The sequence below is a fragment of the Emys orbicularis genome, chromosome 7 (genome assembly GCF_028017835.1).
Source record: "Emys orbicularis isolate rEmyOrb1 chromosome 7, rEmyOrb1.hap1, whole genome shotgun sequence".
NCBI lineage: Eukaryota > Metazoa > Chordata > Testudines > Emydidae > Emys > Emys orbicularis.
In genome coordinates, this window is record NC_088689.1 from 35,268,154 (window position 1) to 35,340,041 (window position 71,888).

Consider the following 71,888-nt stretch of genomic DNA (forward strand, 5'->3'; position numbering starts at 1 on the left):
CAGGCTCCCCGTCGACTCCGCGGTACTCCTCTCGCCGAGCTGGAGTACCGCAGTCGACGGCGAGCGCTTCCGGGATCGATTTATCGCGTCCAGACCAGACGCGATAAATCGAACCCGGAACTTCGATTGCCAGCTGTCGAACTACCGCGGTAGTGTAGACCTGGCCTCAGAGAAGATGGTGGCATCCTTTGCTGTCAAGAGGCACAGAAAAGCACTGTTTGTTTGTGGATTAGGTGAGTGTCTCATTTTATCCTGGGCATATAGAAGGGTAGATAATTTTTCAGTTTTCCTTGTGCCTGCACCAAAAATCACTGTGGCTGCTCAGTGGCTAAATTTCACACCCAGGAATATAAAATAGTTTGCAGAGGTATGGGATACTTAAATTGTGAAGAATCTGGTAACTGTGAAGGACAGCGATCATTTTATTGCAAGTTCCCCAGGGCAGATTCTTTGCTTTCCCTAGTTATTGCAAAGCACTACATACAACATCATCAGTGTATAAGTGATAGTTATTGTACCGCAACCTGAAGTCCTTTTCCAGCCTTTGCTGAATGTGTGCACCTAGGTGTCATCTCTAGTCACTACTTGAGTCTTCAGCATCGCTTTTTGTATTGCAGTTTGAATTTATACTGCATTGGACAACAAATGATTTTGCTTTTCTCACCTTTTCCCCTAGAAATCTTTGTTCTGGAATACCACACATGTTCTTTACTAGGTGTGTCACATTATTTTATTCATGTTAAAAATATTAAGGAATGATTCAGAAAAGCAAATGGTTTATATTGGTACTAACTTATGTGCTTGTATTTTTTATATGAAACACAAGATTCAATGCAGGCAATAAGATTAGGTGATATAAAAACAATCCTGCAAACAAATACAATTATGAATGGTCCAATTGTGGTCAACAGGACTACTCATGTGTCAAGTTGCTCCCATTCATATGTTTTTTCAAGATGGGGCCCAGATGGTGCTAGGAAGTAGATTTCATATCCAAAATGATTGGAATGGGACATATTCCAGATATGAAGATTTTTTAGCTAAGTGTTTGTAATTATTCATAAACTGAGCTGTTGCTGGTGTTCTTTCCTGATGGACATTAGCATGAACAAATGCAAAGATTTTACAAAGAGGACAAACATTTCAATATTTCTTAGGGGGAAAAAACCACTTATAATGTACAAGGTAGGCAATAATAGAACGCTTCACTGAGCCAAGAGCAGACTGTCACATATACAATGTTCAGCATGATGTAACCGTGGATCACTATTTTCCCTAGAAGCATCCAGCCCAGATGACAGAATAGGCCCTTGGGGAGTTGGACCATATTAAAACTAGAAATGTAGCTTAAACTAGAACAAAAAAGGTACTACAGAGAAATCCCATTTTAGCAGTGGATAGACTAGGTTCACTGTTTCTGATTTCTGTGATTGTGTACTAATGGAAGCGTATTTATCTGATAAAGCAAATCTGCACTTCCCGTTCAATGGGTATGTTAACACCACTCTTGATAGCTTTAATCTCATTTTCTGCAGTCACAGCTGTTATGTTCTAGGGTCCCATTTTTTACTATTTGGGTGAATCTCACACCTAGTTCTGTAAATTCTTGTTTTAGAAGTCTCACGTTTCTTCATTCATTTTCTTGTGCAATTTGTCTTCTCCCCTGTGGCTAGTTTAACCTTTTCCTTTTAGGGAACCTGCTATTGCAAAATACTTCTAGCTGTTGTAACTTGTACTACTTGTGTCAGCCTTGCAGTAAACCCACACTCTCACGTTTACCTCACTGGGTTGGGCTTTTGAAAACGGCATCATTTCATACTCCCTGATTAGGAAAGCACTTACAACCAGTGAAGCTTTGGAAAGGATCAGATACCTACATTATTCATGGCTCAAATCACTCCGCTAAAGGACTCTTGAGATTAAATTTTAATCAACTTTAAACAAACTCAAGAGCAACTGAAAGTCAAGAAAATCTGCTGGTCAAGTGAGCTACAAAGGACTTCAGGCAAGCTCCAAAGAACAGACATGGGGATACTTTATTCAGAGGTATGTGGTCATTTCTTATGAGGTATGTGAAACTGTAGAAGATCTATATACAAGAGATTTAGGTTTCCTTGACAGGCTCATATTAGGAATTGAAAACCCCATCTTGTCTAAAGTACAATACTTTACATGGGGCTAAGGGTACTTTTTGTACAAATACATACATTACATGGGTTGTTTCATTTTCAGAGAAGAAGGTGTTAGCTAAGTTAGAGTATGCTACAGCTCTGCATTCAGAGCAAAGCAGTTTGGGGTTCTGTTTGACATGTTAGGCAATGCGACTGAGTGGCCACTTTGGCTTAGTTTTAACACAGTTGGTAAACTCTTGCCTTAAGGGCCAAATCCAGTGGCCATTTCTCTTTACTGAATGGAAGAGAGTTCTCTCCTCACACCCACACTTTAGCGTCGGTAATGGGAGACAGCAGGGGGGAGGGTGCCTTGATTTTAGCAAGAGTGCTGAATAACATATATGGTCAAATGCTTTCCATAGTTACAGACAAGGAGCTGAATCTCTCTTTTGCTCCGTAAACTCTGATTACAATGGATTGGCTTCCCCCGCTGGATATAGCATAGAATGTACATGCCTCAAAAACTAAATTTACATGTGGGAAAGCAATAAAGTTTTCATTTAAAAAAGTAAAGCGCTATTTCAAATGAAAGGGAATGAGGCACTTGAATTTATATATAGTTCAGTTCCACATGTTCATAAGCCAACTAACCGGTTCGACTTCATTCCACTTCAAAGGTGTAGGTAGACATTTACAACATCTTCCTTTTAAAGTCTTTACTACTCTGACAGAACTTTCTCATGCTTTTTACATCAAAAACTGAACGTTTAAGATGTTTAATTAGAGCAGAGTCAGTGTAATTATTTCTTTCATAAACAACTCTAAATTCATTAGTCATTTTTCCAGTAGAATGTGTTTTTAGGGAGTAATTTTCTTTGCAAAGTAGGGCTCCTACATGACAAATATAAATGAACAGTGATGTAAATGAGTGACAAGTTATAGTTTCTGGACAGTTGGGATGCTGCCAGATTTTTCAGAAATGGTGTAAATAATTGTTTTATTTTCCAATTATTCTCTTCAACATTGATTCTCACCTAATTTGTAGAATAGGCAGCTCAACTTGAGTTAGATTTAATGCAATGGAGTTTCTGGAACACAGTATCTATGCTTTGTGGGAAGTGACTCCATTTTATAAGAGCAAATGGAAATTATGAAATACTCTTACAAATCCCATGCAACTTTGAGAGACTAGTTATCTATACTCTGTGTCACAGTTACAAGACTAGCTGCACCGCTGTCCCCTCTCTGAGTACATGCCTCATGCCCTTTCAAGCATCATGCCCTTTCCTCAGGTGTCAGGCCTCATGCCCTTTCCAGCCCAGGGGAAGTATTCTCGAGTTCTCTCACACTTAGATGAGACTCTGGGATACAGCACCCCGTGCGTCAACTGTGCTTAGCCAGCAAGTCCAACTGAGCTCAGCACCTGTGACTTTTCCCTTCAGGAGTCCATGACTAGTGGTATATACAGTCATCAGATCAACCTTCTTAAATCAATGTACTTATTGATCACAGTAGGAACAAAGAAGAAGAGGGGGTGGGGGAATAATTTAAAATAAACATATCTACAGGCACATTGTTCTTACCCTTGATGGTAACCTGTGCAGTACTAGCCTTCTTCAAACACCCCTGGAAGGTACATGCACATATATGGGTTGCCAGAACACCTGCCCAACAACTACCTCCTTCTTTCAGAGACAGTCCATTTTTAAACGGATATGAGATCTAAAGGACTATAGTTCCAGGCCTGTTTCTTTTAATGGCATTGTCTCAGAACAACCCCCAAGTGTTTGCCAAGGGGTGGCTTATCTGCAGCCATTTTTTTGCTTCCTGCTTGTTTTTACCTGACAGCACCCTATTAGGCTAAGCCAATACATTCATGCAGTAAACATCCCAATAACCAGATCAAGATCCAGAATTCATAAGTTCGAGATCAGCTCCAGAACCACCACATTCTGATTTAACCAAATGCTTTAAGACTGATGAGCAAAATCTGTCATACTGTCATCAGTATTTTTGGTTAGAGAAGTTCAATTTGTTGAGAACTTGATGCAATATCCAGTAAGTCCATGGACGGACTCCCGCTGACTTCAATGGCCTTTGGATCAAGCACTTGAGGATCCATGCTCCCCTTTTTAGATTATTCCTGTTACTGTGGCAGGATCTGTGCTGACTGTTGTCTGCCTCAGCACTACCCTTACAGGTTTCCACAACAAATGGAAGGAAGTCATACAAGTCACTGCAGACCTCATAGAATCTAGGGCAGGCAGCATTCTACAGAGTGGCCTGTTCCCCACAACACACAGGCACCCCTCCCAAACATGCATCTGGATCAAATACCATGTCCTTGTGTAAGGACTTCTGCTATTTTAGAGAAAAGCATTTTCCCCTTTCTTGCCTCTCTTAGATGCAAGGGTCAGTCAACATCAGTTCTGTGGTGTCCCCCTTTAAGTTCTGGGACTTTTTAGAGTGGATGAGATCTAGAGAAGGCAGAAGTAGGTGTTGGGAGAGAGGACTATGGTCCCAGAGTACTAGTTAAGGCTTGGGGGAAATCCAGGCTACTGCTTCTTTAAGGGCCTGGGACCAGGAACCTTGTAGAGTGGGGGTGGGCAGGGTTCCCCTCGGTCCCAGCCAATTGGGACAAGCTCTGGGAAGATGACTATATATTCTGTCTCTTCCCTCAGAAGATGATCTACCTGCTGAACCCTCCTAAGCCGAGGGTGAAAGCATTGATGGGGGGGAAAAAGGACCAGCTGGAGGGGAAACTGGCTGAGGCTGTAAACTGACCTAAGTTACAGCTTCAGGTCCAAGGAAGAGAGTTCGGGGACACCTGTCTTAAGGAGAGGGGCAGAGGGACTGTCTGAAGTACAACTCAGTTCCTTCACAGGGTCGCAGCTTGTAAATGCCTCTGCCTCATTATCCAGGGTCTTCTTCAGATCCTGCTTTGAGCTGAGCTCCTGTTGTGCAACAGTGGAGTCTAGTGTGTCTTGTGGATGTTTTCAGTACCTACAGCTCCCGTTTCTGGGTTTCTGCTTTGTTCCTGGCCACTCAGACTCCAAGGGCTAGATTCACAAAGGAATTTAGGAAACTAACTGCCACTTTAGGCCTAAATCCAACAGTCAGGTCCAACTGGGATTCACAAAACCCCTGCTCAGATGCCCCTGAACTCTGCAGGCTTCTAAACTCAGTGAGTGAATCTTTGCAGTGAAAATTCCCTAAGTTAGCTTATATTTCTGCCTCTGAGCATGTGCACTGAAGCCCCACACCAGGCACCTGGATGCTTAAGCCCAGAACGATGCACAAGCTGGGGGAAGACAGGCATTCCTTTGCCTACATTGCCTATAGGACCCAATATAGTATGCATGCTCAGATCTGGCCCACTGGATCAGGCAAGTTTACACAGTATGGCTGGGGGGAGTACCACCATCCTAACCACTGGGCTAAAAGTTATGAGGGAGGTCCCCCCTTTCTTGCTTTGTGTTAAAATGGTGTAGATGCTGAACATCAAGACAGGGTTTGCAGTTGAGATTCCCAAGTGGAGGGAGGCCCAGGCTTAACACATCCCTTGGCTTGGCATCTCCCTTTGCCTAGCTTAGGCAAGGGCCACATAGTGTGCTGGCTTTTGTAAATCCCATTCTGAGGTGCCTGTCTCTCCTCATTCACTGTATAGGGAGCTTAACCCAGGCGTTGTGAATCCCAGTGATATTTCCAGGGTCCTAAAAGTTAGTCATGGCAACACTGAGTACCACCATGTTTAAGTTTTTTTGAATCTAACCCCAAGTCTCGCTGAAGTTCAGTGACCTGAAATTCCATTTTACTGATTACTTCTGGGCCATATTCTTCTGGGTTGCATACTTTTCCACCTTCACCAAAGTGGCTTGTAGTTCCTCTTTCAATCAGCCAGTTGTCTTTTGAATTCTGTGATCTGAACCTGCAACTCAGCACTCTGGTCATGCAGATCGGTGGAGTTTTCCTAAAGTTTCCTGGAAATTATCCCCAACACCAGCCACTGCTCTTCTTTGCAAAACAGACAGACGTTCTCCCAGAGCTGTGATTGTGGCCTTGTGCCTGTATAGGTTCATCTTAATTTAGTACAGCTGAGAGTCATCATACCAAGAATCCAGGAAACTGAAGTCATTTCTTGAGAGCAGCCGTAATACAAGGTTCATCACGCTGTTCAACTAGTGTGCCTCAACCCGAAGGCAGATTACTCTTCTAGGTGTAAGAGGATGAAAGTGTCTGCTAAGTCCCTAGCTTTTCCTCTAAGACTAATACCTGCGGTTAACTGTTATTAGTCTTGAACAGCTTGCAGTTATCCCTGCTCTTTGATTTTTTTTTTTTTCTGTTAACAGAGGACAAGATACAACCTTAAGATCAGTCACCTGCAATTTCTGAGAATGCTCCCTGGCCGTCACCTCTCTTGGAGACATGCATCTCTCTCCCGTCTGCCTGGGATATCTCCAGGTTGAACAGTTCCCTGCCTTTACCATGTTGTTCTCAGCAAGAGACTCCACCCAAGCAGGCTTGTGAACTCTCTCTTCAAAGCATTAAGTGTAACTGCTCGTTACCACATAGGCTTGCATAGGAAGTGTATTTTATTCTTAAGGTAAAAGCACTACAGAGAAAAACAATAAACAAAACTATACTCATGCAAATAAGCTTACCAGAGATCACCTCAACCCTAACATGGGCTCTGACAGGAGCTGTCCTTCAAAACCTCACAAAAGTGGTTTCTTTATGGTTTCAAGTTCATCACAGCTTCCGTTCAAAACAAGAACAGTGTTTTATGTGCCTTCAGTAGGCTCAGTCCCTCCAATCCTTCCCTAACAATTGGGACCCTCCTTGGAGGTCCTGTCCATTTGCTGATCAGGAAGAAAGCCCTGAGGCTGTTTAAAACCAGGCTAATGATGCACAAATCCTTGGTCCATTGGTCCCTGGAGAGTCCAGTTTGAACTAGTATATAGAATCCTCTCCAGGGGGTGGCTTCAAAGGGATGATAACCAGAGTTAGCATACCCGACATTACATACAATAACACAAACAATTGCCTTTTTAATATGGTGGACCCCAAAACCATTGAATTAACTTCAGTAATGCTAATCTTAATCCCATAAGATTTGTTCAGGATATTGTCATATCTGTCACAGCACAGACCTCCCTACGCGAGGGAAATTACTTCCTTGTGGTGTTCACCTTATCTAGGGCACTCTCCATTCTTTTTCTGGAAACAGCCACAGCTGAAATTTACAAGGTCCGAGACAAAGTAGAAGTGGACCTTAAATAAGCCTGAAGTGTTTTATGTAGCAACATTGTAAAGCAAGAGTACCAGGAATATGTCCTGACCCTCAGAGCCTGCACTCTAACCCAGCCAGCCCCTTTTTTTTGGTTTAAGTCCCTGCTCCAGTCATGCCTTATTTGTCACTTTTATCTTATTTGTCCTCTTCTAAATGAGAGACTTCAACTACCCAGTTTTAAACTAGTCAAATAGCACAACAGGACAGTGTCTGCAAAAACAATTTCTCTATGATAAGTGATGATTTTTTAGGACAGCTAGCTCTCGAACATTCAAGAGGAAAAGGTAGTCTTGAGTAAGTCTTAAACAACACACAGGAGCTAATTCAAGAAGTGACTGTAGTTAAGCCACAAAATTATAGTGGCCAGGACACAATTGGGTTCAACATCTCAGAGGAGGTAGGGTACCGAAAAGTGACAACTTTAGAAAGGAAGATTTCACTAAAAGGAGAATTTTAGTCAAAGAAGCCATAAAGTTAAAAGTAAAGGAAGTAAAATGCCTAGAGGTGGCACGGGTGCTGCTTACGAAAACAATAATAGAGTCTTAGAAGGCACGTTGAACTGCCAAACAAACAAAAAAATGAACAAGGCAGGCAAGGAATAAAACATTATGGCTAAATGCCAAGGTTTGAAAGGCTATTCAAGCCAAACTGAAATCTTTCTAAATTTGGAAATCTGACCTAGTGAAGGCAATAAACCAGAGCAGGCAATATTAGTAGGGAAATTAGAAGGGCCTAAATGGATTTTGAAGAGTAAACAGCAAAAGGGGTAAAACAAACAAATGAGATTCTTTAAGTATATCAGAAGGAAGAAAGCTGTGAAAGAACTTTAGGTCCACTGGATCACTTGATAAAAGGGAGCAGTTAAGGAAGACGAGGACATTGCTGAGAAACTAAATGACTTTTCTACATAAGTCTTCACTGTTAAGGATGTTGGGAAGATTCCTACCTAGGACCTGCTCTTTTCTGGACTACAAAAAATGAGGTACTCTCAGGGCAAGTCTACACAGAGTAGCAATGCATGCTGCAGGGATACAATTTCTGAAGCACACTAATCTGTTGCACACTAATTGTTCCACTAGACCTGCTGGAGCACACTAAAAGTTCCCTAGTGCACTTTAACATAGTGCCATTTCAATACCAGCATTCAGGTCTATTCATTGTATTGGGATTGCTAAAAGAAAAAAGTCCAATATATTCTGACAAGAAATTGTGTTACTTATATTTAAGCTTCTTGACCAATATTTACAGAAGTGAAGTGATCCTTTCTTGTTTTCTTTTTTAAAAAGTTTCTATTTTAACCTGAAATGTGGTTCTATTCTGAAAAGTTACTATGTAAAAACTGTACCTTCTTACTCAGCAGTTCTGATCAATGGGATTACTCACTGTATGTGAAAGTAAGCACCTGCTTAGCTGGGTTAGTGGATTGGGATGCAGCATTTTTCAGGATTGAATTCTTAGTGTTTACTATGGTAATTAGCTCCAATGAAGTCAATGGGCTCTTTGCATGGCTAAAGTAGTCTGTTTTTTTTTTTTATTAAACTGGAGAAACAAAATGTCTGACATAAACAGAAGCAAAACCACCAAGAAGGGGAATTTAGAAATTGCTGAATTACAGTGATAGTTTTCAGTTCCTCCTGGAGCATCACCTTCCAGCTACATGTATAGCAATTAATAGCTTGGTTTATTACAGTATTGCCAAACCTGATGCGTTCCTCTCCTGGTCCATTAGAGCTTTACATTGAAATAGGCATATTTGCACTGTGATTTATCTCCTGGCACCATCTGGTGGAATGTAGCTATCACTGCAACATCCATCTGAATTCCTGTATAGCCTAAAGCACTACCAAGGTAGTCCATGTCTACAATACAGACCCGTAGCTATGCTGGCATAACCCTGTAGTGTGGACTCAGTTTACAGTGGTGGAAGGGGTTTTTCTATCACTTCAGGAACACCACCTCCCCGCATGACAGTATGAAAGCATTCTTCTGCCAACATAGCTGCAGCTACACTGGGGCAGGGATTAGGTTGACGTAGCTACAGTGCTCATACAAGTGTGGATTTTTCACACCCCAGAATGCCATAGCTATGCCCACCTAAGTTCTAAATGTAGACCAGGCCTTAGAAATTAACCAACCCTTTTAATCTTTCTTTCTGTTCTCACTCCTGGAGAAGGAGACCACCAACATACTCCCATAATGAACCAGCCAAAATTAGAGAAACCATTTAAACTAACCTCACGTGATCTCCTGGAATGCTAGCAACTTAAATGATCCTATAAAATGGCCTAATGTCCTTCAAGATGCTAAAAAACATGGTAGTCACAGTGTGTGTGTGTGTGTGTGTGTGTGTGTGTGTACATACACTTAAATAAGCAATTGTACTATAGGGTCTGTTGAGGAATTTTAACCCTTTTTTTCCTGATGCAAGAGTTTACAGTGTTGATTTGCAATATCATACATTTCCTACTCTTCTAAATCCTGACCTCCCACTGATATGCATCTACATTAGGGGAGTGATTCAACTCCCATTGCAGCCCCTGGGAATCTTGACGCTTTCCATTCTAGGAGAGTTGAACTCGGCCCAAACTTAGTTCTCTTTCTGAATTTGTGTGTGTAAGATTTCTCCAACTATTCGTACATAAGGTTCGAGGCCATGCCATATGCATCTTAGTATCTACACTCGCTTGTTTATCAGTTAGACCTTAATCTTTCTCTCTTTTCATAGGGCCTGAGCTTGTGAGGTGCCAAGCGCTTCCCAGAAGGTGGGAATTGAGGGACCTCACATCTGCTTCAATGGGAGCTAGCAGGACTCTCATTTCACCTAGTGGGAAGTACTTGGCTCCTGGTAGGCTGGGGCCAATAATGCCTGGGTCACTAACATTTCCTCCCCTCCTTTCCTCAGCCCATTTGCCAGGCAGCTTATGATAATGACTTCAATCAAGTTCAACTGCTGCTGGAAGAGGATAGCAATTATTTAAACATTCAAGACAGCTTTGGTGGAGACACACCCCTAATCTGTGCCTGCAGACAGGGACACAACAGAATAGTCAGTTACCTTTTGAAATGGAACGCTGATGTGAACATCAGAAACAAGGTGAGTGGCAATAGCCAAGTGTCCCAGGAATTCCCTCTTTTCATTAATGACATCTGATTACAGTTTGCAATTAGGAGTGGAGGAAAATGTTTGCAGTATTGCCAACCCCAAAAGTTAAAAAAAAAAAAAAATCACAAGTCAGACCTAAAAAAGTATCATGAGATTGGCCCCAAAATTGTGAGTTTTAATGGGGTTTTTTAAGCTGTCTCCTGAGTTTTGAACTCACTCACCCCCAGAGCATGTGGGACAACAAATGAGAGAAATTGGATTTTTGGTCATTGCAGCCTCATAGCAATTAATGGTGTGACCCAGCCTGCACATCAACTCCATCCACACCACAGTTCTGCACCCGCCTTGCTCCCCACTCCGCATCTGCTCCTCCTGCAGCTTTGGAGGCTCTTCACGCCCTCCCAGGCCTGGCAGGAGAACAAGTCCAGGGGATGTTCGTGTGTATGTCTGTCTGTCTCTCTCTCTCTCCCCCCCAGGCCAGGAGGGATGGCAATTCCAAGGGAGCTCTCTTCTCTCCCTTCCCAGGCCTGCTGTTGCAGCATTACAGAGGAGGAGCAGACCAATACATTTTTCACAGGCGAGGAAGAGGGAGCAGAGCTGCCAGGCTCTTACTGCTCTCCCCCACCCCATCCAGAAGCTTCTCTGCCTTCTGAGGGCCTGGGGAGCTCTCCCTGCCTCTGCAGCAGCTCTGTTTGGCTGCTTATTCCAACCCCCTCCTACCCTCACCTTCACAGCCTCACTCCACATCTGCCCCATTACCCTCCGTGACTAGGGGCGAGCCAATGGGATCTCTAATGACACAGATTAAGAATTAATGGCACACTTAACAGTGGGGGCTATTCTTGCTGTTCTGCCCCCACAGGCTACAGTAACAGCCACATGGGAACTGCAGTGCACTCTTCCCCCCTACTCCCCCCAACCTGGCCCAGGACTGGAGAGGTCAATTTCAGACCCCAGTCCCATGCACACTGCATCCCTGTGAAGCTCAGGGACTGTGGCTTTGTGCAGCTGAAGTGTATTTCACTCAGTTGAGCAAGATACCCGTGTCCTTGCTTCGACATTAATGAAAAAGAAATGCTCCAGATATATAACCAGTCAGAAAGTTGTGAAATACACAAGGGGAATAATTGTGCATCTAATGCTAATAACAGATATTTCTTCTCTGTTTAGAAAGATCGCACGTGTTTGCATTATGCTGTGAGAAAACGGTTTAGTTTCCTTGACTACCTGCTCATTATCATCCTAATGCCTGTTCTGCTTATTGGCTATCTTATCATGGTGAGTACAAACTAAACTAGAAAGACTTACCTTACATTTTTCCCTCCTGAGACCCACTGTAGGTACACTGACTTCCTCGCAGTGGCATACCATCTGTATATGCAAGGCATACATCACATGTCCCTAGGGTGACCACATAGCAAGTGTGAAAAATCAGGACAGGGTGTGTGTGTGTGTGTGGGGGGGGGGGTGTAATAGGAGCCTATATAAGAAAAATACCCCAAAATCAGGACTGTCCCTATAAAATTGGGACATCTGGTCACCCTACATGTCCCAGAAGTCACAAAAACCATGGCCTAACTGGCAGCCTGCAGGCCAATTCCATTTAGCATCCCACTGCACATTGTAGAACAAAAAAGCATCCTTTGTACAGTGTGACCTCACATGCCCCATACATGCAAGGCCAAGCCACATGAAGGAAGCCATTTTGGACCATCTTAGGCATGCAAATGTAGAATTACACGCCTTACTAAAAGCATCACAGCATACCACTGCTACCTGGGCTAGCTGCTGTTTTACCAGGGCCAGCTCCAGGGTTTTGGCTGCCCCAAGCAGCCAAAACAAAACAAAACAAAACAAAAAAGCCGTGATCGCGATCTGCGGCGGCAATTTGGCGGGAGGTCCTTCGCTCCCAGGCGGAGTGAGGGACCATCCGCCGAATTGCCGCCGAATACCTGGACGTGCCGCCCCTCTCCGGAGCGGCCGCCCCAAGCACCTGCTTGACAAGCTGGTGCCTGGAGCCGGCCCTGTGTTTCACTGTCTCCTTCTCCAATAACTTTGACATAGGCTTTCACATGTCAAGTAATATTCCTTCTTGGGATATGGGTTTATTAATAAAGTTCACAAGGAAACACAGGACCTCCCACTCTGCCTTCCTATCTGGTTTATCTTTGGTACAGGATCCTTAGTTCTGCTCCTGCTGAGGACATCCTATAGGCAGACTGACTCCCCAGCCTCCCTACATGGCTTATAGGCTTACCTCATGTTCTCTGTTGAGAGTAAGAGGGGAGAAGGAGTCTCTCTCTCTTTACTTCTCCTCGGGTCTCTATCAAGTAACAATTCCGGGGACTATTTTCCTAGAGTCTCCCAGACCACTCCACTTTCATTGACTTCTCTGATCATTTGTAAGCCTCCCATGACCCTTCCCCAGCTGGATCTAATAATTGAACAGGGCCATCTGATCCCTAGCCAGTCAGGGTCAGCTGAGAGAGTAGCTGATCATCACAGGCAAGGCTGGGCTTGTCTCCCCTTAAAGGCCAGCCAGCCTGTGACACCTACCTATCACAAATTAGCTATTGCAGGCAGGACCCTGTACTGTAGCTCATCCAGAGTTATGAATATACACAAAATAATCCTGGGTTGTGATTTTCAAATTAAGGACTGAGTAAGAACTGTAAAAATGTATAAGGACCTCAGGATTTGGCTCTGAATGTAACTGATATACTGCTGAGATAGTAGTGTCACATGTAAGTGTACTGTACAAATAGGGCATTTCCATTGTTTTGAGTAGAATGCTCATAGCTAGCCCAAATCTGCTTAGTAACATGTGTTACCTGAATTAACTTTCCAACTGGGTTGGACTTGTTTCTATGTGTTTAACAGATATCAAAAACTAAGCAGAATGAAAACCTAATCAAGATGTTACTTCGAGCTGGCACAGATGTTAATGCTACAGACTATGTAAGTGGGTTTGTACAGCCACAGAGGTCACTCACTGGTGTGGAGTATGCAACATTCATTTAGTTAATTTAGAAAAAGTAGCTTTCAGAAGCTACTAGAAATAGTGTGATGCTTCAGGGGAAGATCAACCCGTGAAAGGTTGTTTTGATATGTTAAGCTTGTCTAGCATTGTGGCTCACTGTTGTCCCTTAGCAAATTTCACCCTAAAATTAAAAGTACACAATTTTCACCATGTTGACAGCCCAGCTTGGCTCTTATTCAATTCAGTTATTCTTCTTGCCTCTAGATTCTTAATTACTATTGCTCCAAACACAGCATCTAAAACAAATGTGAAATGTTAGACACACTCCCCTTATCCTGGTGTGTTACATTTGACTGTTAGCCTCTTTATTGCTGTGGTAGAGTCTTTGTCAAATGCTGGGAATGATGAAGTGTCACATTGCCACAACACCCTTAAAGGAGTGCAAACTGCAAAGGAAACATACCTGAGTTCAGTCACCAATCAGCATTCAGTGGAGTGAACATGCTCTAATTCAGCAGAGGTGATGGAAGGATTGTGTGTGTGTAGAACTGGGACTATCAACATTGTCAGTAGGTGTGGACTGCACCAGAAAGGAGCTGACTCCCTAGGTTGGGGGTGGTTAGACTTTGTGACTATTCTGAGTGATGTTGTGGTATTAGAAACTGTATGAACAGCTGGGCTAGAACCCTTTATCCATCCAAAGTCAGGGTGGGTTCAGGTTCTAGTCCTACACGTGAACCATCAACCTGGCTTCACAAACATCCATGGACTTGGTCTGGTGCAGTTTATCACATATGGCTACATATCATCCTTTTTCAAGAAACAGACAAAACAACTTCCAACATACAAATACCATTGGCAGGTGGGCTGATGAAATGACAGATGAATGTGTGTCTAAAATTTCTGCTTAAAGTGGGGTAAAAGTAAACTGTACCTGGATTCTGTTTATTTTCAGTCTGGTAGCACAGCCCTTCACTATGCCTGTGAAATGAAAAATCAGTCAGTTGTTCCTCTACTACTTGAAGCCCATGCAGACCCTTCTATAAAGAATAAGGTAAGGAGATAATAGGTGTGTCTGTGAGCATTGCCCTGCTAAGCTCCCAGAAATCAGGTGGCTGGCACATGAAAATTCAGAGTGCACTGCTCCCCAAGAGTGGATTCACTTCTAGGGAAGGACAAAGAAATATTTGCGCCACTGCTTTCCTGGGGAGAGAGCAGCTTTAAACTGTAAATAGTGCATGGTTGGATCTGTGCAAGCTGCTTGGGGGATGTATTGAATCAATGCATCTCCTAGGGGTCTTGGCCATACCCCTGCCAGTCCAGCACTGCCCACTTCCAGTTATGATGGCTGGTTGCAGGCCCCCTGGTGGAATGAGATATGTGGGTACCCTCCCCAGGGCTGCTGGGAGCCTTGCACACTAGGTTATGCCAGTGTAAGGGGCTGAATCAGCAACTTCCGTTCCCAAAGGAGGCTCATCCATCACTAATCAAATGTCAAAGAACTGATTTCTCACCACATACCAGAGACATTAAGTATCTTGGCAACACTGCAGTCCCTTCCTTTACTATTGCTTCGACACCGAGTTCTGACATCAGCCACGTTGAATAACAGAATGGATTTTGATGTGATTGAAATAAAGGCCCTGAAACACTGACTGATGGGGAGCAGGATCAGACTCAGTTTATTTTGAGACATCTATAAGTGCTGGGGATTCTTATCGGTGTGGATCAGACAATACAAACCATATAGGTGAACACAAACTGGCTGATCTGTCCAGTGAGGCTCTCAGGGTATGTCTGCAATGCTGTCAGAGGTGTGATTGAAGCCCATGTAGACATACCCAAGATGGCTTTAATCTAGTTAGTGGGAGTACCAATAGCAACAGAGCTACGGCAGTACAGACTTCAGCATGGGCTGTACCAACCTGCTGTGGACCCTGGGTACTTAGAGAACTAACCTGTACTGAAGTATGTGCTGATCAGCTTCACTACTACTGGGATTGGTGCTAAGTAGGTTAACGCTACCTCAGGTGTTTCTACACATGCTGCAGTCCCACCTCTGATTGCAATATAGACATACTCACACTCAAGTACCTGCTTCCATGACTATCATCACGGCATGTTTTGTCTATTTCTTTCAGAATGGGGAATCTCCACTGGATATAGCGAGAAGATTAAAGTTCACCAACATTGAATATGTGTTAAAGAAGGCATCCTAGTCCTTAATGGGATGATGTTAAGGGTGTTAGGCATGAAAAAAAAAAAAACCTAATCTGTGCACTCCCTGTTGTACAGTATCAAGAATGCCATGGAGACGTGTTTTTTTTTAAGATTTGATGTTTTCTGCAGACATGTACTGTGTTATATCTACTGGTATGCAGTAAGTACGTACAGCATATAAAATACATAGCCATGTGGTGTGCCTGGAAGGAGTGGTCTTATTTTTATTCTGTTGACTTATGATAATTTTCATGTATTTTCCCCAACTTATCCCCTTACTTACACTAGCAGGGAATTTTACAAAGTAAAAAAAGTTTATTTGAAATTTGAGGACTATAGAAGACATGATTCACGACAGATTCAGAAAAAAATTGTATTTAAATTTCATATTGTTTTTTAATAAATTGCTGAATATATCTAACCACGAGACAGTTGTCACCAGTCGTCTGCAAGCCCAATATATTATGTTTGTAGCTTTTCCTTTCTAAATTTTCATGACTAATGATGGCAGACAGAGCGTGATTCTTCAGGCATTCTGTCATGTGGAGCAAAGCTGCCACTCCAGGACACACCTCTTATGGCTGGATTTAATGATGCAGCAACTCTACCTCAGTCTCCCACACTATCCTTTGGCCCAGTCTAGCTGTAAGAGTGACCTGGCCCTCTGGCCAGTCCACTTTAGAGTCCAGCCCTTTTCAGGGCTTCAGTCTTTTATCAAAGTCTAACCAAAGATAAGAAAATAATCCAACCTTCAGCCTGGCTGGGGTCAGCAGGCCACCTCTCCCTCATATGTATGCCTCAGTTACTATAGTCTTTCTCCAATGACCCCTCTGTCCAGGGGCTGGCACATTCCTCCCCTCATTCAGAGGTTCAGACAGGCTGCTGCTCATCTGGTCTTCTACCTCCAGTTCTCCTGGGCAATAGCCTGTCTTCTCTTCTCACCTGTCGATTTCTCAGCCTTCTTTCAGGCTGCTTCCCAGAGAGGAGAATCTCCTCTCCTCTGGGGCTCCCTTTCAGTTGTGCTCATCCAGCTCTATACAGACATCCCCAGCTCTCCCCCAATAAGTAAGTTTTGCCACCTGATCTCCCTTTGATCAGAATCAGCTGTTGGGGGAGGGGCAGGAGTAGCTGATCCATCTCACAACAAAACTTTAAAGCCCCCCTCCCCCCAGACATGCGACAACACGGAACTCTCATTTTTGTCCCTTTCGTGCTTTTTGAAGGAGAAAATGGACAAGTAAAATCTAATCCTCCCAAGTAAAGAAATAAAGGGACAGCCTCTCTCCTGTGCCAGTGAGACACAGTGCAGGAGGAGCAGAGTGGCATCGGGGAGCTGCTTACGGCTTCCTGGTTCTCAGGTCTGGGTCAGTGCCAATGATGCTTAAAGCTACTCCTGGGCAGCTCCAAATTTCACCAGCCTAGGGTCCTTAATGGAAAATCAATGGAGGATTGCTTTGGCAGACTGGAGTTCTTCCACATCCCTTTCCTCCAGTGCCATGCCCCTTATACCTTCAGGTGAGGGCATGGAAGCATATTTTGTTTGACATACATTTGAGAAAAAGGACATTCTTGAAAAACGAGGTGGTAGTGGGAGGGGAGACCATAATGGGAGTGAATACTGGCATTACTGGGGGTCTAGAGAGGGGAATGTGATATGCGGTAAGGTTAGAAATGCAGGCCAGAGCAAGGCGTGTTAGGGCCTTTCTACATGAGCAGAGGCTCTAAATACAGGTTTTGTCCATATCTGCCTGATAGGATTGCCATCTGGAAGACTTAAGAGAAGCAACTTCCATAGAGCAGCCTAGACGCCTCAGCTAAGAAATGTAAAAGAAAGGAAAATGTTTGCCAGCCTAACATGATTGCATGAGAGCTGACAGGTGTGGGGCTGAGCTAGAAAAGAAGGCGGCCAAAAGGCAGACAGATACCATTTCTAATAAAGAAAGAAAAGCAGGTGATATTTGCAATTATTTTGGAAGTCCAGTGAAAATTCAAGAAAACGTGTGGATGTAAATTTTTGGCTTGTGACTATTTTCCTCTATGTTTGCAATACATGTGGAGGGCTTAATATTACTTCTGGCTGCTGTATCCGCTGTGTGTCTCCCCCTCACTCATCTTTGGTAAAAACAACCAACCAACAAAAATCTTAAAATGAAAAATCTGTCCTTTTCCATCAATTATTTCATTTAAAATCACACTTGTGGAATGATGTTTTCACTATTGCCACCTCTGCATGTTCAAAAATCTCAAGTTAGACACCTGAAGGGGCACGAGATTGGCTTCAAAATCATGGGGATAAAATGTTTAATGTCATAACAGTAATCAAGGCTTTTTTAAACACCTAACTCTTGTTGAGGCTCAGATACCCCTATTGATAGAACATCCCTCCTCATCCCCACTAGTCCAGAAACTATTGGATATGCAGTAAGAGAACTTGCATTCTTATATTAGATCGAACAATTAATACTGACACAGCTAACCCAGGGACATACACCAGGAGATGATGGAGTTTTTTATTTATTAATAGCAACAACGTCTTAAATCACAAATCATAACTCAAAGAATAAGTACACACAATGTATTGCCTTGATTATGTACCTGTTGCATGTTTTCCAAGTTAATCATACCATAACCTCCCAGTTTCTTGCTGTTAATAATATAAAAAGCCCCACAGTCTCCCTACAATGTTTTTAAGACAGGAGTATATCCCAGCAGGAACAGATTTAATTTTTCAGCATCTTAAACCCACTGAAAGAATCACCTAGGGCAACAAAACAGAAGTATATGAAATTTTTAACTGAAAGAACTGAAAACAGAACCAATAACTTCACTCACTTGAAAGCACCAAACAGCTGAGTCTGCTCACAGCTTGCTTGCAGCTGCATTACTGACTAAAGGAACTCACTCCTGGTAGTTAGCTAAGCCTAAACAGTAACACATATTTCAGTTTGTGCCTATTGGTTAGTAATTACCACATCGAAACTGCTCATGGAAATAGAGTATCTGAATTTTTAGTATGACTCTTGCTACAGTGTGAATACCCGGAAAGCTGAAATAAATCTTTCAATATGAGCTAATAAAACTTAGCACTTATGATCTTTTGATCCCTAAACATTACAAACATTAACAAATTAATTCTCACTACATCCCTACAAGGTAGGCTATTATTCCCATTTTGCAAATAGGAAACTTGAAAGAGAAGTTGAGTGAGGTCACCAGAGGCTATGAAGGGAATCATTCTCAAGCGCCAAAGTTAATTTTTTTTTGACCTAAGAACTTTGACAATCTCTTTAAAAGCTTTCCACTAAAAAACATGTGTTTTAAAAGCGATGAAAGAAATGCTATTGTCTGGAACTGGATGATTGTCATGAATCACCCACTGATAGACTATATGGCAGAGATTAAAACATTTCAAAGAAAGCAATCCCCTGCAGTATTACATGGGGTATGTACATGACTGCTTTTGTAGCTTCAAAACAGATTCCTCTTGGAAATGTATCTCAGCTTCCTGAGGTAGTTCCCTATTTATTGAAATTCACCAGCAGGTTGGAAAATACAGTAGAGTGACAAATGTAGTAAAATACAAGCCAGTCACCATAAAGCCTTTACTAATCCCATGATTAATAACTTTAAGGAAAGAAAACCATCCCTATTGCCGAGCACAAGAGAAGGATAAAATCATTCAACCTCAGGAACCACTGTGTGGCTTCAGGGATGCTTCTTCATCAGCTCAATGACTTTCACATACATGCGCTTAGCTGCATCAAGACCCCAGGTAAAATCTAGATGTTCCCATTCAGGAAAATGCTTGTGGTAAATGAGATTAGTAATTTGACCGAGTAATGCGGCCACGTCCTTTGGGTCTGCAAACAAGTCATGTCCACCACTCCAAACAGCAATGGGCATTTTCAGTTCTTCTATCTTGTATATAGGAGGGGTAGTCTGGCAAAAGGGGAAATGGATTAGAAATGAAAACCTGTAAAGCTACGCCAATTTTTTAACAAACAAATTCTGGAGAGACAGAGGCCTATTTTCTTGCTTTCACAATCTGCTAAAATAAAAATAGTAATAATAAAACCTGCTTTCTTGGTCCCTTTTTCATCCCGTTAATTGCAACAACCCTATTCCTGGATTTTTGCATAATACATGAATGAAAATTCTCCAGCAATTTGATATCTGGATTAGGGATAAACCTTAAAATTAGAGTGATCAATTTCAAAAGATTAATAACCATGCTTATCATACAGGTGTTAAAGTACATTGGTTCACGTTATACATTTTGTAAGAAAATATATTTGTATCATCTTAATATATCCTAACATTCTATTCACATTTTATAGGACTGCGATGCATTGAGAAAAATACAAACCATTTTATTTCTTATGCTCCATTTGTCCATAAACCAGACTGTTGCAGCTTATTGCTAATGAAAATGGGACATTTTAGACCCCTTTTGTTTATCCATAGGCTTTTCTTTGGTACTCACAATCACAGTACCTCACAAACCTTAATGAATTCATCTTCACAGCAATCCTATAAAGAAGTATTCTTATTAATCTCAATTTACCAATGGGAAACTGGAGCAGAGGGAGACATTAAGTGCATTGCTCAAGATCATACAGGAAATCTGTGAATTTGGGTCTCCTTAGTCTGAATCAATTGCCTTAACCACAGGATTGTCATTCCTCCCTGTAGTTTTACACACACACACACACACACACACACACACACACACACACACACACACACACACACACACACACACACACACACACACACACACACACACACCCCTCTTTTAAATTTACCTTTGGTAGCAAAGGATGTGTGCTTACATTGCTTTGGTTTTAAATGGTATATTTAGGAAGTATCATTGCCACAGCCAAAATGGATTCTTCACTTTCTGTTAAAAGATGCAGTATGCAAGGATAGCATCAAAAGACACTTCTATCTGGCAGGGTATTACCATCTTAGAGGATGAACCTCCTCACACAACTCAGGGCATGTGATTTCTGGGGATTTCCTTCAACTGAAAGACAATTCTGTCTTATTTGTTAACAATCAAAGCAAGTCTATTACATTTATTAAAGAATTGCCAAATCAGATGGGTGTTTTGTGAGTGAATGTAGTATGTCTGAGTGTTGCTGTATGCATACTTGATGCACTAGTTTCTCCATAACAATAATCCTCTCATCTCCGGGATTTTGTTTTGTTTTTTGAACCATCCTCTAATTTTGCCTTTCCCAATGAGACACTGCCAATAGTCTAGCAGCTACTAACAGGTCAGAGATTCATTCTTTTGCCTGTGACCATTCCCACTGGAAAATCCCACGAGAATTATCAAAGGATCATTTGGTAATAAATCTCCATCCATTTGTAATATTTGGTTATGTATCTTAACCTTTAATAATTGGACATGTCCACATATATGCATAAAATCACCTTTCTCCACAGTTTCACCCACAACTATCCAAACACAATCTATTTATATATACTTTTTAACCTCACTGATGTAAGGTACCATTGACACATCTTATAGAAATTTTCCTTTATAGTACTAAAAATTGAGGTTTCCAGTCCTCAATTTTTTTTATTTTTCTTCAAAGCTCACAGCATTTTTCAACAAGTATGTTAGTAAAGTATGTTAACCTACCTGATTGTATTTCTCCATGTTCTTTTCCTTAGAGCCATAGTCATAAGCTTGCAATTGCTTTGAATACAATACCTATTAATTATATAATATAAAGAGATATAACTATAGTGAAAGTCTGGATAGCTCAGGGGATAGAGAGCAGAATACAGCATCTTTCATCCTGTTAAAACTTTGAGCCAAATGTTGCTCTCACGTTGTTCTGGTGGTTAACTACCCTCACTTTTAGAAATGTGTACTTTACTTCTAACCCAAGTGTATCTCTCTTCAATTTCCAGCCATTGGATCATATTACACCTCTGTCCACTAGATTAAAGAGCCAACTGCTATCAGAATTCTCCTTCCTGTAAGTGAGATCAGAATCAGGCCCATTGTGTTTACCAGTCTTGGCTATTTTCAGTTAGTTAGATAGATATGTATGCAATCGGTATATTAACATTTATATTGCAGTAGTGCCTAGAGGCTAGCCAGCTCAGAGGCCCTTGGCGCTAAGAATTGTATAAGCATGTAGGAAGTTACAGCTGCTGTCCCCCACAGAGGGGCATATTTTGCATCTTAATCTAGAAAGAATGCAGGAAAACAATTTTTATCCTAAGGGTGGTGAACCAGCCATTTGTGATAATTGCTTGACTATTCTGGGCTCAGTTGAAATCAAGGAGACTACTCGCATAGTAAGGTACTACGACCCAATGAAATAAGGGTGGCAGAATCATGGCCTCTTTGATTAGGCAAGGTCATTAACAGTTTGTATTTCTATTTGGGAGACAAGATATGTAAGATGATTTTATCAAAATTCCTTTTACTGACCCATTTAAGTTCTTACTGACCTTATGGAGATTGTTTTAAAAGATTTTGCCATTTTTAAGAGAAAATTCAAGAAATTATCAGTCTGATTCTACAGCAACCTTGTTACCTCTTCCTTTTAGGTTTAAGGTTTAAATTCTGGTAATGTATATTAATGGCATTTCAGCTGACGTCAATTTTTAATGAAAAGCCAAAGATCACATAAGGAGCACTATACATTACATCTGAATTCTATTATTTGTAATAGAGGAAAACAAGGATATTTATTTGCAGTTTCAGATCAAAATTTTTAGAATGTGCCAGCTTTGTTCTATGCATAATGGGCTGGATCCTGCACCATTGATTTCCAACTGGTACACAATCAATCCTAGTCAGGTAATGATGAGAGCAGGGGTAAAAAATTTTAAAGCACCTAAGTGACTTAGGAACCCCAAGTCTCATTTTCACAAGTGATTTGGGGCCAGATTTTTACAGATATTTGAAATCAGTGGGAATTCGACACCTCGGACCTTAACACCTTCAAATTACATGGAATATGCTCTATTTTACTTATACAGCTTTCAAATAAAAATGTTTTCAACTATAAAAAAACTAAGCGTGCAAGCTCCTGACCCTAATGTCCAATTCCTAAATGCATAATGTGTCATGAAGAAATCTCAGTACCTGATATCAAGGGGTTAAGGCTTTTGTAAAAATTGTTGTGATAAACAACACTCTGTCTAGCAAAAGTAAATGATAATTTGTGATAAGACAAGTTGGGCAAGTCTCTAAGGCCTGGATCCACAAAGAAACTTGGGTGATGTAATGCCTAACTGTTAAGTTCCTAGAAAATCACTGGACCAACACCATGAACCACGTAGCCTGAGTTACGCGTCTTCTGCTCCTATGCAAGGAATGTGAGGAGCAGGCTTCTAAGAATGTGATCTACAAAAGCCAGTACATTAGCCAGGGAGCCGCCTAAGTTAGCCAATGGAAGATGCTGATGGAAGAGGTATGTTCTAAGCCCGGCTCCTCTCTCAGAGATAGATACCTAAATCCAGTCTATCTCTGCCTGCGATTCACAGCTGGGAAGCCACTGCCTGGAATCAGGTAGCTTAGGTGCCTAAGTCATTTCTTGTGAGAATGGTAGATGCCTGCTTTGTTCCACACCAAACCTAGCAGGTGGTGGTGCCCACTGTATAACTTTGGATAGGCGACTCACTTGCAATATGGGAGCCCCAGGTTCAGTCCCCCCCTCTGCCTGTGGGGGCAGGAGCATGTCAACGGGGTCTCCTACATCTCAGGAGGGTTCTCTAACCACTGAGTTATAAGATATCTAATGGGGGCTCCCTCAGTCTCTCCTGTTGAAGCTGTTCCACTATGGATAACTACTTAAAGACAAAGAGTCCTGTGGCACCTTTAAGACTAACAGATGTATTGGCGCATAAGCTTTCGTGGGTGAATACCCACTTCGTCAGACGCATGTAATGGAAATTTCCAGAGGCAGGTATAAATATGCAGGCAAGAATCAGGCTGGAGATAACGAGGTTAGTTCAATCAACCCACCAACCTTAAGCATATTCTCACCAGCAACCACACACCGCACCATAATAACTCTAAGTCAGGAACCAATCCATGCAACAAACCTCAATGCCAACTCTGCCCACATATCTACACCAGCAATTCCATCACAGGACCTAACCAGATCAGCTACAACATCACCGGTTCATTCACCTGCACGTCCACTAATGTTATATATGCCATCATGTGCCAGCAATGCCCCTCTGCTATGTACATTGGCCAAACTGGACAGTCACTACGTAAAAGGATAAATGGACACAAGTCAGATATCAGGAATGGCAATATACAAAAACCTGTAGGAGAACACTTCAACCTCCCTGGCCACACAATAGCAGATGTAAAGGTAGCCATCTTACAGCAAAAAAAACTTCAGGACCAGACTCCAAAGAGAAACTGCTGAGCTTCAGTTCATTTGCAAATTTGACACCATCAGATCAGGATTAAACAAAGACTGTGAATGGCTAGCCAACTACAAAAGCAGTTTCTCCTCCCTTGGTGTTCACACCTCAACTGCTAGCAGAGGATCTCACCCTCCCTGATTGAACTAACCTCATTATCTCCAGACTGATTCTTGCCTGCATATTTATACCTTCCTCTGGAAATTTCCATTACATTGCGTCTGACGAAGTGGGTATTCACCCACGAAAGCTTATGCTCCAATACATCTGTTAGTCTTAAAGGTGCCACAGGACTCTCTGTTGCTTTTTAAAGATCCAGACTAACACAGCTACCCCTCTGATACTTAAAGACAGGCACAAAGAGAGTGAGAATAACTCTGTAGCCTGGTGGTTAGAGCAAGCAGCTGTGGGGTGGGAGACCGAGGATCCACTCCTCCTGCTCCAATGACTTTCATGGGAAGAACTTCAACAGGAGAGATTGAGAGAGACCCACATCAGACTATCCCATTGCCCAGCCGTTAGAGCACTCTTCTGTTTAAAACCTTTCCCCCCCGATCAGGCCTGAGTGAATGTTCCAACCACTGAATTAGAAGGTGGGCTCTACCTCTTCACCCAGTTTTGGAACAGAACCTGATCCAACAGGCAGCCTCTGAGCTTGTCCACTGGATCAGGCCCTGCAGGCAAGACAGGTAGGTGAACATCTTCCCCATTTGTGGCTCACTCTGGAGCTTATATGGGAGATAGGCATCCGGGACCTAGAATGAGGAAGCCGCACGCATACCCAGAGACAGCAACATACGTGCATAGGGAACTTTCACACTGAAGACTTAGGTGCTGAGTGAGTTTAGACACCTACAAGGTCAGGCAGCAGCTAAGCAGGAGTTCTGTGGATCACAGAGGAGCCTAACATTGGGTCTTAGGCACCTACATACCTTTATGGATCTAGGCCTAGCACAGTAGCCCTGACTTTGTTTCAGAGTATCAAGTACACTTATACTACATAAAATACACAGCAGTTACAAGTCAAAAGCTGAGAAATACCTGGCGCCAATGTAAGATATTCTGTACAGATGTTCCAGCAGGCGAATGTCCGACGTACATAGCTAACCGACTCTGAAAAGAAAACATTTACTAATTGTTATCAATGTGGGATCCATTTGGTTAGACTCAGACTCATAGACTTTAAGGCCAAAAGGGACCATCATGATCATCTCGTCTGACCTCCTGCATGTTATTGGCTACAGAACCTCACCCACCCCACCCCTGTAATAGACCCAGAACCTCTGGCTCAGTTTCTGAAGTCCTCAAATCAGGGTTTAAAGACTTCAAGTTACAAGAGAATCCACCCACATTTACTCTAAGGGTTTGTCTATACTACCCGCCGGATCGGCAGGCAGTGATTGATCCAGCGGGGGTCGATTTATCGCGTCTAGACTAGACATGATAAATCGACCCGCGAGCGCTCTCCCGTTGACTCCTGTACTCCACCAGCGTGAGAGGCGCAGGCAGAGTCGACGGGGGAGCGGCAGCAGTCGACTCACCGCAGTGAAGACACCGCAGTGAGTAGATCTAAGTACGTCGATTTCAGCTACATTATTCCCGTAGCTGAAGTTGCGTAACTTAGATCGATCCCTCTCCCCCTCCCCACAGTGTGTAGACCAGGGCTAATTTATACCAGCAAGTGACCCATGCCATATGCTGCATTAAGAAGGCAAACCCCCACTCCCAGGTTTCTAAAGCTAGAAAGCACCAGTTTCACCACTGAATGAAAAAAGATGAGAACACGTTACCCTTAAAATATAAAAACAGGGAACTTATGAACAAGTCTACAAAATAATTGACTTAATGCTAAGAATTTACAGGTGGCATTTTGGCCACTAGAGGGAATCCCTGTTATGTGAAGTCACTATTACTGAATAAACACAGTTTCTGTGATAAAAATAATTTTAAATGAATATAAAAACTAGAGTTTTCAAAACAGGTACATGCCTGACCTCATAAAAAAATCCCATATACATATATATTTAATAACAAAGACTTAATTAACTATGTGTTTTACTTTTTCCACGAATAAGGAAGAAAAATAATTTTTATGTGTATATATTTTTTCTAGCTATATTAGTACACTCAAAGACAATTACTTAATATTGTGAGACAATAACTTATATTTTCCATCAAATTTGGTTCTGGATTGAGAGTCACATTACTGACATACCCAATGTCAGAAAAAGAATTAATTGTTTAACTTCACCATTTAGAAAGGCTAGCCCTTTCCTGATATGGCTGTTTTAAATCGCTATACCATCTTTCTGTGGTTAATTTTTTATATTGAACTTATGAAATGTTTTAGGTCAGAGACAGACCTTGGTAGGGTTTATTTTATAATTTGGCTTTAAGACACTACCATGATTCTGATTATTAGCCTTATGGCGAGAGAAAATTGTTTCATTCTTTACATGAGTTTAGTTACAGTAAACTTTGGAGGGCACAGTTTCTTCCTGCTTCCTTCAGAGCACAGTACATTTGCCCTCCCCCTGCCCCCATACAGCTCAGCTGGCTGGTATATGCAGGGATGGAGCATGGAACTATGGTTCCACCCACTCCGCACACCTCCTTAACTTCTAGCTCATGAAGGGAAGAAAGCATTGGGCATGCAGGCCCAGACACCTTCTTCTTACCCTTGTGCCTTACACACATGATCCAAGCAAGACTAAGATGCCACACGAGCAGAAGGGGATGGAGTGCTTCTTCCCCCCTCCTCCTCCTGCATGGTCACGTAGCCTGAGGGCAAGAATGAGCCCACGGATAGACAGGATAAAGGTAAAATGAATCTTAGATTAAGAAAAGAGAGCAAGTATTATGGACATGTCATTTACAGGTTAAAATTAGAGAATGGCCCAGTTGCCAAATTGGCTCTGGATCTTTAACACCTTGCAGTTGGTTAAGTGGTGTTCAGACCCAGGGGCTTGTATCAACCAGATAGGGACATTTGTGAAATCTGGATCCAGGATTGGATTCAGACGCTCACCCCAACTTGCTTTGGTAGGTTTGAACCTAGTGTTCTGGTTGATCCCATCACTAGTTAAAAGCCACCTTGGCATTGGTCAAAGTCACCAAGAAGCTCTTATTCCCTCAGAACATCACTGAGTTAGGCCAAGTACTAGGGATATATTTCCCACATGAAAGTAGCTATGTGCCATACACACAGGGCACAAACACTATTTACCTCCGAAATTATTTGAGCATTATTTGTTTTAAATAGTCTGGTCCATACTTACCGTATTTAAGTTTTGCTCATTACGCCCAGCCACAAAAGAGAGGAAACTTGCACAAAACTTATCCAGCTTGGTACACAATAGGGTAACAGGCTTTTTCAGATGTTCATTCTGAGGAAAGACTCCTTTAGTTCCTAATACAGTCTGAAAAGAAAATTATTCAGTAGTTGTCTCATTACAGTTCCATTTCATACAGATGTGTTGCCACCTTACTCTCGAATATGAGCTAAGTATTCAGAGCTTGATGAAACCCTCTGCCATTCTGTAATACTTCAGCCCTAATCCTGACCTTTCTTAGTTTATGGAGTGATAATCATGAAGGAAATTCTCTATCCATTCCCAAGTCAATGACCTCTGTTTCAGAATATATTTCAGTTGGTTGTAAGCCTGATTACAGAATATAGCAGTCTTCTTCATTGCCACTAACACTCACCATATACAAGCAAGCTAAGTATTACTCTGTATCCTCTCATTGCTCTAGTTCTAAAGGAGCATGTGAGACAGAGAGCCCTGGAGTCTGATGTTCTTTAGCCTCAGAACAGATACAGCACAAATCGTATACAAGCTTCTCTACTCTGCCCTAACCATATAATTAATCAGATAGAATTCCCAGAAAAAAATTATACTAAACTGGAGTTAAGGCTGAGAGCAATAATTTAAAGGTAAAAACATTTCAGAGATGTTGTAATTATCCCCAAAACAAGATTTTCAAGTCTAGGAAATTCAGAATTCAGGCTACACTTTAGAGAAATCCAAACATGTTAAGGTATAGCAATGCAAATTTAAGGCACACAAACTGCTCTGCCATGTAGTGATGCCATGCAATAACTATGTACACCTCTACCCCGATATAACGCGACCCGATATAACACGAATTTGGATATAATGCGGTAAAGCAGTGCTCCGGGGGGGGGGGGCTGCGCACTCCGGCAGATCAAAGCAAGTTCGATGTAACATGGTTTCACCTATAACGCGGTAAGAATTTTTGGCTCCCAAGCACAGTTATATCGGGGTAGAGGTGTATTTATAGTTCGTCCATAATAGTGTTTGTTTTCCCAGATTAGATTATATTGATTTTTAAGACACATTGTACAATTTTTGGGGTGGGGAGGTGGAGGAAATGGGACTTATAGTTTGTAAAGCTTGTTTATGGGATAATTACAGTATCCTTATAATGTTTTTACCTTAAGCTACTGATATGTCCTCTCAACATAACTCCAGTTTAACAAGTTTTTATCTAGGAATTTCCTTTGTTTTTTAAGTTGTTAAATATTTCACACATAAACACACACAGAAGAAAACCAAAGAAAATGTTATTATGTACATTTCTACCAATTTGAAGAATGAAGTATCAACCATAAATCTTTATTTTAACATTTAGGGCCAGATTCATTGATAGCCTCTAACTGCTTTTTCTCTGGAGCAGCAGAAAGCAGCCAGGGCATAATGGCCATTGTCATCCACACTGAGTTATCTACATTCCTCTGCATGCACACACCCACACTATTTCCCCTCCTCCTTTTGCTCCTCCTCCCCCGCCCATTCCTCTGCACACATACATCCCAGCTTCGTGTCATGCTGTGAAGTAGAAAATTAGTCAGCCTCTGCTAAAGGAGAAACTTTCAGTTAAGATGAATTATGGCAAAAAATGACCAATTATCCTAAAAAAGGTCTTCAAATGTAGCCAGTGTAGGGGATTTCAATAATTTTAACTATATGAGAAGTCTGAAGAGTTTGCATTATTCTGTTATTAAGATCATTTGGAAGAAAAGCAACCTGACTCAAATGCTACATTTCTTAAAGGACCACACAACCCCTTTTGATCCAAGTGGTTAGTAAAAATTTGGGAGGAGAAATTTATGATAGAGTCGAGGAACTTTGATGCAATCTAGTTTATTTACAAAGAATATGAAAAATTCTGTTTCTCTGAACACAAGAGAACCAAAACAGCAGGAGATAGTCTCCTTGCTCACAGCTGCAAGCCCCTCTTTGCCCATCACCCCCTCCAAAAACTCTTTCTAGACTTCTCTTGGGGCCACATGCTATGCTTGTCCAGGCTGTGTCTGGAGTGTCCTTCTCTATTTGTTTCTGTATGCTTCTCTGCTTCTCTCCCTCTCTCACAGACACACACACAAATTCAGACAATATCTGGCAACTTCAAATTCCTGAGTGGCTTTGGGTGTGTTTTGGGTAGAGCTCACTATTACTTCACAACAAAGCTTAACTGTTTCTATCATCTTAAATGATGCGGGGGACAGGGGACACTATAGCCACCAGCTTCAATGAGGTTATGAGATTTCAGTGATTTTTTAACTATCTGAGAAGTCTGAAGTGTCTGCATTATTCTATTAAGAACATTTGGGACAAAAAAATTAATTTTAAACCCAAAATTAAAGGATTTACTTTTAAATTCTCAGAAAATTCATACTGTATTCAAAAAATAAGAGCTGTCATTTTGAGGAGGATATTCTGCAGTCGTCATCTGTAGCAAAGTGGTTGAATTCCAGCTTTAAATTTAAATCTCAACTCAATCTTAACTACAGAACCACAACCAGCATTTCCATGATAGTCTTCAAGCCCACACCAGCGTTGTGATAGTGATTCCTTTGAAATCACTTCCAATCTGATAATTCTCAGGTTTGCTTTAAAAATATAGAACACTAGTATCCATTGAGTTAGTATTGTGACAGACCCAGATCAGTGGGGTACAGGAGTCTGGTAGAGGGCAAATATACTGGTTACTGGATGAGTAGTTTTCTGTTCCCTGAGTGACCAGAGCAGGGGCTGCACTAGAGTAATCAGGAACCTGCTAGAACCAGTTAAGGCAGGCAGGCTAATTAGGACACCTGGAGCCAATTAAGAAGAAACTGCTAGAATCAATTAAGGCAGGCTAATCAGGGCACCTGGGTTTTTAAAAAGGAGCTCACTTCAGTTTGTGGTGTGTGTGTGAGGAGCTGGGAGCAAGAGGCGCAAGGAGCTGAGAGAGTGTGCTGCTGGAGGACCGAGGAGCACAAGTGTTATCAGACACCAGGAGGAAGGTCCTGTGATGAGACTAAGGAAGGTGTTTGGAGGAGGCCATGGGGAAGTAGCCCAGGGAGTTGTAGCTGTCATGCAGCTGTTACAGGAGGCACTATAGACAGCTGCAGTCCACAGGGCCCTGGGCTGGAACCCGGAGTAGAGGGCGGGCCCGGGTTCCCCCCAAACCTCCCAATTGACCTGGACTGTGGGTTCTTCCAGAGGGGAAGGTCTCTGGGCTGTTCCCCAACCCACATGGTGAATCTCTGAGGCAAGAAAATCTGCCAATAAGCACAGGACCCACCAAGATAGAGGAGGAACTTTGTCACAGTATGTATGTACATGCTGGCCAAAGGGGGCAGTTCTCATGGGGCCCCAGGAACAGCTGTTCCTGTGTAACTTTTACCTCCCCCCATAAACAGGGAAATAGAATTCTAAATTGTCATGGCTGTAGGACTAGCTGCACCTCTGTCCCATGTCTGGTCTCTCTGGGTGCACCTTTCAGGTTTCAGGCCTCATGACTTTTTTCTGTCATGGGACATAATTTTATAATTCTCCCACTCTTAGACTTGGCCCTGGGCTACAGTCCTCTGCATATCAACCATGGGTATCCAGTGGTTCTGACTGGATTTGGGCACCTGCAATTCTTCCCTTCAGGAGTCTGTGATTAGTGATGTACAGTGACCAGCCTTCTTAGACAAAAGGATTTATTTATTTTGCAGTAGGAACAAGGCTTTTAGAGAAAAATGATTTTAAAACCATCTATAAGCATATCTATCTTACGTATAGGCTTGCCATCCTGGGATGATAAGTAGGCAGGCCAGGGTTCTGTGTCCCAGGGTCCCAGTAAGGTCCTTGTTCCCCTACCACTTCTCTCTTTAAAACTGCTATAGTTCTTTTGTTCTTCTAGGCTCAGAAGGTGATCGAAGTAAAATCCTCAGAGGCAATAGGATTGCAACTGTCTCCTAACAACTCTTGAGTGTTGGTTGAGGGGTGAATTGTCTTGAGCCATTCTTTTCTTTCCTGCCTGTTTTTCCACACAGACTCTTGTTGAGTTAAACCAATATAGTCATTCAGAAAACACCCCAATAAACAGGCCAACATGCAATATTCATAAATCATTGTAGAGCAGCTCCAAGTCCATCATAGAAATATTTGAATAACAAATATTCAGGGCCAGATTTTCAGCTGTGCTGAGTTTACTTTCCAGTTCCACCTAACTCTTCTAGCCCCTGACATGCCCCCCAGTAGAAAGGGAGCACGGGGTACACAGAAGCTCTGCACCACTCAAGGATTCCCGGAGGAATTCTTGGCTATTCCTTTCAGGCAGAGCAGATCAGGTGGAGTTGAAGCCAACAATCTGTCCCTATAGGTGGAGGACTGACATACCTTGAGAAGTGTTTCAGGAAGACAGGCAAACTTTATCGCAGGGCTTTTGGCAAATGTAATTGTGGCTACCGGCCCCAAGGCAAAGAACATTTTTATTCTTTGAGCCAAGTCTGGCCTAATGGAAAATGCTACAAAACCTGGGAAAATACAAATTATTTTGTATTATTACAAAGCAATCATTCATAATTAAAATAAATCGTTACCATGCAGCAAACTGAAGATTAAAAATTATAAGTAGCCTTTTATCTATTCAAATGCCATATAATCGTTCTCCAGGCCCACTGAAGTAGGACAAAAAGTAATGGGCTGAATCTGAAGCAATGGAGATTTAGGTTTGATATTAGGAAAAACTTCCTAACTATAAGGGTTGTTGAGCTCTGGAATAGGGTTCCTAGGGAGCTTGTGGAATATCTCCATCATTGGAGGTTCATAAGAACTGGTTGAACAAATACCTGTCAGGGATGATCTAGGTTTACTTGGTTCTGCCTCAGTGTAGGGGGCTGGACTTGATGACTTCTCAAGGTCCCTTACAGCCCTGTGATTCTATATTATCACAGCAAAATGTTCATCCTCAATCTCCATTTAGTCTTCATTGGGAAAAATTAAGTTTTGGGGTATTGTTCAGATGGATTCAGGTGGCCATGAGTCAGGTTATAGTTTCAACTCATTTTGATGTAGAACCAAATTTTCTATTAACCAGATTTCTTGATGATTCCAGAATCTTTCCTATCAAGTTTCCAAAATTCCCATAAAATATTTTCTGAGTTTTATGATGCTCAGTTTCTAAAGCACTATGTATAGGGTTGTAAATTTACAATAGTACTGTAATATAATTCTCAGGAGGTTTGGATTTGCATTTGATTTTTTTTACATTTAACCCTTAGAGCAGAGACCCTACCTATATAACTTGCAGATTATTTAATTGTCCACATACAAAACTATCTTTAAAAGACTATTAAAACTGTGACTTAAATTCACAAGGGCAGGCAAATGTTCAGATAAAAAAGAAACACACTATACTGTGAGTACTCACAATTCCACAGTGTTTTAAAGAGCAATTAAAATGGCCTTAACAATGCCTATGTATAGAAGATGTATAATACTATTTGTATTCTAAGGCTGGGATTTTCAAAGGTGCCTAGAATCATACAATATCAGGGTTAGAAGGGACCTAAGGAGGCCATCCAGTCCAACCCCCTGCTCAAAGCAGGACCAATCCCCAGACAGATTTTTACCCTAGTTCCCTAAATGGCCCCCTCAAGGACTGAACTCATAATCCTGGGTTTAGCAGGCTAATGCTCAAACCACTGAGCTATCCCTCTGCCTAAGGGAGTTAAGCACCCAACTCCTGTTTATGCCATTGAAAATCCCAGCCTAAATGTATGTTTTATCATTTTTGTCTTAAGATCCTAAGAATGTTCTTACTGGAGGAGGAAAAGGGGAAAGGGATATTATGCAAAGAAGTGGTAACACACTTCCTGCTCCCAACCACCCCCTTTTTTTTTTGTTTTTTTTTTGGTCTTTTCCCCAACTATTTTCCTTTTTTCAAATGGCAATGGTGCAACATGGCATACAAGCCTATATCCCCCATCCCACTGTCACCAATAGATCCTATGGGTAAACCAGGAACCCTCAAGCGACTGTAAATGAATCATGTCCCTCATTGCATTCATATACTAGGGACTGAGTTGACTTTCTGTACTGATGGTATGCACAGTAAACAATTTGTAAATATTGATTTAGTGGCTATAGTACCAGCAATTTGTTTTTAAATAGCAGACCAAGCACACAACACCAAGCACACAAAATCCTGCATCAGGCCCCACTAAAATAAAAAGATTGGCTTGAAATTAAATAATGTTTAGGTTCTTTTTATTTGCCTTCTGTTGTTTGAGCCGCAAGAGGTTGTGTTTTTGATCCTTTCTCCAAAACATGAGGGTTAGAAAAGTACTTTTTTTTTTTTTTTTTTAAATTAAATCATGAAAGCTGAGCTTCTCGTATAATAGCATTGACTCCAGGAGCTGGCAACAAATATTGTGAGACTAGTGATAAATTCGCAGGAGCTGGCAAAATTAGAATAAGCAAAGACACCAGGCAAGCTTTCACAGTGACCACCTGCTAAATAATAGGTTTTGATATCAACAAACCTTACCAAGGAAGTCTAAAAGGATGTCAGGAACCAATTTGTTTGCTTAGTTCAGACAAACAAAAATTGTTCTGAGAAAAGTTATCCAAACATTGACAATTTCAGTTTAGAAAGTATTTCTACCTTTAACTTTTAAGCTAGGGAGAAAAGGAGTTAATAACCGAAGTCCACATCCTGCTTTCACTATCCTGTGGGGATGTAAATAGGATGCTATGGTACACCAGCTTGCATTCCTTCACGTACCTAACGTTGTGCCTTCTGAATGGGCAACATAGTACAGCTCCTTTTGTCCCGTTTTATTCATGGCAAAGTAGAGAGCTGCTGGAATGTCATATTTACCCATCTCATCAAAACTACAGAGATGAAACACAAAAGGCTTACATGCATTAATTACAATAGTCCCAACTACATTAGAATGCGCATTAGTAAATCTCAAGTTTGTTAGCTAAGTAAAACAGGAACTGTTCAATTATTAAGTCAAACCATTTAGAAGTTTGGGTTCTTTGCCTCACTTCAGAAAGTAAGGCAGCTCTGTCTCCAGAGATCAAGGCAGAAGCATGTCTGCTCAGGAGACCTAAGATTAGTGGGATGTGCCAGAGCACAAAGCCATGGGCCTTTCCCCATGCCTATGAGGAGCTACAGACAGGAAAACCCTTCAGTCTCATAGCAGTTCTGATACTTGGACTCTGAATAGGTGTTTTTTCCCCTCATTTGCTGCATTGCCATTGGTTGCCCATGCCACTTTATCCTGACTCTCTCCTATCACTGCAGCCCTTCAGCTGCCCAATCTCACTATCACTGTCCAGTATGCTTATCTTCCTTTTCGTCGTCCTCCCCTAACTCACCTCAGTATCCGCCTCCCTTTAACCACACCCTTCCCTTACTCCTTCAATCCCTCCCCACCATTCATCTCCCACACTTCAGCCCCTGGGCATTTTTATCATCTTGTCCACCCTGCTTATCATTGTAGGCCACCTCCCACGCCTTGGGTCACTACCAATCTGGGCTAGGTATGAACTAATAATGTGAAATGGAAAGACTCCCCTATCCCATTATCTATCCCCCAGCCCAGCCAGTCTCCAAGGAACCAGCCAGTTCCATTTTTGGTAGTTCTCAATAATTCACTCTACCTGAACTCCCAGAACTTCTGTTGGTCAGGTTTAAGTGTCTTGTGTTTTATAGACCAAGTGTTCCCTCTGCTGTTTCCCATCCAAACATCAAAGCCAGCATCTGCTAGCACGAAGCCCAGGCTGTTGTTGTCCAGGTTTGAAATCCAGTGGGTAGCATCTCCTAGGAGTGGATGTTGCAAAAACACTACTGGCTTTTGCCCTGAAAAGGAAGAACATTTTATTAGGGCATGGCAGTAGCTACACAGAGGTGAAGGTTGCGTTACAGCGTTTGCTTTAACAGGTTGTTAAAGTCTCATTGAAATGACAAAAACCAAAACATAGACTAGAAATGGAGCACGACTGGGTTTTTCATGCTGTTTTGATGAAAAATGAATCGATAGAGAAAGAATAAGAGCTCAACATCACCTCTTTTGGCAATTCCCCACTGGACTGTGCCACTTTTTATACCCCTTTTGCAAGAAATCTAAAGCCCTGGGATCTGCTCTTTGCCCACATTGTTACTCCTCATGTGCGGATTCCAAGAATAGGAGTTATACATCAGTACTTTCTGTCTATGTATATTTTAGAGCTTTTGAATCAGAATGGCAATGTGTGTGTTTGTGTGACTTACAGAGAGGCAACAAAACAAATGCAAGAGCCTCTCCCCAAATATACCTGTAAATCTAGGGGAAAGGTCCTTGAGGGGGGCAAGAGGAGACCTGGGGTTCAAATCTCATCTATTCATAGTAATGTAGAACTGGAAGGGACCTTGAGTCCAGTCCCCTGCCTTCATAGCAAGACCAAGTACCATCCCTGACAGATTATTTTGTCCCAGATCCTTAAATGGCCCCCTGAAGGATTGAACTCACTACCCTGGGTTTAGCAGGCCAATGCTCAAACCACTGAGCTATTCCCCCCCCCCCCCATCTAAGTGTGGGTGAAATTCCTGTGTGTCACTGGGTGGCTGGCTCCTATAAATGAGCTATGCTGGAATTTCTGGTTACAGAGCAATTTCATGTTGTTTGTGTAATAAACCAGCTCCCAGGAGGTGCTATTGAGGCAAGAGAGCCTGTCATGGAGTTCTTGGGGTATCTGAAAGGAGAAACTGAGGCAGGCTGACCTGGATTGCTGAAGGGCACATGAGGTAGGGCTGCCCTTTCACACTATGCCACAAATCCCAAATTAGAAGCCAGTTAGGAAGGAGTCTGGAGATCTAGAACCCAGATCTCTAATTAACGTGACAAACCCAACTGCATCACACTGTCACTCAGAGTGACTAAACCAGTTTGGATTATCTTTTCTCCAACTTCTGTAAACCACAGACCTTTCCCCAAAGCCAGGGATAGAACACAGGAGGCTACTGCTGACTAGTAAATAGTTATGTAAATCATTGGGAAAGTGTGTGTCAAGTCCTCCTCCACTGGTTGGTCTCCAAAAGGTGGGGCAGTTACTGCTGGAGCTCAACAGTAAAGGTCTAAAATAGGGATTGGAAGGCCTAACCCTTCAGACCCTGCTGCTGATCTATGTGGGAGGATGGCATTGTTGCATGTAAATCACACAGCGAAAAGATCTCTTTAAAATAGATCTTTGTACTGGAAAATGTGAGTAATCTGTAAATTAAAGTGTGACTCACCAACTGAAATGTGTATGTTGTCACACACTTTGCTTGTGTAACCCATTGCTCAGTGTGTCCTCTGTGACTTTCTGGACCCAGTCCATAGAGCAGTGGTCACCAACCTGTCGATCGCGATCTCCGACGGCACAGCGGGGCTGCCACTAAGGCAAGCTCCACGCCTGCCCGGGCCCCACACCGCTCCTGGAAGCAGCCAGCACGGACCCGGGGGCATGGGTCTCCCTCTGTGCGCTGCTCCTGCCTGCAAGCATTGCTCCCGCAGCTCCCATTGGCCAGGAACAAGGAGCTGTGGCCAATGGGAGCTGGGGGGGGGCAGTGCTTGCAGAGAGGGGCAGCATGTGGAGCCAGGTGCTGCCCGCACCCTCCCTCCCCCCCCCCAGGGCCGCAGGGGCGCGTTGGCCCCTTCCGGGAGTGGCATGGGGCTGGTGTAGGCCAGGAGCCTGCCTTAGCGGCAGTCATGCTGCACCACCAACCAGGAGCCACCAGAGGTAAGTGCTGCCCAGCAGGAGGCTGCACCCCAAGCCCCAGCCCTGAGCCTCCTCCCCAGAGCCAGCACCCTGAACCCCCTCCTGCATCCCAACCCCCTGCCCGAGGCTCAGCCCAAAGCTCCCTCTCAGACTGTGAACCCCTCGGTCCCAGCCCAAAGCCCACACCCCCTACCCCAGCCCGGTGAAAGTGAGTGAGGGTGGGGGAGAGCGAGTGACGGAGGGTGGGGGATGGAGTGAGTGGGGCAGGACTTTGGGGAAAGGGCAGAGTAGATACTAGGTTGCCTTTAAATTCAAAAAGTAATCTCGGGCATAAAAAGGTTGGAGACCACTGCCATAGAGAATGCAAGTCTGTGCTAGCTCTCAGCTTTACTCTTTAGTACAAGCTAAAGACTCATGCTTTTAGGTCATCAGTTCTATCGCAAGTGCTGGTCAAGATGGTGGCTATATCCCTTATTAGCATGTTTGAAGGTTGAAAAATATGCTTTGTGGTGGCAAAGAAATGAGCAGACCCGCTGCTGCAGCTACTTGTGGCTGTGTCCAGTTTCCAGAAGTCCAAGAGAGATTATGGAGTATTTTGGGAATTGAGTGATGAGAGAGACTCCTTCACTGAGGTTCCTTCCAGCTGACAGGTTATTTCATCACTGCTAAACATGGAGGCTTATTCTTGGTGTACTTATGCTGACTGACCTTGGCAGTATTCAGGCAGAATAACTTTCCAATTGCATGGAATGCGTGACTATCAGGTGTGCTGAACTGCTGATATAAAAGCACACGAGGTGACCATTAAGGTTTTATGCTTGAGGAAGCTGGGGGATGTTGTAATTTTTGGAATCTGTTGGAGAAGGAAGTGAAAGCCTCATGGAGTGCTGGAGTCTATTACACACACGGTAGGCAATAGGAAGGTGAAAAGCAAGGTATGTGCATTTCCCTTCCTATTTCCATTCTTGAGAAGTTTTCGGTCGAAGGAGCGTGTTCTGCTGCAACCTTAACTGCCACTAAACAGAATTTTTGTTTGCAAATTTAACTAGAGCTTAAGTAACATGACACTCTGGCAGGTGTTACCTGGTGATGCTGACTCTTGGATAGACATGCAGTGTTGTTTTTAGTTTTGGTTATGTATAATTTTTGTGTCGCAACTAGAGCTGGTCAAAAAACGGAATTTCCATTCCGTGCAAAATTCTGAACAAATTTCATTCTATTTCAGAACAAAAAAACAGAATTTCCAAATCTTCTGAAAGTAAATCTGAAAAAAAAATGTTTTAAAGTAATCCAGATATTTTTGAAAGAAATTGAGCTTGCAAGCCCAATCTCCAAGACTCTTGGCTCAGCCATGGCTCTCAGGGCTTCTAGGCTCCCTAGTCCTCCCTAGTCTTGCTTGGGCTTCCACGCTCCCAACTCCACAGCAGAGAACCTGAAAGATCTGAGAGCCTCCACCTCCATGGCATGGAACCAGGGCTCCCAAGCTTCCAATTATGTGGCAGGGAGCCTGAAAGCCCTGGGATATTCCACATAGCCAGGATGACCCAGAGCCATGGAACCTGGACAACCAGGCTCTCCAGAAGCCCACCACATGAATCCAGTACAGTTTGCCGTAATTGAAAACCATGAAACACGCAGCTGCATACACTCGAGTGCAAATTAGGGGACTGTTTTTAGAAACTTGGCCCACCAACCCTTCCTTACTTCATACAAGTAAATCATACCTGTGTTCCCACGGTTCTTCCCACCAGGAATTCTGTTAAGGCTAAGGATATATCCATCTTCTGTTGTAACGTCATATTCCTCACTGGGGTATCCATGGTACCTGATAATTTCAGTCTGCAGGGAGCCAAATAAAGGCTTGTTTATATATATATATATCCATTTTTCACATCGTGTGCACTGAGGTCTCTTGGAGGAAACATTGGTCCCAATCCACATGTCCACTTGAGCTGTTGCTCAACACAGGAGGGACAGGGAGAAAGTGCCACCTTTTTGCTCTTCCAGTTCCCAGGGCTGCTGGGGACTAGTTCATTTCCCCAGGATTCTAATTATGCTAGCTGGTAACGGCCCGAAAGCGATCACTGAAGCACAGCAAAGCTCGGAGCCCTCCCTTTAACCCTGGGGGAAAGAGATGGCAAGGAAGGGCTGTTGATGCAATATGCTGTAACACCACAATAGAAGGGCAACTGTGATTCACCTGGGTAGTGCAGCCTCTACATCAGTGGTCACCAACCGATCGATCGCAATCGACTGGTCGATCCTAGAGGATCTCCCAGTCGATCACGATCTCCGGTGGTACAGCCAGGGCCGGCTCTAGGTTTTTTGCTGCCCCAAGCAAAAACTTTTTTGGCTGCCCCCCACCCCAGCCCTGGGCTCTCCCTCCCCCCCCCCAACTGCACCCTCCTGCCACCCCAGCCCTGGGTCACTGGTAACTCGCTCCCAGGGCAGGTCATTCAGCAGGAATTTTGGATGTGCACAGAACACAGACAGGATTGGTTCCCATATGGTTACAGAACTGCAGTAAAGTGGAACAATTTTCAGCTTGTGTGACTGGAGGATAGCTGGATGCATATTATAAGACTGTCCCACATAAATGAGGAAAAGTTGAGGTGCCTTTATTATTCTTTTGTTCCATTCTTTGTTTCTATGGGGAATGCACTATCACGGTATTCCTTTTAAACAAATAAAACTAAAACTTAAAAAAAAAAAAAAAAAAAAAAGCAATGGCTGTTGAAAATAGCAATTCCAGTCCTAATAACCACTAGGAAGCATTTCTTGCTCAATTTATTCTATTTTTTCTACAGCAAGTTACAGTGGATCAGTATATTTGATTTGGGGGAAATGAAGTAACAGCTGCCCAAATTGAGCTTGAGCACTCCTGAATTTTGAGGGTGTTAAAATCTGGAAGGCAGATGCTAGATTCCCTTTCTGAATATTAGCTATATCTGAAAAGGAAAAGTCAATTTCTGCTTCCATGGCTCAGAAGTGGAAATCCTCCTAAGTGCCTGGTACTGTATCTAAAGCTGCCCAGGTCCAGAGCCTCCCCTCCCTTACTTTTCGTTTTAAATTCTAGTGGGAGCCACATACCTCCCTTGCTAGTCTTCAGATAGAGAGGTGCACCATCCATTTAGTCCCCCCAATTCCTTCTTTGGGGGAGAGCCCAGGGCTGGGGCGGCAGGAGGTGCAGGGGGGGGGGAGAAGAGCCCAGGGCTGGGGGAGCAGGGGAGTGCAGGTGGGGGCCAGAGCTGGGGCTGCAGGGGGTGTGGGCGGGGGAGAGCCCAGAGCTGGGGTGGCAGGAGGTGCGGATGGGGGCCAGAGCTGGGGCGGCCGGTGATGCGGGGGGTGAGGGGGAAGAGCCCAGGGCTGGGGCGGCAGGAGGTGTGGGTGGGGTGAGAGCCCAGAGCTGGGGCGGCAGGGGGTGCGGGTCGGGGGGGAAAGCCCAGGGCTGGGGCAACAGGGGGGTGCGGGTTGGGGGGGAGAGCCCAGGGCTGGGGCAGCAAGGGGGCGTGTGGGGGGGAAGAGCCCAGGACTGGGGCAATACAGGGGTGCACGAGGGGGGGGGGGCAAAAAACCTAGAGCTGTCTCTGTTCCTACCATTCACAATAAGCTGCAGATTTCAGTTCCATATTCCTTCCCCCACCCTTTCCTGTTGCTAGTGGCCAAGGGAATGCTGTGAAATGTAGTTCTTTCCCTGCTCCAGGGCTGGCTCTATAGGCAGGGAGCTAACCAAGGAACTACAGCTCCCAGGGCCCCCTGTTGGTTCTCAGCTCCCATGCTGGATTCTTGCGCCCCTTGCAAATCTGCCGCCCCAAGCAACTGCTTGCTTTGCTGGTGCCTAGAGCCGGCCCTGGGTACAGCGGAGCTGCTGCTAAGGCAGGCTCCCTGTCTGCTCCGGCCCCACACTGATCCTGGAAGTGGCCAGAGTGGGAGCCTGCCTTAGCTGCAGCCACGCTGCACCACCAACCGGGAGCCACCAGAGGTAAGTGCTGCCTGGCAGGATGCCGCATCCCAACCCCCAGCCCTGAGCCCCCTCCCTGAGCACCCTGAACCCCCTCCTGCACCCCAAGCCCCAGCCCTGAGCCCCCTCCTGGAGCCAGGACCCTGTACCTCCTCCTGCACCCCAACACTCTGCCCCAGCCCAGAGCCCCCTCCTGCACCCAAACTCCTTCCCAGAGCTGCACCCCTCACCCCCTCTTGCACCTCAACCCCCTGCCCCAGGCTCAGCCCAGAGCCCCCTCCCATGCTGCAAACCCATCAGCCACAGCCCAGAGCCCACACCCCCTCCCGAACCCCAACCCCCTACCCCAGCCCGGTGAAAGTGTGTGGGGGGGGAGAGCGAGTGACGGAGAGATGGGGGGATGGAGTGGGTGGGGCAGGGCTTTGGGGAAGGAGGGATCTCAGGGAAGGGGCGGGGTAGATCCTGGCTTGCCCTTAAATTCAAAAAGTGATCTTGGGCGTAAAAAATTGGAGACCACTGCTCTAGACTACATAGAGTCAGATTTCAATGCTGCATCCCTAAAAATTACGAAGAATTACAATCTGTTCTACACTTAATATCTAGGATTAGACCATCAGTTAAATTCAAACATTGAAATCAAGAAAATATTGATTATATATATCTACTGTATTTTAGATTTTTCAGGAGTAGTCATCACCATAGCGCTGGTATCTAAGTACTAAATGGATTAGGGAGTTGGCTAAGGATTAAACGATATAGCTGGTTGAATAGAATTGGATTAATATGTTCTTTTCTGATTAATTTCACCCTTTTGGACATCTGAATAGTTGAATCCTTTTTGTGGTATTTGCTCAGCGCCAGAGATGGTCCAATACTAGTCTCTAATATATTTCGATTATTTATGAAATTGGTCAAGTGATATATTCACCAGATACTTTTTTTCTACTATTTGACTGTATCTATTGAATATTCAGCAATCTATTAGCAGAAATGCTTTTCAGTGCCGGGCTTATTTTCAAAAAATGCCATGTTAGCTGGATTTGTGGGAAAAGAGCCAAGAAAATGTATAGTAAAAAAAAGTGAATAGGGTAATAGCCTGACTCGTAGACAATTCATTCCCTCTTCATTCATAACCCTCTTGAAAAATGAGAGAAGATCAGTTTCCCTGGATGCTGGGAAGCAACATATTACTTTTAAAATGAGACAAGCAGCACAACATAGATATATTTGTCTTGTTATGCAAGCTTTCTATATAGCTTTAGGAGCTTAGTGTTAAAGACGCTCCCTTAATGCTACAGTGCATAATAATACTTTTGCAAGAAATGCATGGGCTTTTAACTTGAAAAATAATGTAACAACTTACTCATAAAACTGTCCCCTTTAACCTGGAACAATTTAAAAATGATCCAGACAGCAGGTTTGTAGTTGAAGGTAGCCTGTATTGTCAGAAACCAGTTTTTGAGGGAAGATATTTAACTTCCTAGATGCTGTAGTGAGCATCCATGTTGTTACAGGGGAAGGGTTTAATTTATTTTAGATTGGAAAATAGTCTCCACTGGGGATCTGGCTGTCTGGCAGTCAAAATCCCCAAGGCCAAGTATGGAGGTCCTGAAATTCCTTTCCTGTCCCAGTGTACCAGGCATCTCCTCTCAGTCAAATCCCTTCTCAGCCCCCTGCAATTCCCACAAATACCAACCCTTGTCAGAGGAAGCTATCATCACCACCAGGGCTGGCTTTAGGACCTGCGGGGCCCGATTCGAATACCCGGCGGCGGTCCGGGTCTTCGGCAGGACTTCGGCGGCGGAGGGTCCTTCACTCGGCTCCAGGTCTTCCGCGGCACTGAAGGACCCTCTCCCCCTCCCTGCCGCCAAAATGCTGCCGAAGACCCGGAGTGGACCCCCCGCCGCCGAAAACCCACCGAAGACCCGGAGCGGACCCCCCGCCGCCAAAGTGCCACCGAAGACCCGGAGCGGACCGCTGCCGGGTGAGTAAAAAAAAATTAAAAAGGCACCTAAGGCGTGGGGCCCTCTTCGGCGCAGGTGTGGGGCCCTCTTAGGCGCGGGGCCCAATTCCGGGGAATCGGCCTAAAGCCAGCCCTGATCACCACAGTATTAACACCCTCTAAATAACTCTGACGGTGGCTTACAGCAGCATATATTTGTTCATATACATGGAGAGACTCCCACTGATTTCAGTAGGAACTGGATCAGGCCTTAAGCGCACTGCTCATAGACGATGTGAATCAGTGGCAGAGCTGGGTACAGAATTCAGGAGTCTTGACTCCCAGTGCCCTAAAGCAACTACTTACCTGTCTTTTCAGCCAAAGGTGAGGTGGTAGCAGCACCAATCTAACATGCTGTCTTATTATGTGATTTTATGCAAGGTACATCTACTGGACACATGACCATAGTTTGTATTCATTGTGAACTGGACTTGAATAAAATTAATTTGGCACGCAGACCATTATCAGTGATGTTGTATTAGTAATAATGCAATCCATACTTTAAATAGAGAGAAAATTACATAACTTACAACATTCATAAAGCATTCTGGATCCACAGTAATCTTCTTTAGCATTTCTTCTCCATGTTTAATGTTCCATCTTATGAGTTCTTCTGAATATCTAATTCCTTGGAACAAATATGCCAACATAATAAACAGCTGCATCTTAGGCCTGTGTGAAACAATTCATTTATCGATTAATAGGAATTCTATGAACATACTGTATCTCTCTGCTTTAAAAAAAATGGTACTATTTACTTTTATAGCAAGAAAAAAGCCAAGAGTCTGATCTAGAAGTAAATACCCTAACCCTAACCCAACCTCCTGCCCTGCCCAGCGCAGAATTTGAACGAGTGAAAAAACCTAATTGCCCACTGCTTACCTGTGGGAATGCTCTGAAGGGCTCTGGCCCAAGTGGACAGGGATCCATGCCTCCTGGCCATTTATTGCTCAGCCTCAGCCGCCCAGTCCCGCTTAGCTGGCCCTGGCCCTGAGGACAGGACAGCATAGGGTGCCTGCTGCCACAAGTGATCCAGCCCTCCCTGCAGCACACTGACTGACTGCACACATAGCATAAGGTTGGCTGGCCTACCTGCGTCTTTGTCTAGCCCTCCCACCTCCTACTTTGAAAAGGGATGATGGGGTGGGGCCCTGCTCCCCCCCCCCTTTCTGGCAACTTGCTCTAGCATCACACAGTGGGAGGAGGAGTTGTCCAATAAAGTCCCAAACTGAAATTCTCCTATGATCCAGGAGGAGTGAATACTGCCTGAATGAAGCATAAAGGTTTTGAAATGGTAAAAAACACTTTGCAAAATCACACTTCTAAGCACTTTCCATCTGATGACCTCAAAGCACCTAACCAAAACCAATGAATTTATACAAACTCCTGTGAGGCAGGCAAGTATTATTATCCCTGTTTTTCGGATGGAGAAACTGAGGCATGTGCTAATTAAGTCCCCATCCGCTGTCTTTTTAAATCAATGGAAAGACTCCCCTTGAGATCAAGTCTTAAATGATGGGTGCAATGTCACATTGCAAGTCTGTGATGGGGGGCCATTAATAGAACCCCAGATCTTCACATTTCTAGCTCTGCTTTCAACACCAAGCCATGCTTCTTCCCTTAAATTTTACTTTCCATTTCTCTTATCTGGAAAACAAATGAGTCTCTTTGAAGGGACTCTTAATTGATTACTGAACAGGCTGTGCATGTAGGTAGTTGTATTTGTGGTACAGTAGAGTTCATAGAGGAATCATCCAACAACTCTGATTTCAACGTGATTCCTTGTTTCACACACAAATGATGTGTGATGAGTTCTATATGACTTGTGTCCTTTTAGAGAGACAAGGTGGTCTCCCCTGGACTATTATACCTGCCACCCATGAAGGTGGGTGAGGCAATAATATCTTTTATTGGACCAACTTCTGTTGGTGAGAGAGGCAAGCTTTCCAAAAGCCCACCCTCTTTTAAAAGTGATCTGCCCTCCCCCCAGTTCCGGCGCCTTAGCTGAGTTGCTCCAGCATCAGCACAGCAGGAGGAATCCCACAGCTAGGCTAGCCAGTGAAAACCAGAATCACTTTTCAAACTGATGGGGCCCTTCACCTCCCACAACTCCCTATTATATAATGCAAAGTACAAAAAGCATCAACATGTTAAACTGAGCAACAGGGGTAGGGCAAGCGAGGGAGGGGGAATGTGGGTGGAACTGGAGAGCAGTGAGGGGGAGGGCTGAGTGAATGGGGAGCGGGGGACTGCAATGAGTGAGTGGCAGGAGGCCAAACACGAGCAGGAAGAGGAGAGGAGGAGGAACCCAGGCAGCAGGTGGGCAGGGGGGATGAGGAGGAAACCCCCACACAGAGCAAGCAGGAGGGAGGCTGAGCAGAGACAGGGGGACTCACTGGCTGGGGCCAACCGAGCAGGGAGAGGGCGGAGGAGGAGGAGGAGCAGTGGTGGAAGGGGAGGGAAGGAGGAAGCCTACTTAGCCCACCCAAGGAGCAGGGAGGGGGGACTAGATGGGGTGAGGGGCCAAGCAAGGAGGGAGCCGAGTGGGCAGGAGGGGAAGGAACCCCAAAGCAAGCAGCAGCACAGCAAGCTGGGATCTCTGGAGAGGAGGGTTGGTGGCATTGGTGGTGTGCTGGAGAAAACTGCAGCAGCGGGGAAAGCATGAGTGACTGAAATTTGAGCTCATATATGTTCCATGCAGGTTCAGGGGCAGCTGAGCAGGCTATCTGCTACTCAGCCTGCTCAGCTGTCCCAGAACCTGCATGAACCATAATAAAGAAAAACATGGTAGCGTGGAAGGCAGGGAGGGGAAGAGGCAGGGCCACCAGGGCCCCAGCATTTGGCGACACGCCTGGGGCACCTGTGTGGGAAGGCAATGCCTTCCCATGCCTATTATATGCTCTGCCCATGTGTGAAAGTGAAGAAAGCACTATTTAAAAATGCCAGTAATTATGACTGGTTTCAGAGTGGTAGTCGTGTTGGTCTGTATCCGCAAAAAGAACAGGAGTACTTGTGGCACCTTAGAGACTAACAAATTTGTTTGAGCATAAGCTTTCGTGGGCTACAGCCCACTTCATCGGATGCAACCAATGGAGTGGGCTGTAGCCCACGAAAGCTTATGCTGAAATAAATTTGTTAGTCTCTAAGGTGCAACAAGTACTCCTGTTCTTTTTGAGTAATTATGACTGTGCTCTTCACAGGGGGCAAGTGACCTCTGATTGTCAAGGTGGTGAGCAGTGACTCCCATTGAAATACTTCTAAATACCCAAGCAGTAGCAATGACCATAATCACCTTTTTCTATCTTCATATAGGCATAGGACTGTGTCCCTTCCTCTCAGAAATGGACTGTCCCCATAGTAATCCATGCCTTTGTTAACTAGAGATTAGACTACTGCAGTGTGCTCTACCCTGGGTTGACTGTGAAGGCCACAGAGAAGCTTTTCTCCTTATAAGTGGCACAAAGCAATAAGAGCATACAACACCAAGGCTCTGGTCCCCATGCTGCTCCACATACAATAACTGATTCATTTCACGGTTCTAGTCTTCATCATCAAAGAACCCATTGGGCTAGGGCCTAGTTATTTGCAGGAATCCCTGAATGCTTCCAATATTGGGATCAACAATGACGCTTCGGCTGAAAACACCTGGTGAAGTTTGGGGACTTAGACCAGGATTTGCTTGTTAGAGGGCTTCTGGACCTGGTAATCCCTGACTGCAGACCAGAGTGAATAAAAGTATTGTATAATTCAGTTCACAACATAAGACTCAGTGCTTTGCAGAGTTTTCCGGACTAAATGTAGCTACCAAATGTCCTGATAGAAAGAAAAGAGCAGCATTTTTTCAGCTGAATAAAGTTTGCAGGCGAAGACATACGTAAAATATAATCCTATATGCAATACGATGATACATCAATCATTACAAACTCCTCTCATCAAGGCTTGTTGTGTGTTTCCAGGTTGTTCAGGTCTCCTTTACTGCTTCCCAAAACACTCATTAAAGGCTGGATTGTGGCTTTTATTACTTTTTTTTTTAAGTGTTACGAAATTTTTCATCAAAAAATTAAAAGAAAACTCAAGATAAGTTTTTGTGTGTTTTTGTCCAAAAAATGTATTTTCCATTGAAAGAAGTGTCAACCTGCTCTTGATTTATGTTTTCAAGCTTTTCTCCACAACCATGAAGGGTAGAAAATTCCCTTTTTTACACCAAAGATGGGATTCTTATGCAATTTTTTGATTCAAGAAGCAAAACACCAAATATTGCAATACTCATGAGAGCTGGGAACACTTGACAAAGCCACTCCCAGTGAGAAGTCAGTCTAGTAAGACATGGGGTGGGGGTGGGGAGGAGATGTGCAACACAGTTTCCACATAAGCTAACCTTTAAAAGACACCCTCGGGTGTATCAGGATAACTTTCCAAATGTGCTGAGGCAGCAATGACTTCCTGAGCCACCAAGCAGCTAGACTGGAATAAAAGAGCTGTAAAACAGCAACAGCCCAACCCTTGGCACCAGCATATATCCCAAGCTGCCATGTGAGTTCCTCCAAGATTGGAAAGGAATCTCATGTAGACCACTGTTCTATGAGCAAAGAATACACAAGTGCTATCTCAACCCTGCAGCCCCACTCCTTCTGCTTACTTCAGAGACAACGTTGGGCAATGTAAATAAATAAATAAATAACCTTACTAATCCATGTCTATATTATTTCTTTGGATTTATACATGCCTAGTGCAGGGTGTCTATATATGCAGTTGGGGGCACCTTCGACTTCAAGATGTATAACAGGAAACAGCTCCACCATCATATTTATTATATAATCAATAAAGTGTGTCAGAAAAAATAATTCTGTTTTGCAAAAAATAAAAAATAAAAATTTGAGGTTTCAGAATTTGTTTTCATTCCACATTGGAATAATAATAATAAAAAAAGAGAGAGAGAGAGAGAGAGACCTGAAACTTTTTGCTAAAAAACAGAGGGAAAGAGACACCTCAGACAGCCAATATCCCAGTGGTTTGGGTGATTCCCTGGTCAAAAAGGGACACTGGTGGCTCCAGTCAGCACTGCTGACCGGGCTGTTAAAAGTCCGCTTGGTGGCGCAGCGGGTCTGGCAGGCTCCCTGCCCAGCTCTGCACAGCTCTCGGGAAGCAGCCAGCATATCCCTCCAGCTCCTAGGTCCCTTCAATACTGCTCCTAGGTGGAGGGGCGGCCAGGGGGCTCCAGGTGCTGCCCCCATACTGAGCGCTGGCTCTGCAGCTCCCATTGGCCGGGAACCATGGCCAATGGGAGTTGCAGGGGTGGCACCTGCGGGGGTGGGAAGCACGCAGACCCCCCCAGGCCGCCCCTCTGCCTAGGAGCAGAGGGACATGTCTCCGCTTCCCAGGAACTGCCTGAGGTCAGCGCCACCCAAAGCCTACACCCTGAACTCCCTCACACACCCCAAACCCCTGCCCCAGTTTGGAACCCCCTTCTGCACCCAAACTCCCTCCTGGAGCCTGCACTCTGCACCCCCTCCTATGCCCCAAGCCCATGCCACAGCCCTGAGCCCCCTTCCACACTCCAAATCCCTTGGCCCCAGCCCGGAGCTTCCTCCTGCACCCCAAACCCCTCGTGCCCAGCTCCACCCCAGAGCCCACACCCCCAGCTGGAGCCCTCACCTCCTCCCACACCCCAACCCCCTGCCCCAGCCCTGAGCCCCCTCCCGGACTCCAAATCCCTGCCCCATCTCGGTGAAAATGAGTGAGCATGGTTGGGAGAAAGTGAGCGATGGAGGGAGGGGGGATGAAGTGAGCAGAGGCATGGCCCTGGAGAAGGGGCAGTGCCCTGGAGAAGGGATGGGGTAGGGACGGGGCCTCAGGGAATGGGAAGGGCAATTAGAAAGTTGGCAATCCTATTAGGAAACAGTTAATCAGGCAGCAATGTCTCCTACAGCCCAAATGAGAGTCCAAACCACCAGGCTATTGGCTATTCTGGGGTCTCTCTCTTGACGTGACAAAGTTTCAGACAAAAATATTTAATCAAAAAATTCCCAATCAGCTCTAATAATCACTCCACACCAGCATAACCAGCAAAGATATAATAGCAGAATCCTGTAATGGGGGCTCATACTGTTAACTCTTCAGTGCTCTTTTAGCTTATTTATACAGTGATTTCTGAGGGGCAAACCCTGTTTCCTTCTCTATGGGAGTGGAGTGTCCTCCGGTAGCAGAACTTGTGAGGTTCTGCTCATGTCCCAGCTTGTTTCTGCCTAGCTGGAGAGACTGAGGAGGCTGAATTACTCCTTCCCCACAGGCAGAGATTTTCCTTAATGCTCATGCTATCACTGTTTGGCTTTGCTGACTTGCTGAAATCCTCAATACACTTGTCTTGATCACCTTTTAAATCAGATACACAGTATTGAAGGGACTAACCTGCCATCGTCCTGCCAGTTGCAGGAACAAAGACTCAACAATATGAGTCTGGAAGCTCACATGAATAAATCAATCAGTCAGTCAAGGTGGCCTCCTTACAACACCCTACTATTAATGCCCTCATTAAATGAAATAATTCCATCTGGGTCTGGCTCTGCCATTCGCCTGGTTCATATTTTGCTAAAAGTTGATAGAAATTATAATTACATTTGCACAATAATAATGTAAACTAATATTACTTGGGCCCTTGGCATATAGCAGATATTTCTTTAACCAAGCACACACAGGATCAGCAAGAATCACCTTAATAATCCAACAAGAACACCCAGAATTTTATTTGTAAGGCCCACAGGGCATTGACTGAAACAAATTATATTAAAAATCAAACAAAAGACCACCAGCTCTGCACAGCTCTCGGGAAGCAGCCAGCATATCCCTCCAGCTCCAGGGAGAGACCACACAGGGAGAGACCACTCCTAAAGTTAGGAAATAAAACCCACCATATGGCCAGCCTTGGGACAGCTCTCCTCCATCTTCTGGGTAAAACCTAGAAGGTGCTTTTTAGGAACTCATAAGACAGTCCAGCCAAGATAGGGTGTGCATACATGTACTCAGTGAGGACACCAACCAGCACACTAGTACCGGCTCAGCGAATGCAGCTGTGAAGAACCCCATAAAATCTGTTTACACACCAGCAAAACTGTAAGTGTTGGTCCTAATCCAGAGGCAAAAGGAATGGGCACATTCTGAAATAAACTAAATTGTGGCTGAGCATCCCATGTCCTGCAAGGTGGATGGAAATAGGGTGGTTGGGAAACAAGATTCCATTTTGAGAAAAAATCTGAGGTTTTGAAATTTGTTTCCATTACAACAAGGAATGAAACCAAGACCTTTCTTGATACCTTAAATAACTGCTTCTTGGAGCAGCTAGTCCTGGAATCCACAAGAGGAGAAGCAATTCTTGATTTAGTCCTAAGTGGAGCACAGGATCTGGTCCAATAAGTGATTATAACTGGACTGCTTGGTAATAATGACCATAATATAATTAAATGTAACATCCCTGTGGCGGGGAAAACACCACAGCAGCCCAACACTGTAGCATTTAATTTCAAAAAGGGGGAATACACAAAAATGAGGAAGTTAGTTAAACAGAAATTAAAAGGTACAGTACCAAAAGTGAAATCCCCATCCCTGTATGGAAACTTTTTAAAGACACCATAATAGAGGCTCAATTTAATTGTATACCCCAAATTAAAAAACATTGTAAGAAAACCGAAAAAGTGCCACTGTGGCTAAACAACAAAGTAAAAGAAGCAGTGAGAGGCAAAAAGGCATCCTTTAAAAAGTGGAAGTTAAACCCTGCTAAGGAATATAGAAAGGAGCATAAACTCTGGCAAATGAAGGGTAAAATATAATTAGGAAAACCAAAAAAGAGTTTGAAGACAGCTAGACAAAGACTCAAAATGTAATAGCAAAATTTTTTTTAAGTACGTCAGAAGTAGGAAGCCTACTAAACAACCAGTGGGGCCACTGGACAATTGAAATGCTAAAGGAGCACTCAAGGACGATAAGGCCATTGTGGAGAAACTGGATGAATTCTTTGCATCGGTCTTCACGGCTGAGGATGTGAGGGAGATTCCCAAATCTGAGCCATTCTTTCTAGGTGACAAATCTGAGGAACTGTACCAGATTAAGGTGTCATTACAGGAGGTTTTGGAACAAATTGATAAACTAAACAGTAATAAGTCACCAGGACAAGAAGGTATTCACCCAAGAGTTCTGAAGAAACACAAATGTGAAATTGCAGAACTACTAACTGTAGTCTGTAACCTATCATTTAAATCAGCTTCTGTACCTAATGAAGGATAGCTAATGTGATGTCAATTTTAAAAAGGGCTCCAGAGGTGATCCTGGCAATTACAGGCCGGTAAACCTGACTTCAGTACCGGGAAACTGGTTGAAACTATAGTAAGAACAAAATTGCCAGACACATAGATGGACATAATTTGTTGGGGAAGAGTCAACATGTTTTCTGTAAAGGGAAATCATGCCTCACCAATCTACTAGAATTCTTTGAGGGGATGAACAAGCATGTGCACAAGGGGGATCCAGTGGATCTAGTGTACTTAGATTTTCAGAAAGCCTTTGACAAGGTCCCTCACCAAAGACTCTTTAGCAAAGTAAGCTGTCATGAGATAAGAGGAAAGGTCCTCTCACGGATTGGTAATGGGTTAAAAGATAGGAAACAAAGGGTAGGAATAAATGGTCAGTTTTCAGAATGGAGAGAGGTAAATAGTGGTGTCCCCCAGGGATCTGTACTGGGCCCAGTCCTATTCAACATATTCATAAATGATCTGGAAAAAGGGGTAAACAGTGAGGTAGCAAAATTTGCAGATGATAGAAAACTACTCAAGCTTGTTAAATCCTAAGCACATTGCGAAGAGCTACAAAAGAATCTCAAAAAACTGGGTGACTGGGCAGCAAAATGGCAGATGAAATTCAATGTTGATAAATGCAAAGTAATGCACATTGGAAAACACAATCCCACGTATACATATAAAATGATGGGGTCTAAATTATCTGTTACCACTCAAGAAAGAGATCTTGGAGTCATTGTGGATAGTTCTCTGAAAACATCCACTCAATGCGGAGAAACTAAATTAATTCTGTGCTTCAGTCTTCAGGGCTGAGGATGTTAGGGAGATTCCCAAACCTGAGCCGTCCTTTCTAGGTGACAAATCTGAGGAATTGTCACAGATTGAAGTGTCACTAGAGGAGGTTTTGGAATTAATTGATAAACTTAACAGTAACAAGTCACCGGGAGCAGATGGCATTCACCCAAGAGTTCTGAAAGAACTCAAATGTGAAATTGCGGAACTATTAACTATGGTTTGTAACTTGTCCTTTAAATCGGCTTCTGTACCCAATGACTGGAAGATAGCTAATGTAATGCCAATATGTAAAAAGGGCTCTAGAGGTGATCCCGGCAGTTACAGACTGGTAAGTCTAATGTCAGTACCTGGCAAATTAGTTGAAACAATAGTAAAGAATAAAATTGTCAGACACATAGAAGAACATAAATTGTTGGGCAAAAGTCAACATGGTTTCTGTAAAGGGAAATCATGTCTTACTAATCTATTAGAGTTCTTTGAAAGAGTCAACAAAATGTGGACAAGGAGGATCCAGTGAACATAGTGTACTTAGATTTCCAGAAAGCCTTTGACAAGGTCCCTCATCAAAGGCTCTTACGTAAATTAAGTTGTCATAAGATAAGAGGGAAGATCCTTTCATGGATTGAGAACTGGTTAAAAGACAGGCAACAAAGGGTAGGAATAAATGGTAAATTTTCAGAATGGACAGGGGTAACTGTGGTGTTCCCCAAGGGTCAGTCCTAGGACCAATCCTATTCAACTTATTCATAAATGATCTGGAGAAAAGGGTAAACAGTGAGGTGGCAAAGTTTGCAGATGATACTAAACTGCTCAAGATAGTTAAGACCAAAGCAGACTGTGAAGAACTTCAAAAAGATCTCTCAAAGCTAAGTGATTGGGCAACAAAATGGCAAATGAAATTTAATGTGGATAAATGTAAAGTAATGCACACTGGAAAAAAATAACCCCAACGATACATACAATATGATGGGGGCTAATTTAGCTACAACTAATCAGGAAAGAGATCTTGGAGTCATCGTGGATAGTTCTCCGAAGACATCCACGCAGTGTGCAGTGGCAGTCAAAAAAGCAAACAGGATGTTAGGAATCATTAAAAAAGGGATAGAGAATAAGACAGATAATATCTTATTGCCCTTATATAAATCCATGGTACGCCCACCTCTTGAATACTGTGTACAGGTGTGGTCTCCTCATCTCAAAAAAGATATACTGGCATTAGAAAAGGTTCAGAGAAGGACAACTAAAATGATTAGGGGTTTGGAATGGGTCCCATATGAGGAGAGATTAAAGAGACTAGGACTTTTCAGCTTGGAAAAGAAGAGACTAAGGTGGCATATGATAGAGTATATAAAATCATGAGTGATGTGGAGAAAGTGAATAAGGAGAAGTTATTTACTTGTTCTCATAATATAAGAACTAGGGGCCACCAAATGAAATTAATGGGCAGCAGGTTTAAAACAAATAAAAGGAAGTTCTTCACACAGCACACAGTCAACCTGTGGAACTCCTTGCCTGAGGAGGTTGTGAAGGCTAGGACTATAATAGGATTTAAAAGAGAACTAGATAAATTCATGGAGGTTAAGTCCATTAATGGCTATTAGCCAGGATGGGTAAGGAATGGTGTCCCTAGCCTCTGTTTGTCAGAGGGTGGAGATGGATGGCAGGAGAGAGATCACTTGATCATTACCTGTTAGGTTCACTCCCTCTGGGACACCTGGCATTGGTCACTGTCGGTAGACAGAATACTGGGCTGGATTGACCTTTGGACTGACCCAGTATGGCCATTCTTAATGTGCAGTGGCAGTCAAAAAAGCAAACAGAATGTTGGGAATCATTAAGAAAGGGATAGATAATAAGACAGAAAATATCACATTGCCTCTATATAAATCCATGGTACACCCACATCTTGAATACTGCATGTAGATGTGGTCACCCCATCTCAAAAAAAGATATATTGGAATTGGAAAAGGTTCAGAAAAGACCAACAAAAATGATTAGGTGTATGGAATGGCTTCCGTATGAGGAGAGATTTATAAGACTGAGACTTTTCAGCTTGAAAAAGAGACAAGAGGGGATCTGATTGAGGTCTATAAAATCATGACTGGTGTGGAGAAAGTAAGTAAGTAAGTGTTATTTACTCCTTCTCATAACACATGAACTAGGGGTCACCAAATTAAATTAATAGCAGTTTTAAAACAAACAAAAGGAAGTATTTTTTCACACAATGCACAGTCAGTCTGTGGAACTCCTTGCCAGAGGATGTTGTGAAGGCCAAGACTATAACAGAGTTCAAAAAAGAACTAGGTAAGTTCATGGAGGATAGGTCCATCAATGGCTATTAGCCAGGATGGGTAGGGATGGTGTCCTTAGCCTCTGTTTGCCAGAAGCTGGGAACGGGTGACAGGGGATGGGTCACTTGATGATTACCTGTTCTGTTCATTCCCTCTGGGGCACCTGGCATTGGCCACTGTCAGAAGACAGGATACTAGGCTAGATGGACCTTTGGTCTGACCCAGTATGGCCGTTCTTATGTATGTTCTTATGACCTGTTGATTTTTTTTTTTTTTTTTTTTGCGTGGGAAAAAACAGAATACCTCGTGCTTAGGGCACTAACCTGGGATGTAGGAGATCTGGATTCAATTGTCTGGCCTGAATCAGGGAGATCAGGGAATTGAACATCAGTCACTCTCACTCCCATTACACTATTTTGGGGTGAGAGGTGTAGAGCTGCCTGCGCAGCAATTCCATCCTGGACCTGAGAAACCTCCTGCTCAAAAAAGGTACATTTCTGCAGAAAGTTTCCTTGTTGATGAATTGGCATTTTCTGACAAAGAAAAAGTTACTTCAAAAATTCCCAAGCAACTCTAAGTGAAGCACCAGAGCTACTCCTTCATTCTACAGGAGGTGATGGGTCAGTGAGTATCTAAGCAGAACCAGTTCTGGGCCCATGCCACCACTTACCTAGTTCTGAGAGATGCATGCACTATCCGGGTGACTGACTGACAGAATCATTAAGGTTCTTAGCTCCATTCACAAGCGGAACTGTCATTACTCAGCCATTAAAACCCATGCTGTAGGGATCTAAAAGACCCTTACTATACAGGCTACATGAGTATTTCTTAATAAGAGCCCCCCAAAAAAAATTGCAGAAGAAGTCTGAAGCAAGGCATCTTCTACAGATTACTGCCCAAATCTCCCATCCTATAATCTCCTTATATGGCAAGGTTCCCAAAAAAACCACCACAAATAAAAGACACAAAAGCCATTAGACTGCCTGCATACTCACAAAAACTGGACATGCTGACCCTCTTTACAGTACATCTTCCACTTGTTACCACAAAAGCACCTTTACCAATGTTAAATTGTGTGTCCAATTTTTGCCAGTTTAGCTGCACCCTGAGAGATCAGGGATTTGCACTTCTTAATCCTCAGGGTTTTTAAAAAAAAAAGTAAAGGAAGATGAAATTGTTGATCTCTCTGACCGCTTTCAAGCAGGAGAAGCAGCAATTCACACACACACACATATCCCCTCTGCCGGCATCACCAAGCAGAGAGCTCTTATTACACACTCACAATAAGCATCAGAAACAAAGACACTATGCATTCCCTGCAGATTATTCTTATTCATAAATAGGTGACAAAACAAAGAAACCACAAACTCACATATACAAGAAACTTAACTTTGCTTCAGTTCTCTCAGTCCTTCCTTCCGTCTCTAGCTCTCAGGCTGACTCCACCTCAACTGATTCATTGCGGGAAGCATACAACAGTTATAGGTAATCAAAATGCACTCATTACTTAAGAGCAGCCATTACAATTGTTGTGTGTTGCCAGCACATGTAGCAGGGTGTGTTTAAGGCAGGGGCGGGCAAACTTTTTGGCCTGAGGGCTGCATCGGGTTTTGAAAATTGTATGGAGGGCCAGTTAGGGGAGGGGGCCACCCCCCCCCCGCTCCCCTGACTGCCCCTGGAACCCCTGACTGCCCCCCGCTGCCCATCCAACCCCTCCTCTCATTCCTGACTGCCCCCCCGGGATCCCTGCTCCCATTCAACCCCTCTGTTCCCCGCCCTCTGACCGCCCTGACCCCTATTCACACCCCTGCCTCCTGACCACCACCCTGAACTCCCCTGCCCTCTATCCACCCCCCCTCCCCCCCGCTCCCTGCCTCCTTACCACGCTGCCTGGAGCACCGGTGGCTGGCGGCGCTACAGCTGTGCTGCCCGGCTGGAGCCAGCCACACCATTGCCACCGCGCAGCACAGAGACCGGGTCAGGCCGGGCTCTGCAGCTGCGCTGCCCCAGGAGCTCGCAGCCCCACCGCCCAGAGCATTGTGCCGGCGACGCAGTGAGCTGAGGCTGCAGGGGAGGGGGAACAAAGGGGAAAGGGTCGGGGCGAGCCTCCCGAGCCAGGAGCTCAGGGGCCGGGCAGGAGGGTCCTGCGGGCCGGATGTGGCCCGCGGGCTGTAGTTTGCCCACCTGTGGTTTAAGGTCATATTAGATAGTAATGTAAAAGTAAAACAAAATGATAATGAAATTTGTTTTTCCTTCAGCTCATTGGGTGTATGGAGAGGGGAATACAGTCTGTCCTCTCTTAGCTCCGATTCTTATCAGGCTGACTGCATCAATCTGTTGGGATTTCATGTTGTATATTTTCATATACACCTCTACCCCGATATAACGCTGTCCTCGGGAGCCAAAAAATCTTACCGCGTTATAGGTGAAACCGCGTTATATAGAAATTGCTTTGATCTGCCGGAGTGCGCAGCCCTGCTCCCCCGGAGCACTGCTTTACCACGTTATATCCGAATTCGTGTTATATCGGGTCGCGTTATATCAGGGTAGAGGTGTACATAGTTATTGCATGGCATCACTACATGGCAGAGCAGTTTGTGTGCCTTAAATTTGCATTGCTATACCTTAACATGTTTGGATTTCTCTAAAGTGTAGCCTGAATTCTGAATTTCCTAGACTTGAAAATCTTGTTTTGGGGATAATTACAACATCTCTGAAATGTTTTTACCTTTAAATTATTGCTCTCAGCCTTAACTCCAGTTTAGTATAATTTTTTTCTGGGAATTCTATCTGATTAATTATATGGTTAGGGCAGAGTAGAGAAGCTTGTATACAGTTTGTGCTGTATCTGTTCTGAGGCTAAAGAACATCAGACTCCAGGGCTCTCTGTCTCACATGCTCCTTTAGAACTAGAGCAATGAGAGGATACAGAGTAATACTTTGCTTGCTTGTGTATGGTGATTGTTAGTGGCAATGAAGAAGACTGCTATATTCTGTAATCAGGCTTACAACCAACTGAAATATATTCTGAGACAGAGGTCATTGACTTGGGAATGGATAGAGAATTTCCTTCATGATTATCACTCCGTAAACTAAGAAAGGTCAGGATTAGGGCTGAAGTATTACAGAATGGCAGAGGATTTCATCATGCTCTGAATACGCATTATATCGGGGTAGAGGTGTACTGACTTTTGGGATTATTTAAAAAAAACCTTTTCTGATTTTTTTTATGGATTTTACTAAACATTCACTAAGAAATGATGATGTAATTAAAACAATGAAAATGTGATATGGTCTCAGAAGCAAACTTTTTCAAATTATGATTTTGAAAGTAGCATACAGAGATAAGTGATAAAATATGTAATTATAAAGTGATATAAAATTATTCCATAAAAAGATACAGGGTATGAAATTGTGGCTCTGTCTATTAAAATCAATTGCAAAATGCCCATTGACTTCAGTGGGGCTAGGATTCCATACATGGTATTAGGGTAATGATGTACAGCAACAATTTCTGAGGGGGCCAGGTAGCATTATAATGATTATTTTTATTTCTTTGGGTAGTAAGAATGTGCCATATTTTAATTAACCAAGTGATCATAGAAGGAGCATAGGGATTATGATCCTGAACAGTCTTGCAGCTATCAGAAAAAAACAGAGAAGATGAACTACCCTCCTCTTAGGAATGACACTGTCAACAAGACTATGGATATTTTTAGTTGCATGGGAAAATCCATCCGCATATTTGCTCACTTTTTACCAAATTTGTATGGAACTACAATCTCACAATATTTTTAAAGGATCTATTAGCAGACTTACAGGAACGGTGTCTCTCTGATTCAGTTCAGCTCAGTCATGTAATCTAGGTGGAGGCAAGTAGGTTCTCTGTGTAATGTCTTGCATTTGGTGTTCACGTGGTTAGTACATAAAGATGATTTAGAATTGTCTCGAGATGTTTCCTCAGGATTTAAAATTAAATTCACCAAGGATATTAATATCCAATTCCTGAATATCTATATTGCCTTCATGCTGGGGGTTCTGAGCTTTCAAAAGTGTTGTGTAGATCTTAGAAGAGCTACTGCTTTCATTAGCTATATTAACTGGTATTATGTTAAAGCCTGCTAGGCACCTGATCATTAATCAATTGTGGACCTGTAAAAATATGAAAGTTTGGAAGCATGGAAATAAAGGTGTATCTCTGAAATTCTATTGTGTCCTTAAATTGGCCAAATAAATTATATTTGACATTCTATCAAGAAGTCTAGTAAAACCACCAAGATCCCAACCTTCATACAAGGATTCACAGTCTCCCAAGAGTATCAAGGAGGTTATTCAATAAGGGGGACAAGACGACTCTCCCTTGAGGGTCCCAGAGCCCGGGCTCCAGCCTGAGCCTGAACATCTGTACTGCAACTTTATAGCCCCACAGCCTGAGCCCGAGACGGCTGACATGGGTCAGCTGAGAGTGTTTTATTGCAATATAGACATACCCTTGGGCAAGGCCTAAAGAGAGAGCCTCTGTCTTAGAGGAATTAATTCTAAAACCAGATAATTTCCTGAAGAGTCTACACTGCTTCAGTGTATTGGGAAAGGATGTTCTGAGGTTCATGGAGAAAAGAAATGTATTAACGTATCACCCGATCTATCTTCAACTTCTCACAGTACAAAGCTGTGGTGAGAAAGAACACGCTGTCATATGGAGAAAAAGAATGCACTGAGAAGTCATCATTCATGTTTACATAAAGGAACCCCTGAACAAGCTATTTGACTATGAGAGAGAATGGGGCCTTCTCATGATAAAGTGACTTGGGAGTAACAACATTTTTCAGAACTGGGGTTTGACTGCTCCATGTCAGGTTGATGAAGATATAAAACAAATGTGAAATTGAGAGTGAAAGTTGATAGCGAGTAACACTCACTGTAATCACTGAAGAAATGTACAGACAAATTTTTCTTAATGTAAAACGGAGAGAAACTAAGATAATTTTATCACTATAATGTTTTGAACCTATTAGGATGACTGCAGGTCACTTTAAATTACAACTATTTCTATTGATCATTGCTAACTATTTGTATTAGTCACAATTTAATGCAAACAGCAACAGCAGCAGCAGCAGCTCCTCAAGGAAACAGACCTTCACTGATTGGTTGAATTAGGGTGAGCAAGTCTAAATTGTAATGGGGAGGTTGGCTTGTAAATCTTGCCTAAGTGCTCCAGGTAGTTAGGTAGAGATTACAGGCCCTTTATATATTCTGCCCTTCCCCAATATGGGGGGAAAAGAGCCAGAACAACCCCCTACCCATGAACTAACCAACCAAAACATTAAAAGATAGTTGTCAACATGAACAGGTAGAATAGTCATGTCCAGGACAGTACTAACTACTTCTCTTCCCTCCTGCCCCGATCTCTTCACTGACTTCTGTTCTCATCTTTATCCAGAATAGACAATTTCCCTTTATCTTAACAAGCTAACCCACTATAACTGAGAATCTTCCAGTTCCCAGTAACCTCAAAAAATGAGCCCTGGAGGAAGAGGGGAAAGGAAGCAACTCAGCCAATTCTCCAAGGTCCTTTACTGCCATCATAAGCTACCATGAATCATGTGCTGGATTCAATGGGAAAATTAACAATAAAATGTGTTATTTATAGATTCTTTTTGACTTTCTACATCTGCTTTCAGTGAAATCCTAGTTAACAGGGTCAAACTTTTCAGTTTTGTTTTTCTGCACTTGTGCTACTCAATTAAAAAAAAAACAACCAACCCTCCTCCCCCCCCAAAAAAACTTCTCTCTCACACACACACGATAGGAAACAAGCATCAGCAAAATGGTTTGGGTTGAGCATATCATCCTTCTAACAGATCCCTAAAAACCAATGACTCCCCCCACTTCCCCTCGATTCCTTAAGGTGATTAACCTGTAGACAAGCAGTTACAATGCTTATTGTGCAAGTCTTGCTTAAATCTAACTTCTTATGTAATCTAAAATGATTAATCAAAACCTATATTTAAATGATTGCTGTTCCAACATGTTTTTGGAGATGCCTTCACACATTCTTTACAACACACTAATGAAATATTGCTTCTGGGGGAAAACTCTGATGCAAATAATTATCAAAATGACACATTCATCACAGAAATAATACTCGCCTGCAAAACAAAGATGCATACTCTTGGATAGACAAAGAGTTCAGTTTCTTAAGCGAGGTGAGTTGGATCTGGACAAACATCTCTAATGTCCCATATTGTCATTCACAGTCTCCCTGGGCAGCCAAGGCATTTACATATAACAGCCTCTGTGCTCTCTGTTCCATCTACTATCCACATCATAAAAGTCAGTAGCTGTATAGGTACAGAACTCACATTTGTCAACTTAACAGCATGTTCACCAGCAGCAATAAAATTCAGCACTTTCTGTTTCAATAAACACAGACTGCTTTCAACAAAGCTAGAGGAGAATCTCCCTTGTCTGTAAGAAGTATATCTCCCTAAACTAGCTGCTAGATGGCAAACAATCTAAAACATTTGAATATTCCTGAGTAGAGCTGCTGGAGCATCATTCCTCCTGGAAATCCGTCACCTGATTTTCAGAGATGCTGAGCATCTAATTTCAACTGGAGATGTGGGCACTTGGCATCTCTGAAAATCAGCAACAAAAATCTTATTCATCATAGGAAACAGCCTAAAAAGGAGAGAAATAGACTTCTGATCCCTTAATGATATTGTTGGCCCTTTTCAACCCTGAGCAGCTAGTCAAGCTTTGGACCCCAGGGATGTCCCAGTTAGAAGTAGAAATTGATGGAGTCTAGTATTTGCTTTGATGCAGTTCTTTTTTATTTACAATGTATGTACAAAGTTCTGTGTCTCTGAGCGCAGGGGGAATCAAATAGCAGGAAACAGCTTCTTTTGCTCACCACACCAAAAGCACTCTTAGCCGTCAGCCCAGACACCTCTTCCCAGGGTTAGTCCAGGACCAGCCACCATGTTTTCAGCTGCCTCTTCAAGCTGTGTTCCCCTTTCCATCTGTTCTTGACTGGTCTCTCTCACACTCAAACACACATACAGAAACAGAAACACACAAAAAATACTCATCCAAAATCTCCCAGGCAGGTTCACAAATCCCTTTTGTCTTCGGTGGGGCTTATGCTTATAGTTATGTTAACTGAAGGGTGAGTTCATAGCTACTAATCTCAATGAGGTTTTACCTCAATCCAAAATATAATTGATTTTTCCTAATGTACATAGAGCACACCTATGTACCTCAGTAATGAGCAATTTAGAAATGCTGATTCTATTGGGAGTTAGGGGCCTAAATGCCTGTGTGGATCTAGGCCAAAGAGATTAGATTGAATATAATTATATATTCAATCAATGCAGCAAAAAAACACAAACCCGTGCAAAACAAAGGGTAGCCTGGGAGTAGGGTCTGGGGAACAGACATATCCTGCAGAGGAGCCAGGTGGTAGAAAATCAGTACTTTTAAAAATACACTCAAGACCAGCGTAAGCAGTGAAGAGCTAGCATTGTTTCATCCCAATGATAGCTGGGTGTGAAAGCAGGAGTGCTTCTGCCATTTCTGAACAGCGGATAGACAGGGTACTGCTCAGCACTTCTACACACACACACACACACACACACACTCGGCACTGGACTCTCTTCTGCCTTCCATAGCAGGAGTGAAGTTAAAGTGATTCTTCGAGAAATGTAGCTTTGTTTCCTGAGGTGATACTGTAGTTACTGAAAATCACCAGCAGGATAGAAAATATGACAACAACAAATGTAGTGAAAATACAGCCAATCATAGTAAATAATGGAGTCAGTAGAGGGTTAACTTTTTTATAAAAAGGAAAATAGGCCTCTTTCCATACACAGAGAAAACAAGCTTCATCAGAGAATCCATCATTAACCTAAAGCATGGCTACTTTGTGTGGTTTATGGATGCTTCTCCATTAGGTCAATGATTTCATTGTACATGCGCAGCGGCGCATCCAGCCCCCAGATGAAATCCAGATGTGCCCATTCAGGAATGTTTTTGTAATGAACAAGATTAATAATTTGAGGGCGTAAAACATTAGCATCCTTTAAGTCTGCAAGCAAGTCTTGTCCACCAGTCCATATTGCAGTTGGCACTGTCATATCTTTTATCTTGTATAAAGGAGGGGTGGTCTGGAAAACAGTGAATAGTGTAGAAATGAAAGCCTGTGAAGTCACAGCAAATTTTACACACATCCATTCAGTAAATGATGAGAGAAGCTGCTCCTCAATCAAAACCAGGAAGAAAAATGCCCCTTACTCCCCCCACTCCTGGGCTCTCTTCCCAATTGTTTTATTTTTCCAAAGATGATGGCACTGTTACACAAAAAAATCATAATCCTACCTGACCAAATTTCGCCATATTCTTGGTTTGACTGCGCCAGTTATAAGCTTGGAATTCCCCTGAATTAAGTATCTTATATGAAAAGCAAGAGAGATAAAAAGTTACAATTGTAATATACAAATCAGTTGATCAGGGGATAAAAAGTAAGTCATGGAATCTTTCACCTCAAAGCCTTTGGTTGGATTCAACCTTACACTATGCTGACAGCAATTAAACTTAATCCCATTTCAAGGCTATGTGGAAGCCTACACTAAATTAGTTAGGGGTCTCAGAGACAAGTGGATAGGTGTCTCTGTCAGCGTCCAAGAAATTACCAATAGTTGGTAACCTTGTCAGCACAATGGGGTCCTGGTCCACGAGTAGGGCTCCTAAGCACTTTGGTAATACAAATAATAAATAGTAATAAGGACTAACTGGGCTTGGGAGACCAAATTACAGTACCTGTCATATTTGCCAACTGGTAGACAGACACTAGTATAGAATGAAATCATTTGCAGTGTTCCCCATTTCATTTTTTCCCCCTTGAGCCTCTATAAAAGATTAAAATATATGCTCTAGTTCAAAAGGAATTATTTGGGGAAATTCTATGGCCTATGTTATACAGGAGGTCAGACTAGATGACCACAATGGATCCTCTGGCTTTGGAAGCTCTGAATCTGTATTTATTTCTTTACAGATACAGGTCACACACATAAAAAGTAGGGCTGTCAAGCAATTAAAAAAATTAATCACTATTAATCGTGCTGTTAAACAATAATAGAATACCATTTATTTAAATATTTTTGGATGTTTTCTAAATTTTCAAATATATTATTTCAGTTACAATACAGAATACAAAATGTACAGTGCTCACTTGATATTTATTTCTGATTACAAATATCTGCACTGTAAAAAACTAAAGAAATAGTATTTTGCAATTCACCTAATACAAGTACAGTAGTGCAATCTCGTTATCATGAAAGTTGAATTTACAAATGTAGATTTATGTACAAAATATAACTGCATTCAAAAATAAAACAATGTAAAACTTTAGAGCCTACAAGTCCATTCACTCCTACTTCTTGTTCAACCAATTGCGTAGACAAACAAGTTTGTTTACATTTGCAGGAGATAATGCTGCCTGCTTCTTATTTACAATGTCACCTGAAAGTGAGAACAGGCGTTCTTATGGCACTGTTGTAGCCAGCATTGCAAGATATTTACGTGCCAGATGCGCTAAAGATTCATATGTCCCTTCATGCTTCAACCACTGTTCCAGAGGACATGTGTCCATGCTGATGACAGGTTCTACTCAATAACGATCCAAACCAGTGTGGACCAATTGCACTAGTTGTATGAGGTGAATTGAAAAATACTATTTCTTTTATCATTTTTACAGTACAAATATTTGTAATCAAAAATAATAATGTAAAGTGAGCACTTCGTACACTTCGTATTCTGTGTTGTAATTGAAATAGATATATTTGAAAATGTATTTAATGAATTTCAATTGAAAAACATCCAAAATATTTAATGAATTTCAATTGATATTCTATTAACAGTGCGATTGAAACTGTGATTAATCATGACTAATTTTTTTAGTCACAATTAATATTTTTGAGTTAATCACATGAGTTAACTGTGATTAATCGACAGCCCTAATAAAAAGTATAATCAGGACAAATTTCCCAAATGCTTACACATCCAAAACATGTATTTTGCCACCCCTTTGTAACACTTTGCAGTCTGCTTTGGATTTAACTATCTTGAGTAATTTTGTATCTGCAAACTTTGCTACCTCACTGTTTACCCCTTTTTCCAAATCATTTATGAATATATTGAACAGCACTCATCCCAGTATAGATCCTTGGGGGACCCTACTATTTACTTCTCTCCATTGTGAAAACTGACAATTTATTCTTACCATTTGTTTCTGTCTTTTAACCAGTTACTGATTCATGAAAGGACCTTCCTTCTTATCCCATGACTGCCTACTTTGCTTAAGACTTTTGGTGTGAGACTTTGTCAAAGGCTTTCTGAAAGTCTAAGTACACTATATCCGCTGGATCACCCTTGTCCACTTGCTTGTTGACACACTGAAAGAATTCTAATAGATTGGTGAGGCATGATTTCCCTTTACAAAAACCTTGTTGACTCTTCCCCTACAAATCATGTTCATCTATGTGTCTGATAATTCTGTTACATATTATAGTTTCAACCAATTTGCCTGGTACTGAATTTAGGTTCACTGGCCTGTAATTGCCAGGATTGCCTCTGGAGCCTTTTTAAAAAAATGGAATTATATTAGTTATCCTCCAGTCATCTGGTACAGAGGCTGATTTAAGCAATAGGTTACATACCACAGTTAGTAATTGTGCAATTTCATATTTGAATTCCTTCCAAACTCTTGGGTGAATACCATCTGGTCCTGGTGATTATTAATTTATCAGTTTTTAATTTTATCACCTTAATCTGTGATAGTTCCTCAGATTTGTCACCTAAAAAAATGGCTGGTGTGGGAAGCTCCCTGACATCCTCTGCAGTGAAGACTGATTGAAAGATTTTATTTAGCTTCTCTGCAATGGCCTTGTCTTCTTTGAGTACTCCTTTAGCACCTTAATCATTCAGTGGCCCCACTGATTGTTTGGCAGGTTTGCAGGGATTTCACTCTTGTGACTGTTCCTTTTAATTTCTGTTTAATTAACCTCCTCATTTTTGTGTGGTTCCTCTTTTTGAAGAGCTGCTGTGGTGCGTTTCTATGGTATTTTCCCTCCTGTTCAAGTGTTTGTGGTTGCAACGGATGTATATGCATATTTGCAAGTGCACTGTACTTGGAAGTGTTTCCTTCTCTGTCCCCCATCCTGCAGTATTGGCAGAGTACTTATCTTAGTATAAGGATGTCTTATCTTATACTGACCACAAAAACAAAAATTCAGCAACCCTGTCATACAAGATTTCCTTTTCCTAGAATATGCTATCACACAAGGGAAGATAGTAAACCTACTGACTAGAAGAATTATTGTCTGTAGTTCTAATACTGCCTCTGAATTGATAGGTTGTGTAGAAAAAAGGATGTAATAAGAGCTGTTATAAGGAGTAATTAATTAAAGTAAGAACCTGAGCCTTTTCGTTTGCTGTACTGTATATCTATTAGTAAGACTACTTGCCGCATTACCCTTCCCTCTGATTTCCAAATGTGCTTGTCTTTCCTGGAGAAATTTCAATACCTGTTGTTAAATGTCAATAAAAAGTACTGTTTTTGTTGAGATTTCAGTTGTAAACCACAAATTAAGTGAGTTTCCAACCCATTAGCTGTAACTTCACTTGAGAATATTAAATACACCCAATTGGTATAACATACAGTGGTTAGCACCTACTTTGCAGCCCAAAAGCTGAACAGTACCTGGCTCCAGTGGATTACATTTTGTACAGATGTTCCTGCTGGGGCTCGGGCTACGTATACATTAACACGACTCTGAAAGAAAACATTCAGTGAGGGACCAGTTCCACCCCTTTTCTCACAGAGTAGTACCTTTTCACTAGAGTACTTCTGGTAATGGCAGTGGAACTACTCATGGAGTAAGGTACTCCATATGAGTAAAGGTGGCAGGATCAGCCCTTACCAAGTACTTCAAATGTGGCAACGCATTGGATACAGAAAAACATTATGCAGAATTTTTAATGGAGTTATAGTCTCAAAGGATATGAAGTCAACCATTTTGATAAGTCAGGAGATTTATCGAAGAGACAACAGAGTATTTATTTAGTTCACACTTGTAGGGATTAATAGGTAGGATTTGGGATATGAGGGGGAGCCCTTGATGGTCCAGGAATGTGCTAACTACCACAAACATATACAGCTAAATCCTGAGTCTCGTCCTTAAGAAGCTGTTACACAGTCCATGATTCAGCAAAAGTCTAATTCAAAAATCAAAGGGGATTTTGCTTGAAAAAAGTGCAAGTAAAAACTTGAGGGGCAGATTATTTTGCCTAGAATTGAACGAAAAAGGGATCCTTAAGTGTCAATCTCCCTGTTCATGCATGTCTTTCATTCTTGGACCCATGGAGAGACCTCTGCAGTGCTGAGGATCCACGTGATGGGAGGAGTTAGATGAGGGGGGTGGGTTTGCTACCAAGCATTGTTCCTCTCTCCCTTCCAACCTTAGAGGGAATCTGCTGAAAATGGGATACAGCCTGAGGCTTAATAACCTTTTCTGTGGTGCCCCAGTGCACTGTGAAACCTCAATTATAAACAACAGTTCCATCGGCAGCAGCCAGCTCTCTCTCACCATGGGCGTGAGAGAGAACTCCAGCATATTTCCCTAAACCCTTGTGAGTGTTGGGACATCTGTGGATTCTGGGGACTGAACTGCCTGCATTTCTGACAGGTGGACAAAGCTCTCCCCCAACACGGTCATATAGCCCTCTGAGAGCTTTCCTCTCTCTCAAACCATGCCTGTGGATTTTTCCAGGGAAGGACATGATTTGGCCCTGACTAAGACCTTCAAGATTCAAATCACAGAGTTTCAAGTTAAAAATGAATACAACTTGAATACAGGGGCTAGAAATCTCCCCACAGAACTACAGCCAAGCTGTGTTGTACATACCATATTTATGTTATTCACATTGTAGCCTCCCAGAATGAAGAAAACATTTCCACAAAGCTTAGCAAAAATGCTGCGGCCACAAAAGGAAACAATGAGCTTTCTCAGCCATTCACTTTGGTGAAATAATTCCCTTCTGCCAAGCAAGACCTGGAAAAACACAAAGGTATTGCTCACTTACTGAATTGTTCTATGCATTTTTCTTTTTTCAACACCCCCCCTTTATACTCTATTTCCCCCTTTTTATTTCCTCCCCTTCCTTAATGATTACACCCCTATTTTTCCTCCCTCCACTAACCTGCTGGCTACATACTGCTTGAGGAGGGGGGGATGTGGGAAAGAAGTCATTTGTTTATCCATCAAACAGGTGTAGCACAGGCATTGCCCAATCAACGTGGTTGTGCTTCAGATTTTTTTGCTTGTTTAATGATAGACTCACTTTCAAGTTAACTCCAGTTCTGCTTTTGCTCCTGCACCTGCAAATACTTATGCACATGAGCAGTTTTGCACAAATAAGTAGCCCCATTGACATCAATGGGATTACTTACACTTGCGTAACACTTATGCATGTGATTTAGTGTCTGTAGGACTGGAGCCACAGCGATTCTTCTGGAGTTACTGTAAATATAGGTAAGTATGTTTTTTAAGTCATGAACTTAACTTTGTGGAATGAAATATTCTCCTTTTGTATTTCTGGACATAAGTAAGAGAAAGACGTAAGTAGGTCAATTAATTCTCCCAGTGTTGTGGGCAGAGCTGAACATCTTTAACCACAGACATGAACAGACCCATACATTTCTAGTTAAATATATGTTTTCAGTTCGTCCATTCTAAAAGTCAAATAAATATTTAGAAAATCAAATATTTTAAGTAGAAGTATCACATACCCTGAGAAACTTTTCAGGAAGATACAGGAGTTTTACTGCAGGGCTTCTGGCATATTTAACTGTAGTTACAGGGGCTAAGGCAAAATACAGTTTGATTCTTTTAGCCAGCTGGGGCATTGTTGAAAATGTTATGAAAGCTGAGAAAATTCAAGAGAGAAATTAACTAGAGCAACTTTCATAAACTAAAATATCAGTATTTACCATACTCCATCCTTCAGTTTCAAACTTGCAGGCAATCCTATAGCTAGTCAAGTAGTGATTTATTACTGAAGTAAGTAAGTCCTAGATTTCATTTGAAACTCAACTATCCTCCCTGTCCTCCAGGCTTGCAAACTATTATCTTACATTCTCCTCCTACACTGATACTCCATCGCACGTATATATGCTATTTAGTTCTGAAGATACATGCATTGCTCTCCCAAACAACTGCCTCATCATATTGCCTTTGTTTTTATCCTCCACTCCACCCAACCCCTCTGTCTGCGGCCATCTCCACATTTTGCTTGTCTTAACTTAAGCCCTGATCCCCCAGTTAGATCCAAAACCCCTTAGCCCATGAACCCAATGCAACTATTGGGCCATATTAAACTCCAATGTAAGTCCAAATCATTAGAGTTACAGCAGGAATACATTTGGCTCATTTTGTTTTATCATCTTTCATATAAATAAAAATTGGCTTCATTAAAGTTTCCTACATTTTACAACTGTCAGTTTAGGAAGTGTTTTTACATCTGAATTTTAAGACACTCATAAAAGGTCTTAGAGAGATCCAAACACAGTCTACACTACTGTATAGCGGTGCAGACATGATTCCATAACTAGGGCCCTACCAAATTCATGGTCCATTTTGGTCAATTTCACAGTCATAGGATTTTAAAAATAATAAATTTCATGATTTCAGCTGAAATTTCAAGGTGTTGTAATTGTAGGGATCCTGACCCAAAAAGGAGCAGAAGTAAGGGTGGCAATACCATGACCCCCCTAAAATAACGTTGTGACCCCCTTTGTGGCCCCCTGCAACTCCCTTTTGGGTCAGGACCCCCAATGTGAGAAATGCTGGTCTCCCCTGTGAAATCTGTATAGTAGAGGGTAAAAGCGCACAAAAGACCAGATTTCATGGGGGGAAATGAGATTTCCTGAGATAGGGCCCTATCCATAATACATCAGTCTGCATTCCTTGTAACATTACATACCTATAGTGGCACCCTGTGAATAGCCAACATAGTACAACTGCTCTTGTCCAGTTTTCTGCATAATAAAGTTTAGCACTGCTGGAAGGTCAAACTTAGCCATCTCATCAAAACTGCCAAGAGAAAGGATGAAAAACATGCATGCATAAATTAAATCCCAGATGAGTTAGCATTGGATAAAGGAAATCTAGGTTTGTCAGATAAGAAAAAACAAACTGTTTTGTGAATAATTCTACTATTTTGAGTCCTAGGTCTTTGTGGCACCTGGTGTAAAAGAGACTGTTCACTAATTTCCGAGGTGCTTTCTGCTCATACCTTAGGGATTGATCCAGACCCCATTGAAGTCAATGGACAGACTCCTTTTAATTAGAGTGGGCTTAGGATCAAACCATGAGTGCCTAGTCTTCCTATGTAGAAGGAACAATTAATTACACAGTAATGGAACCACTTTCATGGAGACACAGGATCATATAATGTACCACGACAGTCTAGTCTTCAAACATTCATTAAAATAAAAGTGCACTGGAAGCCCTAGTGATTGAAGTTTTCTGTTTGCCTTCAGGGAAGGTACAGTGTGAACACAAGCAGTGCAGTCTTCCTGAGTCACCCTGTTGTTGAAACTCAGCAGTGTCTAATAAGCCAATGAGGACTCCAATTAGTGCCAGTTATGGTAATATTTTTACAGTGTGGACAGACCACAGCCAGCTCATTATCCAGCTTCTAAGCCATCAGATGTCAACAATTTTCACTCATTGTCAACCTGCATTGAGTTTAAACCAATGATCCAGATGCACTCTGACACCACAGTGATGGGTGCTTTATAAAAATCTAGATAGATGAGCAGACAGATAAAAATGAAAGATTTCAATATCCCATTAACAATAACCCAAGTCCCTCCGAATGCTATTTCCAACAGTGCTCAGTAATTCAGTCTACCTGAAAGACCAGAACTCATCTTGCTCAACAGAAAGATTGAGGTGTCTTCTAGACCAGGTGTTCCCTCTGCTGTTTCCCATCCAAACGTCATAGCCAGCATCTGCTAGTATGAAGCCCAGGCTATTGTTGGCCAGGTTTGTGACCCAGTTGCTAGCATCTCCTAGTAATCCATGTTGGAGAAACACAGCAGGCTTTACAACTGAAAGAAAAAAAGCACTTTATTGAGCTGCTGGATTAATATGGTAATACAACGATACTCCTGTCCAGTACTCAAAACTGTGATTCCCAGTCCTGTGCTGGATTAAAGGCAGACTCCTATGGATTTTTTTTTAATGTGTGTATCCCTTTTTCAATTTGTTATGAGATATAATGAATGCCTGGACTTTTAAAAAGTTGATTTCCTGTTTATCTTAGGAATACCAGAATGTAAAGTCTAGTCTCGCTGGTTTTACTGAAGAAGTTCTGGCGGAACTGAGAGATGAGCTTCGAAATACCTTAATTTAAGTAGTAAAGGCATGGAATATTTAATAAAGGCTTTCTTTATTCAAAATGTTAATTCATCACTGAGATTAAACGGGTGTGAACAAAAGCAACCACAACACAAACCGTGAGATCCAAGGAAGAAACTGGGCTTCCCTGAAAGTGGGTGTTTGGGGTAGATTGCAGACTTCAAGCTTTTTTTTTTTTTTTTAGACTTCTACTGATCAAATGCTAAATCCCTCATGATCAGAGTACAAGCTTCGGTTCATTCAAGGCCAGATTTTCAAAACCAGACCATTAGAACATGGGTGCTGGAACTACGGGTGCAAGAGCACCCCCTGCTTGAAGTGGTTTCCATCATATACAGGGTTTACAGTTTTGTTTAATGGCTTTCAACACCCCCTCTATACAAATGGTTCCAATGCCACTGATTTAGCACCAAATTCTGCTCACCTTACTCACAAAAACATTTCCATCAACTTCAGTGTGACTACTCACATAAGGCAAGCAGGACTTGAGTCCAAACATATACAGATTGGCAAAGCAATTTAGACACCTGTTTTTCAAAATGTGTCCTCTTAAGTCTTCGTTGCTTTACAGAAATAAATCATACCCGTATTCCCCTGATTTTCTATTCCATAAGGGATTCTGTTAATGCTAAGGATATAGCCATCTTCTGTCACCACTTCATACTCCTCACTGGGGTACCCTCTATAGGTAATGAGCTCGCTCTGCAAGAGAAAACACAAATGCTTTTGCTTCAGATGGCTTATGGGTGTTCATTTTCTACACAATATGTATATGGAAGGATCTCTGTGATGAGAAAACATTGTGGACTAGATCCAGCTGAGGATCTGGTCCCTTAGTTATTAAGTATCCAGAATAAAAAGAAAATATATTTTAATGACACATCCCTCAAAACTACCCCTCTTTTCTTTCATACTGCACAATACAT

At 42.7% G+C, this 71,888-nt stretch overlaps 3 protein-coding genes across 4 annotated transcripts in view; 1 reads left to right on the top strand and 2 right to left on the bottom strand.

Annotated features, from left to right (window-relative positions):
- Window positions 1-1,966: 1,966 nt before the first annotated feature.
- Window positions 1,967-15,703, top strand: ANKRD22 (ankyrin repeat domain 22). Its single transcript, XM_065408619.1, has 6 exons — window positions 1,967-2,046; window positions 10,304-10,495; window positions 11,675-11,782; window positions 13,385-13,462; window positions 14,440-14,538; window positions 15,626-15,703. The coding sequence occupies exons 1-6, from the start codon at window positions 2,026-2,028 to the stop codon at window positions 15,701-15,703; spliced, it is 576 nt and encodes a 191-aa protein (XP_065264691.1). The 5' UTR covers window positions 1,967-2,025.
- A 3,706-nt stretch (window positions 15,704-19,409) lies between these two features.
- Window positions 19,410-43,808, bottom strand: LOC135880909 (lysosomal acid lipase/cholesteryl ester hydrolase-like). The gene is made up of 9 exons (XM_065407296.1): window positions 43,641-43,808; window positions 38,872-38,986; window positions 35,069-35,267; window positions 34,182-34,291; window positions 31,793-31,929; window positions 27,392-27,532; window positions 25,155-25,226; window positions 21,355-21,426; window positions 19,410-19,643 (listed from the first exon to the last, which is right to left on the bottom strand). The coding sequence occupies exons 1-9, from the start codon at window positions 43,773-43,775 to the stop codon at window positions 19,410-19,412; spliced, it is 1,215 nt and encodes a 404-aa protein (XP_065263368.1). The 5' UTR covers window positions 43,776-43,808.
- An 18,604-nt stretch (window positions 43,809-62,412) lies between these two features.
- Window positions 62,413-71,888, bottom strand: part of LOC135880885 (lipase member M-like) — a 13,878-nt gene continuing 4,402 nt past the window's right edge. Inside the window, exons 2-9 of one of the 2 annotated variants that reach the window (XM_065407266.1) lie at window positions 71,547-71,664; window positions 70,454-70,652; window positions 69,521-69,630; window positions 68,328-68,464; window positions 67,444-67,590; window positions 66,240-66,311; window positions 62,858-62,929; window positions 62,413-62,646 (exon numbers count right to left, since the gene is read on the bottom strand). In XM_065407266.1, coding sequence (XP_065263338.1) covers window positions 62,413-62,646; window positions 62,858-62,929; window positions 66,240-66,311; window positions 67,444-67,590; window positions 68,328-68,464; window positions 69,521-69,630; window positions 70,454-70,652; window positions 71,547-71,664 — 1,089 coding nt within the window. The remainder of the gene's footprint in view (window positions 62,647-62,857; window positions 62,930-66,239; window positions 66,312-67,443; window positions 67,591-68,327; window positions 68,465-69,520; window positions 69,631-70,453; window positions 70,653-71,546; window positions 71,665-71,888) is intronic. The other variant, XM_065407267.1, reaches the window with a different exon arrangement.

Bases quoted from the DNA above. Each gene is read 5' to 3' on its own strand.
- ANKRD22 (XM_065408619.1), top strand. From the start codon at position 2,026: ATGGGGATACTTTATTCAGAG. The intron at 2,047-10,303 runs GTATGTGGTCAT...TCCTTTCCTCAG, and splicing joins TGGGGATACTTTATTCAGAG to CCCATTTGCCAGGCAGCTTA. The intron at 11,783-13,384 runs GTGAGTACAAAC...TGTGTTTAACAG, and splicing joins TTATTGGCTATCTTATCATG to ATATCAAAAACTAAGCAGAA.
- LOC135880909 (XM_065407296.1), bottom strand. From the start codon at position 43,775: ATGCAGCTGTTTATTATGTTGGCATATTTGTTCCAAGGAATTAGATAT. The intron at 25,227-27,391 runs GTAAGTATGGAC...TTTTCTTTTCAG, and splicing joins ATGAGCAAAACTTAAATACG to AGTCGGTTAGCTATGTACGT. The intron at 21,427-25,154 runs GTATTTCTCAGC...TATAATTAATAG, and splicing joins ATATCTTACATTGGCGCCAG to GTATTGTATTCAAAGCAATT.